The 72,089-nt window shown below is 44.6% G+C and overlaps 1 protein-coding gene across 1 annotated transcript; it reads left to right on the plus strand.

The window, feature by feature from the left end:
- The first annotated feature begins 12,508 nt into the window (after positions 1–12,508).
- LOC139385817 (Fanconi anemia group J protein homolog) lies at positions 12,509–52,094 on the plus strand. The gene is made up of 19 exons (XM_071131064.1): positions 12,509–12,629; positions 12,894–13,005; positions 13,223–13,420; positions 16,151–16,290; positions 16,561–16,710; positions 20,013–20,315; positions 23,078–23,299; positions 23,578–23,777; positions 24,737–24,869; positions 25,059–25,213; positions 25,393–25,561; positions 25,700–25,840; positions 26,141–26,302; positions 35,248–35,419; positions 35,609–35,730; positions 46,547–46,659; positions 46,844–46,926; positions 48,599–48,982; positions 50,447–52,094. The coding sequence occupies exons 1-19, from the start codon at positions 12,537–12,539 to the stop codon at positions 51,370–51,372; spliced, it is 3,978 nt and encodes a 1,325-aa protein (XP_070987165.1). The 5' UTR covers positions 12,509–12,536; the 3' UTR covers positions 51,373–52,094.
- The last annotated feature ends 19,995 nt before the right edge of the window (positions 52,095–72,089 follow it).

Genomic DNA, 72,089 nt, shown 5'->3' on the forward strand with positions numbered 1-72,089 from the left:
CAGCCAGCCAACCGACCAATCAACCCAGTCCTCCAACAGGCAGACAGGCAGAGAGAGAGGGCTCTGGCAGGCCCTGCACACCCAGCATTTTGTTTTGCATGAAAGGTATTTTAGGAAGCGAGGCACACTGAGGCAGAACTTTAAAAATAAACCTGTCGTTTATGGTCCGGAAAAGGCTTTGCATGGCCCAGCCACTCCTGCTTCCTCTGTAGTCCAGAGGCTAACACTCCCAGCCCCTCGGGGAGAGGAGAGGAGAAATCCCACTTGTCTTTTCCTACTACCGCTGACTTTTCTGATAACTACTTTATTGAGGGAAAATGTACTTGCTACGAATGTGATATGTTCTCTCACCTAGCGATCTTAAGATGAATGCACTAATTGTAAGTCACTCTGGATAAGAGCATCTGCTAGATGACTAAAATGTCATCGCAAAATGAGAGGAGAGGGCTGAGGGGAGAGGAGAGAGGAGAGAGGGGAGGTGGATAGGAGGGAGGAGAGAGGGAAGAGGAGGGAGGAGAGGGCCAACCACTGCACTACCAGTCTGTAATGAGGCGTCACGGCTGATTGTTCTCCATGCGTGAAACAACAACGCCTTCCAGGCCCAGTCACGGCCCGATGGTCCAGGCTTTTACCATCAGGAAGACATGACGTTACCACAGGGAACTTCGCTACAAGTCTGGCCTATGTGTTCAATGATGATTCAGATAACATAATAAATAAAATGCAAGAATATGTAGCTGGCTTCTTAGAGATGGTCTCCTCGAGAAGCTAGTTTCTTAGAGATTGTCTTTTTGCTAGAGCCTTGCTAGCTATGTTTCTAGTCTTTCCACCTGTAGTTTGCTATTATAAGACTGCTCTCCTCTCTTTTCTCTCTGTTGTAGGTCTGTAGTTAGTGTGGGGTTCCCCAGACACACGCAGCGTTTGATGCTCCACAGCACCAGAGAGAGAGAGGGAGAGAGGGAGTGGGAGAGAGAGAAAAAAAGAGATCCTCTTCCCTTCCTCATCTCCGTGAGACTCTTTCTCTGTGTCGCTCTGAAGCTTGCTGGGCTTCACACAGCCTTCTCCCACAATGCACTGGGAATACCTCCAGTAATCAGATTAGAGTGGAGGATGCTGGGAAAAGGCTTTAGAGTCAACCAGTTGACACGGGAACAGAGAGAATGGGAGGGAAATTAGACGTGGAGCCTCAGTTGGGAGTAATTAAGAGAAGTCCAGGGGGGGGGGGGCTATAACGTCCACTTCCCTCAACAGGAAAGCCAACGCCAATTTAATCCTTCTGTACTTCCTCCCACCAGGAGACTCTCAGCTGTGGAACTAGACATATCAAACAGCCACATAAAGTTAGAGTGAACCTGAGATACAGACCTGGGAGGGGAGAGGGAAGAGTTGGAAGGGGTCCGTCTGCCTCTGTCTGTCTGTTTAGGTTATGAGGTGGTCCCTGGGTCCAGGGCTGAGAGAAGGGTGGTTTAGGATGAAGAGGTCTATTGTTGAGAGAAGCACTGTGACTCAGCCTCTCCCTTATATTAGACAAGGCCTGGACTGCACCATGTATGTCTACTGCAGTGGGCCAGGTGTTAATGAGAAGAGGTGAGACTGGCTAACTACAGAAGAAATCACAGTGTTTTCTCTTTAGAGTACAGCCTGGCCAACTGCACTTATAGCTGATGACAGCATTTATGAGAATGTACTGTAGCAACACCAAGACAAAACATATTACTGAAACATTCTGCAGGACCTGTTTGAAAAATGCCAACCAAGGATGTCCCAAATGGCATCCTATTCCCATATGGCTCTGGTCAGAAGTAGTGCAGTATACAGGGATAAGGGGTGATTTAGGACACATCACAACTCCCCAGTAAGACAGAGTGGAGGTTGTCCAAGCCAGGAAATACATGCAGACAATTCAGCTGAACCAGTCACCAACTCCCCATGCTTCTAATACACAACTGGGCACAGACGTCAATTCAACATCTATTCCACATTGGTTCAACGTAATTTCATTGAAATGACGTGGAAACAACATTGATTCAGAGGTGTGTGCCCAGTGGGAACCCCGTTTCCCTCCATGATGAGATTAAAACAGGCACAGAGAGGGAGAGAGAGATAAAGAGAGGGGGAGGGGGGTGGTCAGAGAGAGCGAGAGAGAGTAAGAGAAGAGGTCAGAGAGAGGGTCACAGAGAGCGAGAGAAAGAGAGAGATTTACAGCAGGTCAGCCCTGAGGTGACCCCGGCCAGCAGCCCTCCTGGACCAGAGCTGGGATGCAGAGGTCAATGGTCGGTCTGGGAAAATGTATCCCACATGCCACCATATTCCCTAATAGTGCATTACTTTTAACCAGAGCTCTATGGGCCCTGGTCAAAAGTAGTGCACTAAATAAGTAATAGAGTGCTATTTGTTGCCGCAGACCATTTCCTGTGCTGGCTGGTGTTCTGGAACTGGGTCAGAACGCAGGTGTGACAGAAAGCTGAGTGGGGAGCGATGGAAACGAAATAAAGACTGGTGGGGGTGTAGCACCACACTAAAACATACAGTGCTAAGAGCCTGTACGGGTTCACTATTCTCTAGACCAGAGCTGCTGTCTGTCTTCTACTGTCTCATTATGCCCTCATGGACCATACTGCTGCTGTCTGTCTTCTACTGTCTCATTATGCCCTCATGGACCATACTGCTGCTGTCTGTCTTCTACTGTCTCATTATGCCCTCATGGACCATACTGCTGCTGTCTGTCTTCTACTGTCTCATTATGCCCTCATGGACCATACTGCTGCAGTCTGTCTTCTACTGTCTCATTATGCCCTCATGGACCATACTGCTGCTGTCTGTCTTCTACTGTCTCATTATGCCCTCATGGACCATACTGCTGCAGTCTGTCTTCTACTGTCTCATTATGCCCTCATGGACCATGAGGATGAGGCCTGTGCGATGGAGGGAGTTGGTTGGGGCCTGTGTGATGAAGGGAGTTGGTTGGGGCCTGTGTGATGGAGGGAGTTGGGGTTGGTTGGGGCCTGTGTGATGTAGGGCGTTGGGGTTGGTTGGGGCCTGTGTGATGGAGGGCGTTGAGGTTGGATGGGACCTGTGTGATGGAGGGCGTTGAGGTTGGATGGGACCTGTGTGATGGAGGGAGTTGGTTGACTGGGGCCTGTGTGATGGATAGAGTTGGGGTTGGTTGAGTCCTGTGTGATGGAGGGAGTTGGGGTTGGTTGAGGCCTGTGTGATGGAGGGAGTTGGGGTTGGATTGGGCCTGTGTGATGGAGGGAGTTGGGGTTGGTTGGATCCTGTGTCATGGCGGGCGTTGGGATTGGTTGGGGCCTGTGTCATGGAGGGCGTTGGTTGGGGCCTGTGTGATGGAGGGAGTTGGGGTTGGTTGGAGCCTGTGTGATGGAGGGAGTTGGGATTGGTTGGATCCTGTGTGATGGAGAGAGTTGGGGTTGGTTGGATCCTGTGTGATGTTGGGGTTGGTTGGATCCTGTGTGATGGAGGGCGTTGGGGTTGATTGGATCCTGTGTGATGGCGGGCGTTGGGGTTGGTTGGGGCCTGTGTCATGGAGGGTGTTGGTTGGGGCCTGTGTGATGGAGGGAGTTGGGGTTGGTTGGATCCTGTGTGATGGAGGGAGTTGGGGTTGGTTGGATCCTGTGTGATGGAGGGAGTTGGGATTGGTTGGATCCTGTGTGATGGAGGGAGTTGGGGTTGGTTGGATCCTGTGTGATGGAGGGTGTTGGAGTTGGTTGGATCCTGTGTGATGGAGGGAGTTGGGGTTGGTTGGATCCTGTGTGATGGAGGGAGTTGGGGTTGGTTGGATCCTGTGTGATGGAGGGAGTTGGGGTTGGTTGGATCCTGTGTGATGGAGGGCGTTGGGGTTGGTTGGATCCTGTGTGATGGAGGGAGTTGGGGTTGGTTGGATCCTGTGTGATGGAGGGAGTTGGGGTTGGTTGGATCCTGTGTGATGGAGGGTGTTGGGGTTGGTTGGATCCTGTGTGATGGAGGGCGTTGGGGTTGGTTGGATCCTGTGTGATGGAGGGCATTGGGGTTGGTTGGATCCTGTGTGATGGAGGGCGTTGGGGTTGGTTGGGGCCTGTGTCATGGAGGGCGTTGGTTGGGGTCTGTGTGATGGAATAAGGAGTTGGGGTGTGTTTGTGGCTGTAGTGTGCTGTGTTTTTACAACTTGTGTTTTACAGCTGCTGTTAAACAGCATTGGGTCCACGGTTCCTGCAGTTGGAGTTATTAGATAAGAAACCTAATATAAATCAGAGCCGAGGGGTCTGGCAGGCTGGGGAAAGCAGGGGAAAGGAGAGCCGTGACGCTGGGCGACAGGACTAATTCTTTCAGTGTGTCAGGGTTGCCGAGAGGTTGCTGAGGGGTTGCCGGGAGGATAAGGTGATATCAGGTGTCCAGCCTCTGGTTCTGTCGCCTAAACTCAAGTTTCCTATGTTTCCCACTCTCTCCTCTTCTTCCACATTCACTCCGTTTCCCTCTCTCCTATCCTCCTCCACATTCACTCCGTTTCCCTCTTTCCTATCCTCCTCCACATTCACTCCGTTTCCCTCTCTCCTATCCTCCTCCACATTCACTCCGTTTCCCTCTCTCCTATCCTCCTCCACATTCACTCTGTTTCCCTCTCTCCTATCCTCCTCCACATTCACTCCGTTTCCCTCTCTCCTATCCTCCTCCACATTCACTCCGTTTCCCTCTCTCCTATCCTCCTCCACATTCACTCAGTTTCCCTCTCTCCTACCCTCCTTCACATTCACTCAGTTTCCCTCTCTCCTATCCTCCACATTCACTCCGTTTCCCTCTCTCCTATCCTCCACATTCCCTGTTCAACTTTTCTCCTTCTCTGTTTTCTCCTCTCCTTTTCTGCTCCATGTTCAGTCTGTTTCTCCCTCTGATCTCTTCTACTCCTCTAACTTCAGTCCATTTCTCCCTTCTCCTCTTTCACTCACACTTACCCCTCACAGACAGGCCAGAAAGAGGAACAGCACTTGCTGGACAAACCATACAACAACACTATGCAAGTGCACTCACAATATAACGCAACCACCAAGCTGAGGTAATGATGTCCTGTCAATGGTGTTTATTATAGACAACACTGACCTCTGCTGGACATTCAATTGGATTTTAACTGATAGGGTTTATAAGTGGAGTGTATCCACAAAACAGCTGACTTTATGAGCATATGCATTTTCTGTTTTTCAAATCAACACACTTCAGAATGCAAAAGGAATACTCTGTAAAACATCCAAATCATTCGGCCAACCAGAGAAATGGTAGGTTGAATGTCCATTTCGTTTTCGGCTGAAGTTCAACTTTGCCCTAATTTGGCAAAAATGTTGTCTGAAGTAGTAGCAACTTGGTTGAAAGAATAAGTGAGCCAAACCAACTGGTCTTAGACTGCTGTTTTTTAGACTGCTGCTTTAAATATAATGTCAAACCACAGATATTTTCCATTGACCTCAGCAACGAGACATGCTGATTCCAAAGACAAGGGATGTGTCCCAAATGGCACCCTATATATTGCACTACTTTTGGGTGCCATTGTAGTGCACTATATAGGGAATAGGGTGCCATTTGCCATGCACAAAGAGCTTCTAAAATGTCTTGTGTGGTTTTGTGGCTTTGCATCCTGTCGCTAGGAATAAGGACTTCTGGTACTAATCTGCATTTTAGTCACTAAGGGAAAAATATGGGCAACGGTTAGGAACAAATATGGTTCTGTGGTGAGACAGCTATCTATCTCAGAAATGTAATAATGTGTGATATATGCAATGCAGGCAGTAAAGATAGAGCTAAGGAGCATGTCTGTTGAAACAGCTAGCTCAAATCAAATCGTACTGATCGGGTACACATATTTTGCAGAAGTTATCGCAGGTGCCGCGAAAGGCTCATGTTTCAAGCTCCAACAGTGCAGTATACCTAACAATACAAAAAATACCACCACTCAAAAAATAAATAAATAATAATAATATCAAGACTAGCAATGTCAGAGTCCAGAACACACACGTACAGTACCAGTCAAAAGTTTGGACCCACCTACTCATTCAAGGGTTTTTCTTTATTTTTTACTATGTTCTACATTGTTTATTAATAGTGAAGACATCAACACTTTGAAATAGCAAATATGGAATCATGTAGTAACCAAGAAAGTGTTAAGCAAATTTGAGAATCTAAGTAGCCACCCTTTGCCTTGATGACAGCTTTGCACACTCTTGGCATTCTCTCAACCAGCTTCACCTGGAATGCTTTCCAAAAGTCTTGAAGGAGTTCCCACATATGCTGAGCACTTGTTGGCTGATTTTCCTTCTCTCTGCGGTCCAACTCATCCAAAACCATCTCAATTGGGTTGAGGTCGGGTGATTGTGGAGGCCAGGTCATCTGATGCAGCACTCCATCACTCTCCTTCCTGGTCAAATAGCCCTTACACAGCCTGGAGGTGTGTTGGGTTATTGTCCTGTTGAAAAACAAATGATAGTCCCACTAAGCGCAAACCAGATGGGATGGCGTATCGCTGCAGAATGTTGTGGTAGCCATGCTGATTAAGTGTGCCTTGAATTCTAAATAAATCACAGACAGTGTCACCATCAAAGCATCCCCAAACAATCACAACTCCTCCTCCAAGCTCACGGTGGGAACCGCACATGCAGTGATCATCCGTTCACTTACTCTGCGTCTCACAAAGCCACAGCGGTTGGAACCAAAAATTTCAAATTTGGACTCATCAGACCAAAGGACACATTCCCCGGTCTAATGTCCATTGCTCGTGTTTCTTATCCAAAGCAAGTCTCTTCTTCTTATTGGTGTCCTTTAGTAGTGGTTTATTTGCAGCAATTCGACCATAAAAATACATATTTTAAAATTAAAAAATTTAAACAGTTGACGTTAAGATGTGTCTGTTACTTAAGCATTTATTTGGGCTGCAATTTCTGAGGCTGGTAACTCTAATGAACTTATCCTCTGCACGCAGAGTTAACTCTGGGTCTTCCTTTCCTGTGGTAGTCCTCATGAGAGCCAGTTTTATTATAGTGCTTGATGGTTTTTGCAACTGCATTTGAAGAAACTTTCAAAGTTCTTGAAATTTTCCACATTGACTGAGCTTCATGTTTTAAAGAAATGATGGTCATTTCTCTTTGCTTATTTGAGCTGTTCTTGCCATAATATGGACTTGGTCTTACCAAATAGGGCTATCTTCTGTATACACAACTGATTGGCTGAAACACAATAAGGAAAGAAATTCCACAAATTAACTTTTAACAAGGCACACCAGTTAATTTAAATACTTCCAGGTGACTACCTCATGAAGCTGGTTGAAAGAATGCCAAGAGTGTGCAAAGCTGTCATCAAGACAAAGGGTGGCTACTTTGAAGAATCTCAAATATAAAATATATTTTGATTTGTTTAACACATTTTTTGCTTACTACATGATTCCATATGTGTTATTTCATAGTTTTGAAGTCTTTACTATTATTCTATAATGTAGAGAATAGTAAAAATAAATCCTTGAATGAGTAGGTGGGTCCAAACTGTTGACTGGTACTGTGTATACACACATACAGTATATTATATATTTATTATACACACATACACAGCTAAAACGTATGTGGACACCCCTTTAAATTAGTGCATTCAGCTATTTCAGCACACAGCCATGCAATCTCCATAGACAAGCATTGGCAGTAGTATGGCCCGTACTGAAGAGCTCAGTGACTTTCAGTCATAGGATGCCACCTTTCCAACAAGTCAGTTCGTCAAATTTCTGCCCTGCTATAGAGCCACCCCGGTCCACTGTAAGTTCTGTTATTGTGAAGTGGAAACGTCTAGGAGCAACAACGGCTCAGCCGCGAAGTGGTAGGCCACATAAGCTCACAGAACGGGACCGCCCAGTGCTGAAGCGCGTAAAAATTGTCTGTCCTCGGTTGCAACACTCACTACCGAGTTCTAAACTGCCTCTGGAAGCAACATCAGCACAATAACTGTTTGTCGGGAGCTTCATGAAATGGGTTTCCATGGCCGAGCAGCCGCACACAAGCCTAAGATCCCCATGCACAATGCCAAGCGTCGGCTGGAGTGATGTAAAGCTTGCCTCCATTGGACTTTGGAGCAGCGGAAACACATTCTCTGGAGTGATGAATCATGCTTCGTCATATGGCAGTCCGAGGTTTAGGAACGTTACCTGCCCCAATGCATAGTGCCAACTGTAAAGTTTGGTGGTGGAGGAGGAAAAATGGTCTGGGGCTGTTTTTCATGGTTTGGGCTTAGTTCCAGTGAAGGGAAATCTTAATGCTACAGCATACAATGACATTCTAGATGATTCTGTGCTTCCAACTTTGTGGCGAAAGTTTGGGGGAGGCCCTTTCCTGTTTCAGCATGACAATGGCCCAGTGCACAAAGCAAGGTCCATACAGAAATGGTTTGTCGAGATCGGTGTGTGAGAACTTGACAGGCCTGCACAGAGCCTTGACCTCAACTCCATTGAACACCTTTGGGATGAATTGGAACGCAGTCTGTGAGCCAGGCCTAATCGCCCAACATCAGTGCCTGACCTCACTAATGCTCATGACTGAATGGAAGCAATGTTGCAACATCTAGTGGAAAGCCTTCCATGTTATAGCAGCAAAGGGGGGACCAACTCCATATTAATGTCCATGATTTGGCTATTTCAGCCACACCCGTTGGGGCCCATATGTTGAGAATCAGCGTGGTAGAGATGTTGTTGCCTAACTTCACCACCAAGGGTCAGCCCGCCAGGAAGTACAGGACCCAGTTGCACAGGCCGGGGTTCAGACCCAGGGCCCCGAGCTTAGTGATGAACAGCATTCTTACATTGGTATTGCTCTTTTCCAGATGGGATAGGCCAGTGTGATGACATCATCCGTGGATCTGTTGGGGCGGTATGCAAATTGCAGTGCATCAAGGGTGTTGGATAAGGTGGAGGTGATACTGTATGAACCTTAACAACCCTCTCAAAGCACTTCATGATGACAGAAGTGAGTGCTATGGGTCGATAGTCATTTAGTTCAGTTATCTTTGCTTTCTTGAGTACAGGAACAATGGTGGACATCTTAAAGCAAGTGGGGACAACAGACTGGGATAGGGAGAGATTTCCCATGTTCATAAACACTCTAGTCAGCTGGTCTGCACATGCTCTGATTACGCGGCTTGGGGTGCAGTCTGGGCCGGCAGCCGTGTGAGGGTACAGTCCTCATGAGCAGCGGTGGCCCGCATAGACGGCTGTGTTTTCCTCGAAGCGGGCAAAGAAGTTGTAGCTTGTCTGGGAGCGAGGCGTCGGTGTCCGCGACGTGACTGCCTTTCCCTTTATAGTCTGTGATTGTCTGGAGTCCCTGCCACAAATACTGAGTGTACAAAACATTAGGAACACCTTCCTAATATTGAGTTGCTCCCCCCTTTTCCCTCAGAACCATCTCAATTTGTCGGGCATGGACTACAAGGTGTCGAAAGTGTTCCACAGGGATGCTGGCCCACGTTGAAGCCAGTGCTTCCCACAGTTGTGTCAAGTTGGCTGGAAACTGTTGAGAGTGAAAACCCCAGCAGCGTTGCAGTTCTTGAGGCACTAAAACCGGTGCACCTGGTCAAAGGCACTTCAATATTTTGTATTGCCCATTCACCCTCTGAATGGCACACATACACAATCTGTGTCTCAAGGCTTCAAAATACTTCTTTAACCTGACTCCTCCCCTTCATCTACACTGATTGAAGTGGATTTAACAGGTGACATCAATAAGAGATTATAGCCTGGATTCACGTGGATTCACCTGGTCAGTCTGTCACATAAAGAGCAGGCTCGTGTCTAAACCGTACGTGGGACTGTGGCTGGGAATTTGGGGGTGTTGTGGTCTCAAAATAATTTTACTCAGAACACTGAGTGATTAAAGGGGCTGTCTTGAATGTTTTGCAACTCAAAATAAAGTATCTGTTTTAAAGAACTGTGATCCAATGATATCATAATTGCAGTCTATATCAATCAGCGACTTATCATAAATTATGGTAGGTTAGGCCTATTTACATAAAGTGTGCTGATGATTTTTGTATGTGTTCAGGCCAAGCAGCTGTTCACTGGCATTCTTTTTTGCAGTGCCCCCTTATCTGAATCAACGTCTTAAAAAACAAAAAAACATTTGCCTATTTTGTAGGCTAATGAAAACTTTCCGAAACAGAAATGCCAAATATTTAGTTAATTTCATCCAAATTCATCCAAAAGCAGTTGGATTCTTACCATGAAAGAAAAGAGATGCTGCAAGGCCCCCCTGGAGAGGTGAAAACCAATGACTGTATGAAAACGGAATTATCTGCCATTTTGGACCAGGGCCAGGTTTGATTGATTGATTACCAATCTTTTTCTGTTACTGTACCACCACCAGAATTTCACTCACAATACCCAGACATTGTAAAACAAAAATGGAGTACCAAATCTGCCATAATAAGAAATAAATAAATGCACACAAAAATACATGAATAAATAAATCCGTACATAAATCAATCAGCAGGAAAACACCAAAATACTAACCCAAATGCATTCATTTATCTATTATCTATTTATTGATTGATTTATTAATTTATTTCTGTATTTCTTTGTCCAATATAATAATGAGTGTGTATCAATCAAACATCTGTGGATGGTATCTAACACTGGGCAAAAACTGGTTGAATCAATTTTGTTTCCAATCCAATTTTGGATTTGCAAAAAGTCATCAACGTAAGGGAATTATGTTTTGTTTTTTTTACTCTTAACCTAATTCCAATGACATGGTGACATTTTTTGAAGGATTTTATTTTGAATTCACTTTAGTTGACAACTCAACCAAATGTAAATCAAAACTAGATGTTGAAATGACACAGTGGGATTGATTGATACATTTCACGGTGTTGCTTGATTGCTTTTTCCTGGCTCTGATGGTCCGAAAGTAAAGAATCAAACTACACACACTTGAGATATTTAAAACTGGTAAAAAGCTACAGTAGCCCAATTCTTCTGGCAAGTAGATCAGGCGAGCAGTAGCTAGAGACTTGGTAGTGCTGGCTAATGCTTCTGAAAACGACACCTCTACAGATTACCTGCTTTTCCGTGTGGAGGTGTAACGGAGTTAAGAACATAACGTCACTCCACAGCTAGCTTGAAATGTCGCTAAAGGGGCTATCCAATTAGTATATTTTGCATAGCGCAATCGGTTAGCACATTGTCAAGCAGGCCCTGGTTCAAGTCCAGTCAGTGGCAAGTTCAGGGAGCTAGCACACTGACCCCGTTTATAGAGGCATGCATCAAAAACTTGAGTCAGCTAGCTGGTACAACAGAAACAGAAGTGAACCCGTTAGTTCTTAACAATTTGGATGAAGTTGCCTGATGACTTCGCCAGAGTTGAAGTGATAACAGAGAGTCCTGGTGCAGTACACTATAGACGATTGCCGTCTGGGCCACTATAATCACGCCGTTGTTCAACTGGTCGTTCAGTACATTACCGTTTCTGTTTAATTAAATGTTAAACACCGTTCTGACGTACTGAACCAACCCCAGGCAAATGCAACAGAGCACTGCGCCGTGACATTAATTAACTTATGGTGTTAGATACCACCAATATATTTTTGCCTTCCAATTTGGAGGAAGAAATACATAAATAAATGAAGAAATAATATAAATGAATGAAAGTGGGATTCATTATTTAAATAATTATGTATCTATGTGTGCATTCATTCATCCATTTATATGTGCATTTATTATTTATGCATTTATAATGATGGCATGTTTGGTCCTCCATAAAACACATTTAGCATGATAATGTATAATGTTATTTACAAAACTGTTGTAATGTAGACAATTATACATTGGTTGTTCATATTTTGCTAGCACATGGGAGACCCCAGCAAATGCTCTGTGGTAATTGGCTACTGTCACCTCTAATTTTTCGTGACGACTATGTTTTTATCCAATCTGATTGGTTTGTGGGACTTGCTTACACGGCGGGAACTTCTAGCTAGCTAGTCAGGTATGTTTACAGTTAGCTAACAAGCGGTCTATATCAAATTTGTAGCTACAAAGGTAAATGAACACCATTCAAACATGAATTTCATTGATATTGTAAATAGCTAGATCGTTTATGCTTGCTGAAAGTTGTGGTAGATGGAGGCTATACAAGCTAGCAAGGACAGCTAGCTAGTTACCTGGTACTTCAAATCACACATAAAAGTGAAAGCGGTTAACGTTAGTTAGCTTAAGCTTACTTTAAGAAGCAAGCAGTCTGTTTCCAGTAGCAAACGTTACATTTTAGCGCTTGATGTTAGTTTTGCTGTGTGCGTTATGACACATTGCTTGCTAGCTCGATAAGCTACCGTAACTAGATGCAGAGACGTATATTTCGCAAAAAGCAAATAACTAGATCTAGCTAGTTAATTAGTCAGAGCCATATTGTGAGGGGGATGTGACCAATTGATGTGAATGATATTGTCAGTTGCAGCAACTTGTAACGTTACTGGCTTCAAGCTTGTTTTGATTTTTTTTTCAGATAGTATATCAGTTGGACAAGGCAGTCACCATGGCTGCTCCCCCAGTGGAGTACACCATAGGAGGGGTGAAGATACAGTTCCCTTGCAAAGCCTACCCCTCGCAGCTGGCCATGATGAACTCTGTAAGTGTGTAAGCATCACACACTTTTAACCATGGGTGATTTTCAAAAGTATTTTCTTGATTCCTCCTCCTCTCTCCTTGCCTTTCCTTAAAAGTTCAGAGGGAAGCAAGGAGACTGGAGGATAAGATCTGAGGAGCGGACAACTTTTGAGATTCACCCCATATCCCATAGATACTGTATGCAGTTAGCCTACTCTGTGTTATCAGTCTGTTATTGAGTGTGTGACTGACTAACCCCTGTTGTTGTGTGTGATTGTCTCCCCAGATAGTGCGAGGGCTGAATCATGGACAGCACTGTCTATTGGAGAGCCCTACAGGGAGTGGCAAGAGCCTAGCCCTGCTCTGCTCTGCCCTGGCCTGGCAGCAGGCACAATATGGTAAGGGTGCTGTTTAGACAACTTCTTATGAGTTTTGATTCTTGGCTTATTTGCATTCACAAGCAATACTTTATTTTACATTTCTGGTCCACATAAAGCATTACTGCATGTAGTGTATATTCAAGTGTAGCATATTCTGCAGCTGCATACTATAATTCATCGTCTCTGAGGTTAACTGTGATGATGATTCCAGTATGTATGTCCTGTGTATGTCCAGGTAAGCTTGAACAGGATGGTAGCAGTCCTACAGAGGGTAAGAAGCCAGCTGTCACCACCCCCTGTCAATGTGCCTGTCATAGCAAACCCGCCAGTGTCCCAGACAACAGGCACAAAGCACTAGCCACTGTGGTGGTGGACCTCACAGGCTCACCGGAGGTAGTGATGGCACAGAGATCATCTTCTCCCACAGACCCAGGTAATCTTAGTTGAGAAATAGTAATAGTGAGATTCCTAACCACTTAGCCATCCACTATGTTGGTCAGTGTTAGAGGTCGACCGATTAATCGGAATGGCCGATTTCAAGTTTTCATAACAATCGGTAATTGGCATTTTTGGACACCGATTATGGCCGATTACATTGCACTCCTTGAGGAGACTGCGTGGCAGGCTGACTACCTGTTATGCAAGTGCAGCAAGGAGCCAAGGTAAGGTGCTAGCTAGCATTCAACTTATCTTATGAAAAACAATCAATCTTAACGTAATCACTAGTTAACTACACATGGTTGATGATATTACTAGTTTATGTAGCTTGTCCTGCGTTGCATATAATCGATGCGGTGCCTGTTAATTTATCATTGAATCATAGCCTACTTCACCAAACGGGTGATTTAACAAGCGTATTCGTGAAAAAAGCACTGTTGTTGCACCAATGTGTACTTGACCATAAATATCAATGCCTTTCTTAAAATCTATACACAAGTATATATTTTTAAACCTGCATATTTAGTTAATATTGCCTGCTAACATGAATTTCATTTTAACTAGGGAAATTGTCACTTCTCGTTCTGTGCAAGCAGAGTCAAGGTATATGCAGCAGTTTGGGCCACCTGGCTCGTTGCGAACTGTGTGAAGACCATTTCTTCCTAACAAAGACCGTAATTCATTTGCCAGAATTGTACATAATTATGACATAACATTGAAGGTTGTGCAATTTAACAGCAATATTTAGACTTAGGGATGCCACCCGTTAGATAAATTACCGAACGGTTCCGTATTTCACTGAAAGAATAAACGTTTTGTTTTTGAAATGCTAGTTTCCGGATTTGACCATATTAACCTAAGGCTCGTATTTCTGTGTGTTATTATATTATAATTAAGTCTATGATTTGATAGAGCAGCCTGATGGAGTGGTGGTAGGCAGCAGCAGGCTCGTAAGCATTCATTCAAACAGCACTTTCCTGCATTTGCCAGCAGCTCTTCGCTGTGCTTCAAGCATTGCGCTGTTTATGACTTCAAGCCTATCAGCTCCCAAGATTAGGCTTGCAATACTAAAGTACCAATAAGAACATCCAATAGTCAAAAGGTATATGAAATACAAATGGTATAGAGAGAAATAGTCCTATAATAACTACAACCTAAAACTTCTTAACTGGGAATATTGAAGACTCATGTTAAAACCTCTTACTTCTACCCCTTCCTTTTTCGAAAATTCTGTTAAAAATCGCGCAACTTTTCAGCGTCCTGCTACTCATGCCAGGAATATAGTATATGCATATGATTAGTATGTGTGGATAGAAAACACTCTGAAGTTTATAAAACTGGTTAAATCACGGCTGTGACTATAACAGATCGTGTGTTTCATTGAAAAACGCAAGAAAAACTGCTCTCTGAAAGCTAAAAATAATTTCCATAAGTCACTTCCACCAGTTATTAAAAGAGAACAGAATTTAATGGCGATCTGCCTGCAATTCATACAAATTCCGCACGATGGCGCCATTGTCCTAATTTTCAATTGAATTAATTGTTGGAAAATCCTTCTATCTGACCTCCATTTTCCCAGTCTTCACCCGGATGCAGTTGAGGGAGATATCAGATGGCATTGTTTTTGCAAGTGAAGACCTATTGAAAAGACATCGCCCTGTAATCATTTTGATAGATTATAAACGTTTACTAATACCTAAAGTTGGATTACAAAAGGATTTCGAAGTGTTTTGTGAAAGTTTATCGTCGACTTTTTTAATTTTAAAAAATTACGCAGCGTTTAAAAACGATGATTTTTTCTGAATGACACAGATCCCATACAAAGCTATTTTGGGTATATATGGACCGATTTAAACGAAAAAAAGACCCAATAGTGATGTTTATGGGGCATATAGGAGTGCCAAGAAAGAAGCTCGTCAAAGGTAATGAATGTTTTATATTTTATTTCTGCGTTTTGGGTAGCGCCGGCTACCGCAAAATCTGTTGTTTACGTGTCGAGCTGGCATTTTGGGGGGTGCATGCTATCAGATAATAGCTTCTCATGCTTTCGCCGAAAAGCATTTTAAAAATCTGACTTGCTGGCTAGGTTCACAACGAGTGTAGCTTTAATTCAATACCCTGCTTGTGAATTTTGATCAAAGATTGAGTTGTAACGAGTACATTTAGCATTTAGCGTAGCGCATTTGCATTTCCAGGGGCATACTTGGGACGTCTGCGTGTCAAGTATTCTCAAGAAGTTAAAAGGAACCACCAGCTTTCATATGTTCTGAGCAAGGAACTTAAACGTTAGCTTTTTTTAATGGCACATATTGCACTTTTACTTTCTTCTCCAATACTTTGTTTTTTCATTATTTAAGCCAAATTGAACAGGTTCATTATTTATTTGAGACTAAATAGATTTTATTGATGTATTATATTAAGTTAAAATAGGTGTTCATTCAGTATTGGGATGCCCAGGGGGTGAATATTTCCATTCTAACCCAGCACTAATAAAACGTATGATTCAACGAATGAAGGGCTTGGTGATTATTTTATTAGTTGAATATAGTGTATTCATGCTGAGTTCGAACAGAAATGTGCACCCCGTTGGGATCCCCTCAGGAATGGATTGAGAAAAGAAATCTGTACTGCAGTGTAAGTCATACTCCCAATCCCCTAGCTCAGCTCAGTTTGTACATTTTTCAATCCAATACAAATGTTGATACCTTTGTCTCGGTCTGTTCAGTGCCCCCTCCACCAGAGGAGTACAAGCCCAAGTCTCTAGCCTCTTGTCTGTCTGACAAGCTCCAGACCTCCCTCACCTCCGAGGATGATGACTTCCAGCCTGATAGGAAACGCATCCGCACCCCTGCCATGGAGCAGAAGGTAGGACACCTTATAGAATTTAATGTATTTTTATGGGTAGCCATATTAACAATAAGTTTAACCTTTCTGATTTGTCCCTGTTTCAAGTTCCAGGGTATACAAAATCTGCATGTCTGCTGATTTTCAGTTCTTTGCTGCCTTGAATGCCTAAAGAAGTATTTGACATCTCAGGAACTACTTAAACAAGATATAAAGATCTTATAATCTATGCAGGCCTGTGCTGATAATGACACAATAATAACATAAACCCTTACTCTCTGTTTCCCTCAGGGTCGTAAGAGGAGGTGCTTGGAGCCGGGAGTGGTGTTTATAGATGATGAGCCAGAAGGAGAGCGGCCAGTGCCTGGAGCACAGACCTGGACTGTGGAGCTGAGTACCCAGGCACAGACTATAGACCTGCCACTTGATAGAAACTGCTGTGTGAGTACATCTACTGTACCTTAACTAAGGATATGTTGCCAGTTGCCTGTGAGTGCTGATCTAAATTGATGGACCTTCCCCCTGAGGCGCACTATGTGAGTACTTATATTCTAAACTAAGGATATGTTGCTTTTTAATGCTGACCTAGGATCAGCTCAACTGATGGTAGGGCTGTGAAATATTTTATATACCGGTACAGATCCACATACCAATATGGATTTTTACCGTCTACAAAGATATTTTGATACAGTGCTAAATTTAATGAACGTTTTACAAATTGGACTACTTTCCCAGGCAGTTGTGACCTAGTTCTGACCTTTCTTGATTTCCTATTTTTTAGTTATTTTGTATTGTTTAATATTTTACTGCGTTGTTAGGAGTAAGTAAGATAAGTATTTCGCTGCACCTGCTATGACATCTGGTAAACTGTGTATGTGACCAATAAACTTTGATTTGATTTAGTTTGGTTGAGTATAAAACCATCAGAATGTAGAAAGTCAGTTCAAATCACTTAGAATTCATTTGTTTACATCATAGGCTCATGCACTACTCATAAAACATATTTAGACCTGTTTTATTATTCAAAAACATAAAATACAGTCACATACCGCCATACTGTTAAAAAAATAGGAAAATATTGTGATATGATAATTATTTTGGCCATATCGCCCAGCCTAACTGATGGACCTGCCCCCTGAGGCACACTATTGTGTGAGTACATCTATTTTTAACTAAGGATATGTTGCTTTTTAATGCTGATCTAGGATCAGCTCAACTGACTACCACTTTAATGCCAACCATTAGAATCCATGAAGATAAATATTTTACTGTTGCTACCCAATTTTGTACCGCTAAGTACTACATTGTGTCCACTGGGTGGCAGCATAGCCTATTTATTTTGTGGCTGTGCTCCATTTGGCATTGTTCTCACATTTCTTGTGTGCCAAGTGAATGTGTCATGTAATATAGCTTGTGTTTAGGCTGCAGGAGGAGAAGGGGGTAAAAAAAGAAATGAAGAGAGGTGGAAGGTGGAGAAAGTTCCCTCCCTCTGTTCTTCTTGTTTTCCCCAGCTGATAACTGAACGGCTCCTCTCTGCTGTGAACTGCTGACTGAAGTCATGAATGGGGCTCTTTGATGGGATAGAGCTCCACTTTTAATTAAGAGGGTTTGCCTCGCCGCTGATCTGTGAAAGCCAGGGATAAATATTGAATGGAGTTCACCTGCTGGTTACTGAGCCCTGGGACCTAAAGGGATAAACGCATGCTTTCTGAGGAGGGAAGGCTGGGTAGCCATTCAGGGGGCCCCACAACCTCACACCTGTGCCAGTTGCAGACCAGGGTGCATCCCAAATGGGGCCCTATTGCATACACAGTCCACTACTTTTGACTAGAGCCCAATGGGCCCTGTTAAAAAGTAATGCACTATATAGGGAATAGCGTGCCATTTGGGATTCACTTCAGAGCAGAGGGGTGATGGCTAGTTTGTGTCATGTCTCCTAAGGTATTTGATCAGGATGGCACTGCAGTCATCTTTTTGAGACTTAGCCAGCCCACCCCTGTGTGTGTTTATGTGCACCCCACCTCCCACTGGAATGCATTCCGAACCTTGAAGGCTGAGGACTGAGGAGCAAATTGGCGTCCAGCGAGCGGCGCCAGAGAGCCAGCCTGTCCCCGCCAACCCTCCACCACCATCACCTGGCCCCCCGGAGTGTGAGATTCCTGTCTCTCAAGTGTCAGCTGTGCAATGCTGAAACTCAAAGGCACACAGGGCTGGAATTGGCTAGGTCTATGTGGCCAAAAGTATACTGAGTGACTGAGACCCACACCAACACCTACATCCAGGGCATGGTTTTGACTGTCGCAGCCCTGACAATAAGGATGACTCTAGTACTGTTTGAAACATACCAAGTGATATCTTTGAGGGGTTTTCTTATGAACACTGTAGGGAGATGCCACAAGCAAGGTAATAGGGTGACATTTGGGAGGCAGCTTCTGTGAGTTAAGGGGATAAAGAACCCTGAGCTGACATGATGAATAAACAGAGGGGCCTCTAGGGTCCCCTAGTAGGATCAGGTTACAGCAGGGCCAGATCATTGGAACAGACTAGTCGGATTTGCGGCTCCGCTACTCGCCTGGGCAACAGAGCCTGATCACCTTACCTCCTGCTGCTGCCACGTTAAATAGGCCCCTCTGCATGACCCTCCTCCTACGGCGAGATCATGGCAAATAATGACTTATTCATCGACAGGTGGGAGGATGGGGTCACTGCTGAAAAGAGACCCTTGTCAAGAGGCAGCAGCAGGAAACTGCTGACAAGGGTATCCCTTTACATGCCTGTCCCCATCCAAGGCGCAGACTGACACGGTTTGGGGCTTCGCTGGGCTCATAGGAGCGAGCAGACACCCTCCTGGAATGGAATGTAGATAACTAACTAACGGGGCCTGATGGTGTTGGCTACCCTCTGCAACAGACACACATCGACTCATTCATTCAACACTGGACAATTCCACCCATCGCCGCTGCCTGTTGCCCCATGTGTGATGCTGAGAGTGAGAGTGAATACCTGTTCAATCAAGGGAAAAGTGGCTGAGCTCAGTTAGGGTCCCCTAACACACATTGTAATATTGAATGGTTTGAGAAGGAGCATTAAGGAGGGTTACCTGAACCGCCTGGCCCCTTTAGTCTCAACTGAAGCACCATAGGCTCAGCTAGCTTGATCTGCTGGCAGAGAGGTGTAACACACACCCTGAGCTTTCCTTTATACGGTGAGGGATATAAACCGGTTGGTGCCAGATTGTAAAAGATGGAAGAGAGTGAGGGATTTCTTATTATTTTAAAAGCAGGACTTATTCAGTTACTAAGCTTAAGGTTTATGTTAGTGTTATTGAAAGGGTTGGAGTGTCCCACTTAAAAGAGCTCACCACCTGACTGGTATTGGTTTCAGCAGCGCTGTCGGCTACGTTCACCTGTGTGTCAAGAGAAAGGGACACCACACATCCACTGTGGTTACTGACAGCCAATTAAAAAGCAGCTACACTTTCACATCCCCAACAATGGCCACCTATCAGCCTTCAGTAGTCAGAGAATGTCATCTAACCATGGCTGACAGGCAGTATTATGTGGATACACATTCTTGCTATACTTTCCTATATGTTAACTACTAGAACATATAGAGTTCACCAGTTGTCTGGTATTGGTCATTAACTTTTTTTATAGTGAGCAAAGTAAAATTGAAGAGAACTCTCTTTATCTTGTTCTTTTATCTTCTTTCTCCCCCCATCTCTTCCTTCATGTGTCCACCAGTCCCCCATGGTGTCCTGCTCTCTCTGCCCCTGTGCCTCATCCAAAGGCGGCCAGAATGGAGCCGTGGGGAAGTCTTCAGAGGAGAAGGACAAAGAGGGCAAGAAGAAACAAGTCCCCAAGATCTTCTTCGGCACGCGCACCCACAAACAGATCACTCAGGTCGCCCACGAGATGAAGCGTACGCTCTACTCTTCCGCCCCCATGACCATTCTGTCCAGTAGGGACCACACCTGTGTTCACCCAGAGGTGGTGCCTCATTCCAACCGCAACGAACGCTGCAAGGAACTGCTGGAAGCCAAGAATGTGAGTAGAGTATAGACACACAGCACATGCAGACCTACACATACATAGACCTAATACACACATAGGGTTGCAACGGGAGGGTATATTTCTTGACACTTTTCTAAGTTTACCAGTAAAATTCTAGAAAATTGGTATCTTTCAAGGATTTTATGTAATCTATCACAAGACACCTGGTGGTCCTTTTTGGTGCTTCAGATCTGTAGAGGAGTCTAATTATATGTGTCCTTATCACATTAAACATTAGAAATAATGAAATCTGATTTTCAAATACAAAATAGAATGACAAATCTGTAAAACATTTTCCTAAATCTAAACCATCAACGTAGTGAGAATCATTGGTGTTTAATATGAGGGTTTCAGCATGATATCCTTTATATATTTTTTACACACTTATGTTTTTGACTATGTCAGTATGTATTTGACTATGTCAGTATGTATTTGACTATGTCAGTATGTATTTGACTATGTCAGTATGTATTTGACTATGTCAGTATGTATTTGACTATGTCAGTATGTATGTCAGTATGTATGTCAGTATGTATGTCAGTATGTATTTGACTATGTCAGTATGTATTTGACTATGTCAGTATGTATGTCAGTATGTATGTCAGTATGTATGTCAGTATGTATGTCAGTATGTATGTCAGTATGTATGTCAGTATGTATTTGACTATGTCAGTATGTATTTGACTATGTCAGTATGTATGTCAGTATGTATTTGACTATGTCAGTATGTATTTGACTATGTCAGTATGTATTTGACTATGTCAGTATGTATTTGACTATGTCAGTATGTATGTCAGTATGTATTTGACTATGTCAGTATGTATTTGACTATGTCAGTATGTATTTGACTATGTCAGTATGTATTTGTTAATATTTCGGCATCAAACTGGTGGCAGTGGGAAAATAGACAATAGTTGGAAAAGTTGCAGAGTTAATTGAAAATAATGCCATTGTTGATGCTTTTTAAATTAATAAGGCTATTTTCTCTTGAACCATATGGTCTGGTCTATCTGCTAGAAACTCATGGCCAATATAGACATAGATATTAAAAATGAATATATTTTTTAAGTGATTCAAGTGATTTAAGATTTCCTCTTAATTACTGAAGATTCCAGTAATTTTGGTAAACTACAGTTAGCTTTGCAACCCTATACACACTTGTTTTTCGATAAAACCTGGAATTTTAACTGACGACTGTCCAATTGCTGGCCCGCTTCCCCAACCTCTGACTCACCTACCGCCATTCTTTGTAGTAACATGGTGTCCTCCTTAGTGTCACCAATAGGGTCTTGTTGTGTAGAGCCGAGGTCAAGGCCTCTTGCCCTGCTCCACCCTAGGGCTTAGACCCGCTCAGCTCCTAGATAGGCTACATTAGTGTTGCCCTGTTACCTCTCAATGGAGGTGGTTGGGCCTGAATTGGATTCTTTTGGATGGAGATTTACCCCAAAAAACCAACTCCTCCTCAGAAATGGAAACACACACACCTCCAATCCTGAGTTTGAGTGATGTTTCTAATCCCAGTGACAGACACTTAAAGTGTGAATTCGAGCCGCCTCTGAGCTCTAGAAAGAAAGGCTTCGTAACCCAACCCCACAGTTAAAGGACAGGCAGACAACCCCCATCACCGTCGCCCCGGGTGGCAATTACATAATATCTCCAATCGGTCAGACAGACTCTCTAGCAGGACGATGAGGCTTCAGACAGGTTTTGTGTCGGATGGGAGACTCTTTATAGTCAGTGTTACGGTCCTAACTCCTGTTCTCCTCAAGGTGAGGTGTCTAGTATAATGAGCACCTATTACTCACACATACACACACAAATGAGAGACTGATCGTATAATAAGCCCCTATTGCGCTGTCACCGGAGGTGTCTACCTGTCCTGTCTTCCTCTGTCTAAAGTCGACATGGTGACAGTGTCACATCCTGATCTGTTACAGAGAGTGGGTGTCCCCGCGACAACCCCAGAGGATAGAATGACCACAGCTCCATTGCACTCATCCTACTTCTACCAGCCCTGTTTATCCCTCCACTCTCCAGTCACCTAGGCCCTGTCTAAAGCCAGTCTCTTGTTACTGCACTATACAACCCACCTTCTGGCTTTGACTGAGCTCATTTGGGTTAAGACTCCTCTGTTGTGCTTTCTCTTTTTGTGGAGTCATGAAGTCAAATCGCACCCCTAAGCTGCCATTGCCCCAAGATAACAATTACTTGAGTGGATGCTAATCCTTTCACCTTCGCCACACACACGCACAAACACACACACACACACTGAACCGTTTGAAACAAAACTGTTTTAAGTGCCGAAGTTTATCCTTGATGTCTGGCAGAAAGTGAGGGCTCACCCACCCCTTTGATAGCTGCTTTTCCATGCCTTTGGCGGTAACGGAGTATAGTCATCACGTGTGTGTCACCGGGGAGCTGCCTGGTTGTGGCATGGTGGTATTTGAGGCGCCTCTGATGACCAGGTAATGGGCCTTCTGACATATACACACTCAATATTGGCTGATACCAACATCAACTCTTCTGGTATTACCAATATCTCAGGGAATTTGGTACAATATTGTTTGGGGCGAGGGTAAATTCCAGCCAACAGACTCATGTACTATGTGTGTAAACCACAATGAAGGTCTTTTGACCAAAGTGTCAGTTCTGAGAGGTCCTCAAGGTCACCAGTGTGCTGAACTAAATCACTTTTCATGTGTGTATTGTCAAGGATGAAAACAACTCCTCCTCTCTCTTTTTCCTACCACACGCAGGGCGTGTCGTGCCGCTTCAAAAACGGTGTGCACAAGATGCAGGACCAGAACACTTTGCAGTGGGTCCATGGTCTCCACCAGGCCTGGGACATAGAGGACCTGGTTCGACTGGGGGGCCGGCTGAGGGCCTGCTCCTACTACGCTGCCAGGGACCTCATGCAGGAAGCCTGTATCGTCTTCTGTCCCTACAACTACCTACTGGACCCCCTCATCAGGGAGAGCGTGAGTCTGGGGCTGGGGTGAGGAGGATGCAAGGTGGGGCGTGGGATGGAGGGAATTGTTGTTGGAGTAAGAGGAGTGAGGGATGAGGATGTAGACCAGAAGAAAGGTGGTTTCACACAATTGAAATATAGATGTGTTCTCCTTTACTTTTAGCTGAACATATTCCTTGACCACCACCTGGTCAAACCCACTGCATGTCTACTGGGGGAGAAAAGGAGTGAGGGGAGGCTGTCTCTGTATGTCATATTTTCCCCTCCTCCCCTTCCCCTCTCCTCCAGATGCAGATCAACCTGAAGGGTCAGATTGTGGTTCTGGATGAGGCCCACAACATAGAGGACTGTGCCAGGGAGAGTGCCAGCTACACCCTGAACAAACCCCAGCTGCTCTCTGCCAGGGAGGAGCTGGACGGCATGGTGACCCATAACATCAGACGCTCCAACCACGAACCCCTACGTGCCTTCTGCTGCTCCCTGCTCAAGTAAATAGACCCTAACCTCCTGGAGTTAGGTAGACCCTAACCCCTCTCGGTAGACCCTAACCCCTCTCGGTAGACCCTAACCCCTCTCGGTAGACCCTAACCCCTCTAGGTAGACCCTAACCCCTCTAGGTAGACCCTAACCTCCTGGAGTTAGATAGACCCTATCCCCTCTCGGTAGACCCTATCCCCTCTCGGTAGACCCTAACCCCTCTAGGTAGACCCTAACCCCTCTAGGTAGACCCTAACCCCTCTAGGTAGACCCTAACCCCTCTAGGTAGACCCTAACCCCTCTGGGTAGACCCTAACCCCTCATGGTAAACCCTAACCCCTCTGGGTAAACCCTAACCCCTCTGGGTAGACCCTAACCCCTCTGGGTAGACCCTAACCCCTCTGGGTAGACCCTAACCCCTCTGGGTAGACCCTAACCCCTCTGGGTAGACCCTAACCCCTCATGGTAGACCCTAACCCCTCTGGGTAGAGCCTAACCCCTCTGGGTAGAGCCTAACCCCTCTGGGTAGAGCCTAACCCCTCTGGGTAGACCCTAACCCCTCTGGGTAGACCCTAACCCCTCTGGGTAGACCCTAACCCCTCATGGTAGACCCTAACCCCTCATGGTAGACCCTAACCCCTCTGGGTAGACCCTAACCCCTCATGGTAGACCCTAACCCCTCATGGTAGACCCTAACCCCTCTGGGTCTTCTGCTGCAGCCTGCTCAAGTAAGACCTCCCCCCCTACTAAAACTACAGCAGTGTTTCTCTACCTGTCTATTTCTGGTGCATGTTTTTCTTTCTAGGCCAACACAATCACAACTGGTCTACTAATCAACACGTCTTGGTTAAACATTTATTTAAATGTAATCAATACTTCTAAAGAATATATTCACTAGACTTTCCTCAATATCAAACAGTAGTTCTAAGATGGCTGCCTCTCATGGCTGTCTCTTCCTCCTGTGGTGTAGCTGGATGCAGGAGAGCTGCAGTGTTCTGGCTGAAAGGGAGTATGAGATGTCTTGTAAGGTGTGGAACGGCAAGGAGGTTCTGGGACTCTTCCACACCATGGGCATCACTGCTGACACTTTTGCCATGCTGCAGGTCAGATAATGTTGTTGACCACCTAGGTCTCCTCTCACCTGTCTCTCTGTCTCAGTCCCTGTCTTTTGATCTCTCTCACCTTCACCCCCTTTTTCTTTTTTGTTGCAATGTTTGTGTGTTTAGAAAGGTCTACAGCATCTCTCTTTTCTCCCCCATCTCTCTCCCTCCCTCATCTCTCCCCCGGTATAGAAACACCTGGCAGCGGTGTTGGAGAAGGAGGAGCGGGTTGGGCTGGTGAACGGGAGAGAGGACACCGTGGAGGTCCCCACCATCAGCTCAGCCAGCTCCTCTGTCCTCAAGAGTCTCTTCATGGTGCTGGACTTCCTCTACAGGGACAAGAGCAGGTCAGAGGCAGTCTGTGAACAAGTCTTTAACAATCAGTCAATATTTGTATTGTCCTAATTGGAAAATGTGTATTGTAGTCAGGGTGGAAAAACAAGAGCAACATACTACAAAATACATTATACAAACACTTTTCGATCATTGACGAAGACTTCTGTGCTGGTCATGTTCCCATGGTCAGGTTTGCAGAGGACTACCGCGTGGCGCTGCAGCAGTCCTACACCTGGACCACTGCTCCAGATGTGCCAGATGCTCAGGGCTTCTTCGCCAGGCCCAACCGCCGACGCCACAGTGCCAAGACCAAGACCCTCGTACACACACTCAGCTTCTGGTGCCTAAACCCTGCTGTGGTGAGTAGCAGGGAGGATGTACTGTATACTGTTTATTTGGGGGGGAAAGTACCTGTTACTGATAAGTAGCGTATTATTATATTACTTTGTCCTAAGGGGTGTGGTCTTTGTGTGTGTATGTGTGCGCGCGCGTGGCAGGCGTTCTCAGACCTTTCGGACAGTGTTCACACCATCGTGTTGACCTCAGGCACATTGTCTCCTATGGGATCCTTCTCCTCAGAACTGGGGGTCAAGTTCTCTATCCAGCTAGAGGCCAGCCACGTCATCAGCAAGTCACAGGTCAGTAGAAATCTCTGCCTTCATTTCAGGTGTTATGGGTGGTGATTTTATCATAGTATCCAGAAACAGTCTGATTGATGGTTAACTATGCTCAGAAAGGAACTGGACTATGTAGCCAAGCAAAAAAAGCCCAAATGAATAAGATTTGACTGGGTCTTGTCCTTCATGAATTTTATCCTGGCAGAAGGGCAGCTTTACCCCCTCAATGTATAAACAGTCACATCCTGCATACTTGTCAGTTGGTATACCCCTGCTCAGTGTGTTCAGTCAGTGTCTGACATGTCCCTGTCCTTCCGCCAGGTGTGGGTGGGTACGCTGGGCTCTGGCCCCCAGGGGAGGAAGCTGTGTGCCACCTTCCAGCATGCTGAGACCTATGCCTTCCAGGATGAGGTGGGAGCCCTGCTGCTCAGGGTCTGCCAGGCTGTTGGAAGGGGAGTGCTCTGCTTTTTGCCCTCCTACAAGGTAAGACCAGTCTCTTTGCTAAAGTTAGTTCGGGAGGTTTGAAATATTTCCAATTGATTTTTGTTTTCAGTATGCAAAATGTTTTGCTTAAGAACCACTGAGCTGATGTGATCCTTCACTCACCACTCTTTCTCTTGTTTAAAAACGTATTCAGCTCCTACCGTTTACCACCAGGAGGGACTAGAGACCACATATTGAGTTTGAATGTTTTAATGTACTCTCATGCTATCCTTGCTGTGTATAAGCAAATTTGGCACAACTGGTATGAGAAGGAAGTTGAGTTAATAAGTAGAGAGTAGAGACATTTTGTTTGATTTCAACAGAAAGATACATAAGATGTCGCCGACAGACATGGCAGCTCTGCTTCTGACATCACATTTACATAAGTATTCAGACCCTTTACTCAGTACTTTGTTGAAGCAACTTTGGCAGCGATTACAGCCTTGAGTCTTCTTGGGAATGACGCTACAAACTTGGCACACCTGTATTTGGAGAGTTTCTCCCATTCTGCAGATCCTCTCAAGCTTTGTCAGGTTGGATGGGGAGCGTCGCTGCACAGCTATTTTCAGGTTTCTCCAGAGATGTTCGATCGGGTTCAATTCGGGTTCTGGCTGGGCCACTCAAAGACATTCAGAGACTTGTCCTGAAGCCTTTTCTGCGTTGCCTTGGATGTGTGCTTAGGGTTGTTGTCCTGTTGGAATGTGAACCTTCGCCCCAGTCTGAGGTTCTGAGAGCTCTGGAACAGGTTTTCATCTCTTCAGCAGGTTTCCTTCTCTAGACTCCCGAGGGCTCCCGAGTGGGGCAGCGGTCTAAGGCACTGCATCTCAGTGCAAGAGGCGTCACTACAGTCCCTGGTTCGTAACCAGGCTGTATCACATTCGGCCGTAATTGGGAGTCCCATAGGCCTGCGCACAATTTGCCCAGCGTTGTCCGGGTTTGGCCGAGGTAGGCTGTCATTGTAAATAAGAATTTGTTCTTAACTGACTTGCCTAGTTAAATAAATGTTAAATAAAAATAGACAGGTGTGTGCCTTTCCAAATCTTGTCCAATAAATTGAATTTACCACAGGTGGACTCTAATGAAGTTGTAGAAACATCTCAAGGATGATCAATGGAAACAGGATGCGCCTGAGCTTAATTTCGAGTCTCCTAGCAAAGGGTCTGAATACTTATGTAAACAAGGTATTTCTGGTATTCTGGTCTAAACCAGTTTTCGCTTTGTCGTTATGTGGTATTGTGTGTAGATTGATGAGGATTTTTTTTCTATTAAATCCATTTTAGAATAAGGCTGTAACGTAACAAAATGTGGAAAAAGTCCAGGGTTCTGAATACTTTCTGAATGGACTGTACACTTTAATAATGTTTACATACTGTTTTACTCATGTTTTATGTATATACTGTATTCTGCTGTGTTCTAGTTAATGCCACTCCGACATTGCTCGTCCTAATATTTATATATTTCTTAATTCCATTGAGATTTGTGTGTGTTGTTGTGAATTGTTAGATACGACTGCACTGTTGGAGCTAGGAACACAAGCATTTTGCGACACCCACAGTAACATCTGCTAGATATGTGTATGTGACCAATAAAATTTGAATAAAATTTTGATTTGAGTGACAAAGGAAGAGGTCCTAAGAGTCCATATATGGTGAGCAGCTGTAATGTAGAGTTAATGGGTATCTCTTAAATAGCGGTAAGCTAACAAATACCTTACATGAAACCCTGTATCCCCTTTCAGTTAACCAGACACTTCTAAGGGCCCATTGATAAATACTTGGTCCTCCTTTGATTGTTATGCTTTCCTCCATCAATAATAGATTTCCATTCAGTCTCTGTCACCAGTCCACTTATGGACCAGCTGGCTCACTCATGTCACTGTTGGCGTGTTGGAGCTCACACGTGCACACATACGAGTGTGTTACATGTGAAGGTTTGTTAGCGTTTTTGCACAGCGCTGCATACCTTTGTGTGGCCACTTGTGTGCCTGTTTAGTGTCTTACATTGCACTCATTCTTTATGCTTATATACAATAGGTCTATGGTTTGTATTTGACCCTTTGGTGTTGTCAAAGCTCCAGCTTTTCCTCTAGCTGACTATCCAGTTGAGACTATATCAATGATATCAGAATATGAAAGGAAAGCTGACAGTCTCTTCTTAGGATCCAGTTTTGTCTCTTTCCCCTCTCATTTCCCCCCCAGCCATGACGCCAGGCGGGCAGAGACAGCCGCAGAACAACTCTGGGTGGATATTGTGTATTATTGATGGCTAGTGTAGGAGCTCTATGCCCTCTGTGCATTAATATTTAATGTGCAGACATTCGGAGCTTAAAGATGAAGAGATGAGGGGCTACTTGGGGTATTAATTGGAGAGTCTGAGGCCCTCTGGAGCCGGTGTGTGTGTGTGTGACAGAGGATGGGTCATCTCCAGGCTTACCTCTTGTCAGTGTGTCTGGGTGATGCCTATCGGAGAGGCTGCAGTACTGAGAGACAGAGGCCACATTCACACAAAGGCCGTAGAGGCGTCCTCCTTCCCTCTCGGCTCTGTCTGTCGCCCTCTGACAGATACACACACTCCTGGCAGACACACTCTGAATGTGCATACGCCCACAGGACATACATTACAACTCAAGAACACACAGTTAAAGGTTCTCTCTCTCACGCTTGCTCGCACACGTGTGTGTGTGTGTGTGGGCATACACACACTCTCATGCAGACATTACACACTCAGACATCTCCCAGAGCCCTCCTGGAGCTGTGGTTTGTAGCACTTGAGCCTCAACAGCCCCCCAGTTAATGCCCATTAAAACCACGGTACCCCTCTGCCCGCGCCTCGCCGTCTGGACGCACCGCTAGAGGAAAGGGACAAAACACACCGTTGGGGGTTGGGAAGAGAGGGGTGGAGAGGTGGGTTTATTAAAAAGTGGGATTTGCAGAGGTGAATATATTGCAGGGAAACGCAAGATGCTTTTAAAGCAGATTGAGATAAGGGCCATTAGGGGTGATGTCGCCTAGTTGTCTGTGTGAAGACGCAGCCGCGCTGGCGCCTGAAGGGGGCTGAGGAGGAGGCTGGGGGCATGCTCACGCATACACACACACACACACACACACACACACACACACACACCCTGCTGTCTCCCAGCCACACTTAGAGATTATTACTCAGCTGAAGGTGTGCGGTCATCTCTACAGTGTGTGTCTGTGTTTGTGGGCCACCTTGCTCAGACAGGCACATATCCGTCTTTAAAGTTCCAGCTGAGATGATGTTTTATATGGCCTTTTACAGTGGGAACTTGAGGTGCGCTGCTGTTGTGGTCTAAATGTTTCACTAAGCTACAGCGTTAAAGGGGAATTCCACTCAAACTATATTTTGATATTTGTTTCATTAGTCCACTGTTGATACAGTCCCAAAATGTATAATTCAAGGCTGCAACACGTCTCCCGTTAATGTTTAATTAATTCTACCGTCGCCCAAGACCAACTCCATTATTTATCAGGCGCTAGGAGACAAGTGACGTGTCGCAACACAGCCCACCGACACTGGGGGGGAGCGGAAAGAGGTGAAATTTGGAGATTTTGGGGGCATGGAGGGAGCGAAGACGTGCGAAAGAGAGGAAGTGTACAATTCAATGCCTAAGAGTGGCACTCAACCCTCCAGACCAGACAACGCAGAGATCCGGCCCAGAAGCTGAGCGACTCGCTCACACACATACACCATACCCAGAAATTACCATTAATTATTCACTGTTAGTTGTGCCTGTTTTTTACTCTGAGACTGGCTAAACACTGTAGTCCTCCTCATTCCATGTTGTTGCGTGGACCAACAGCATCTCAGGACTGCTGTGGAACCTTATGGCATGTTTTGAATGAGTTGAATGAGGGGCCATGCTAGCACTGCCCTGCTGGAGAGCCAGTGGTTGTGGACTACACATTGCCACTAGGGGCCGGGGGTTTGATTCCCATGTTTTGAATGAGGGGCCATGCTAACACTGCCCTGCTGGAGAGCCAGTGGTTGTGGACTACACATTGCCACTAGGGGCCCGGGGTTTGATTCCCATGTTTTGAATGAGGGGCCATGCTAGCACTGCCCTGCTGGAGAGCCAGTGGTTGTGGACTACACATTGCCACTAGGGGCCGGGGGTTTGATTCCCATGTTTTGAATGAGGGGCCATGCTAGCACTGCCCTGCTGGAGAGCCAGTGGTTGTGGACTACACATTGCCACTAGGGGCCGGGGGTTTGATTCCCATGTTTTGAATGAGGGGCCATGCTAGCACTGCCCTGCTGGAGAGCCAGTGGTTGTGGACTACACATTGCCACTAGGGGCCGGGGGTTTGATTCCCATGTTTTAAATGAGGGGCCATGCTAACACTGCCCTGCTGGAGAGCCAGTGGTTGTGGACTACACATTGCCACTAGGGGCCGGGGGTTTGATTCCCATGTTTTGAATGAGGGGCCATGCTAGCACTGCCCTGCTGGAGAGCCAGTGGTTGTGGACTACACATTGCCACTAGGGGCCGGGGGTTTGATTCCCATGTTTTGAACGAGGGGCCATGCTAACACTGCCCTGCTGGAGAGCCAGTGGTTGTGGACTACACATGTTTTAAATGAGGGGCCATGCTAACACTGCCCTGCTGGAGAGCCAGTGGTTGTGGACTACACATTGCCACTAGGGGCCGGGGGTTTGATTCTCATGTTTTAAATGAGGGGCCATGCTAACACTGCCCTGCTGGAGAGCCAGTGGTTGTGGACTACACATTGCCACTAGGGGCCGGGGGTTTGATTCCCATGTTTTGAATGAGGGGCCATGCTAACACTGCCCTGCTGGAGAGCCAGTGGTTGTGGACTACACATTGCCACTAGGGGCCGGGGGTTTGATTCCCATGTTTGCAACCTTCAGTTTCTATTTCCTTCATAATTGTCTAAATTACGTACAATACTGTTAAATTCAAAAGGAGCCATTTTACTTTGAAATGTGTGTGTGGTGGTTTGTCCTCTGTGGGGGTGCGCTGGGTCGTTCCTGTTGTGTTTGTGCACCTGGGCGCCAGCCGAGTGTGCAGATTGACATTTGCCGTAGCGCTTCAGCAGACCGCCCCAGACCGATGTGGGGCCAGTAGATACACCACCTCCCCGTCAGATAATGCCCTTAAATGAGTCATGAAGGCGAAGTTACACACACACACACACACCATGGCACACGATGGCATCCTTCCAGTCATACTCTCTGTACTACGTGTGAACTCAGACACAAACTCTACACAGGTCCTCTCTTTGGTGTTCATAGGTTGCTTGTACATAGTTCTTGCAACATTTCATTAGCTGTCATTAGTTTGGTTGGATCAGTTGGAGGTCAAGGTGAGCTGTCTGGCAGAGGAGTCTTGATGAATAGCTAGGTGATTTTCACTTGTCTGCCTGCCTTTCCATAGAGTAGTGTAGCACAGTCTCCTCTCCTAGACCTAGCCAACCCTCCTTGTCTCCTCGTCTCCTTGCCAGGTCCCCAGTGTCCGGTCTGAAGTCACGAGCTCTGATGGTCGGCTAATGAGTAGCAACCTAGCGGTGCCGAAAGCCCTGGTCTGCCCTAGAAAGCCTATGTAAATTATGATCGCCATTCTGGCCAAACAAAATGTTTTTAGATGGACGTTACCATGATCCTTTGCGTTTTTGGAGGGGGCATTCAGCCCACTGAGGTATAAGGTTCAGCGATATGGCGCGCTTCAAATTCAAATACTTCCGGCTTCATGCACCATTGGTTGCATAGGAATACATGGATGATGTCAGCGCTATCACTAGCTACTGGTTTTAATGTCTATGCTCCCTGCCTATTCTCTGCCCTGCCTCGCCTTGTTGCCTTTCAACCCGGCTCTACTCAGTCAAGATTAAGGAAAATCTGCTCAATATTAAATGGCAGCATCAGTCAGGGCAACGAGACACCGAGTGTTTGTCCCAAATGGCACCCTGTTCCCTATCAAGTACACTACTTTTATGGCCCGACTCAAAAATAGTGCACTATATATGGAGTAGGGTTCTATTTGGTTCACAGCCAGAGTGATGTTTACTCTTAGTGTCTGAGAGATAAAAGCATTAGGGACCATTACCCTGGGCCCTGCTGCAAGCCAAGGGGCTCCTGCTGGAGTGGCACTGACTGGATTGTATTTCGCCCCCCGCTTTTATAAGGGCTTTACAAATTACAGCTCAGGGAATGTAAACAACAAGCTCTGTATGTTTGTGCTGTTCAAGTGCATGTGTTCCTTCTGTGTCTCAAATGGGACCCTACTCCCTATATAGTGCACTACTACCATGTCCCATAGGCCTCTGGTCAAATGTAGTGCACTATATAGGGAATAGGGTGCCATTTGTGAAGCATACCCTGTGTTTTAAGAGCCCTGGCTGGCCTTTTATTATTGGGTTACGCTTCCCTTGTTATCAGGTTACTCGCTGTTCCCTGGCAGAAGTTTACGTCGGCTACATAAAGAACAATCCAAGATGCTGACTACAGTGACCCAGACCATCAATTAGATCAGCAAGAGAGTGAACTTCGCATGTCTCCTCTCCCCTCCTTGCTGGGAGCTTTTTCACCCTCTTTCCCCCCCCCCTTTTTCTTCCTTTAATCGGCCTCTCCTCTGGTCTTCCTCAAGTGCAGCATGGAAGATAATGACTGTTTTTGTTTCACATCCTAAAGTATATAACATTTAATAATTCACCCATTGTCAGTCAGGATTGGATCGAAAGCATTTGTTGGGACAACCAGTTTTGTGGAGGAGTTGTGGTGGTGGTTTACGAATGAAAAGCTGCTAAAAGAGCAGCGGGGGGCCTTGTCGATGTAACGCTGAGGCTTTTGTGAAAGTGTCATGTTTTATTGATGGAAACTTTTCTGTTTCCCGGCCCTCCCGTTTGTATTGTGGCGCTAAGCGAGGCGACCTGATGAAATCTGCCTCTGCTTCATTTCACAATCACAGGCAGGCTGTAGCTAGTCAGTCACCTTTGTGTGCCAGGAACTAGAGGAACCATCCATCCATCCACCCTCTTGTAATGTTTAATTTCCCTTTTCTCACTTTGTTAGAGTAACCTACTAACTGCTTATCTATTTTTTTCGTACATAATTATTTGATCTAAACCACGTACTGCCTGGATTCTTTTTGGGTATCGTCTCTGAGTACGCCGCTGCTCACTGACAGTAAACAGCACGTTTACACTTAACAAGGGACAGGGGGATAACGGGGCCCAAACAAACACCCCTTCCTCCCTTTCAGCTCTCTCCCCATCTCTCTCTTTGAATTTCTCTCTTTCGGTCAATCTCTCTGTCCTAGTCTCTCTCTGTATCTCACTTAACAGGGACAGCAAGGCCTGTATGAAAACCCCCTCTGTTTCGGCCTTCCCCATGTAGCCAGGAGCAAACCCAGCCCTGTTGCCCTGTTGTGAGAAGTTTTCCTGCTGACTGCAAGACACAAATAACTTCTACTTAACCCTTCGAACACATTTCCAAACCAATGAATAAGCTCTTTGATTGTGAAGCCATGTGAACAATCCGCTGTGGTGGAGACATGACTAGATCTCTGCTAGGAGCTGACGAGAGGGCTTTTAGATCAATGTTCCTCCCAAGAGAGACCGTGACTTTTGCACTAACCACAGCTACAGTGATTTTATTACGGATGGAGGAGGAGAAGAGAGGAGTTTAAACGCTTCAACTTTGTGGAGGAAGGGGAGGGGGGAACTGAGCCATGGGAGGGCAAAAAGGGGAGAGCGGCTGGCTGGGGGGTTGGGGGGCGGAGGGGCTTCACGTGCCATCATGCTGTGAACTTTGTTTCAGACTTTAAGACACACGCACACATACCTGCAGTGTCTGGATGCCAAGCTGTCAGGACAGTGTACTGTACTGTGTATCCCTGGACAGATTCAAGGTGCACCCACTAACTCTAAAAACAGTTTAGAGTTGTAGAAAGGAAACCTGGAAACCTATTTCTCTGTATGTCATGTGAGAGGAGTATATTATGCTGCTATGTGAAAGGTTTTCTCAGGGTGCTCTAATGTGGACCACATGGTCTAATATGGCCCTAGTTTTTCCTCCTGTTTACTGTAGTCTCAACTCCTGCTCTGTTGCTTCATTAGGTCATTAACTTCATTGGGATAGGGGGCAGAATTTTCACTTTTGGATGAAAAGCGTGCCCAGAGTAAACTGCCTGCTACTCAGTCCCAGATGCTAATATATGCATATTATTAGTAGTATTGGATAGAAAACACTCTGAAGTTTCTAAAACTGCTTGAATGATGTCTGTGAGTGTAACAGAACTCATATGACAGGCAAAACCCTGAGAAAAAATCCAACCAGGAAGTGGGAAATCTGAGGTTTGTAGTTTTTCAACTCAGCCCCTATTGACGATAGTGGGATATTGGTCATCTTGCACTTCCTAAGGCTTCCACTAGATGTCAACAGTCTTTAGAACGTTGTTTCAGGCATCTACTGTGAAGGGGGGCTGAATGAAAGGGGAATGAGTCAGAGGTCTGCCAGCAGCCACGAGCTCGTGACGCGCGGTCATGTGAAAGTTACCTCGCGTTCCATTGCTTTTCTACAGACAAAGGAATTCTCCGGTTGAGACATTATTGAAGATTTATGTTAAAAACATCCTAAAGATTGATTCTATACTTCGTTTGATATGTTTCTACGACCAGTAATATAACTTTTTGGACTTTTCCCAGACCGGTTAATACCCATGTAAAGAATAGCTTATATCCCATAGTGGTGCCAAGCATTATTCATGTTAGCACCAATTGATAGTTATTTATTTATTTATTGGAAGGTTATGTAGTGTAGACTTCAGGAATTTGCTGATGACTGAGTTTGGAAAATTAGTAACAAAAATATGAATTGAAAAAGATATGAACAAATCACATTGTTTAATATTGTTGATGCATGCATGAAGCCCTGATCAATTTGCTGGTGTTCTGTTTTCCTAGATGCTGGACAAGCTGCGTGACCGCTGGACCAACACAGGGCTGTGGGAGAAGCTGGAGGAGAGGAAGACTGTGATCACAGAGCCCAGAGGAGGAGGGAAGGGAGACTTTGATGAGCTGCTGCAGGTGTACTATGATGCCATCAGAATCAGTGGAGAGTTTGCAGGGGACAGAGGTGAGACTGGGCTGTGTCTCTTTATTTCATTCTATCTCTCGCTCTCTTCTTCTCTCTGTCTGTCTATCTCTTCTCGGCCAGGGATTACAGAGCACCGATTTGTTAATTCAGCATTGAGTAGCTGTGCACAAACAGTTATAAAATGTTTGGTGTTGGGTACCTTTGGTGTTGTTTCTGCCCCTCCCTCAGATGGAGCTCTGCTGATGGCAGTATGTAGAGGGAAGGTGAGTGAAGGACTGGACTTCACAGACGACAACGCCAGAGCAGTGGTCACCATCGGCATCCCCTTCCCCAACATCAAGGACCTGCAGGTAAGAACCAGAGACCGAGGTCAGAGGTGGCTCAACGTCTTGGTGGTGAGCCTCATCGGGTCTGTTTAACAGCAGAGGACCCAGAGGGACAGAGAGAGACCCATGTTCACAGTTGTCCAGCCAGTCACATACAGGTGGAGAGACCACCTCCCTCCTGCAGGTTAGACTTTGCGCTTCACAGAATCTGCTGTGTGCCAATGTATTTTCCTACAGACCTCCAGTGCCAACCCTGAAAACGTTCTGTTCTGTACACAGGTGTACACACACAAACAAAAAGCATATCCTCCTCTTTTTTGGTGATCTGTAAAATAATCTCAGTGTTTGTTCTGTTAGATAGAGCTGACCTTTGTTTCTACCCTCCTCCTCCACTCTCCCTCCTCTCTCCATCCTTCCTTACCTTTTTGTCATGGCCCAGTGTTGCCTAATAAATCAGTCTGATACCAGCTTTCTGGGTACACAGTCTGAATTAAAGCACTGCAAACACTTGTAAAGTTCTCTTACAAGCCAGATAATATATAGCATTTTAACTTACTCTAAGTTGTCTGTGTGATTGTTTCTTTGAGTCGAAAGAAATGTCCACAGGAAAGTACTATTATTATTTAACTTTTCAAAACGCTGGTAATGCTGTGGAGATTTCCATCACCTTGTACATGCACAAAACCATGTAAACCGCTTTGACTTTGGTTGGCATGCATGCATCACGTGTACTTTCATCATTGTGTGCATGCCTTAGGTGATGATGAGCAAATTATGATAGCCACACACAGAGACATGCGGGTTAGTAACACCTTTCTGAGGATATTTTGTCTCATATTTCCACCCAAAATAAGGACGAAATCAGCAGACAACAGATAAGTTCAAATGAAGTTTGTGATGAGCAGGTCAAGGTTGCGAGGCCCAACATCAGTATTTAGCCTTATGTAGCCCGCTCGCAGCTCCCTTTTGAGTGGCCCTTGAGGGATGGGAGATGGCTTGATGTGGCCGAAGACTGGAGAGAGCTATGGGCTCCCCTTGTCCTTCTCATGCTGAGAAACAGGTTCACCCAATAGCACAGCAGATATTTTCTGTTAAATTCTCTCTCCTTTCCTCTTCTCTACTGAGTAAATAGGATAAATGGCAGGTCGCATGTCAGCTGCCCCAGAGGAGCCATGAGCGGGTGTAAAGGTCTGTCTCTTGCTTTTTATTTTCTTTTTTCTTTTTCTCTATTCTTTCCTTTCTTCTCGTGGTGTGTCAGCTGCCTGCCCTGGCCCCAGAGGAGCCCTTAGGGGTGGTAAGGTCTGCTAGCTGACCCCCATTACCAGAAGAAGGGACTGGACATGACACTAATGACTGTCAGGGCCAGGTCACTGTATGTCCCCACGGCCCCTCTGACAGCTACGCTAAAACAACCCAGCGGGCGCCGGGCAAGCAGTAAGCCACAGGTATACAGCAACACAACGCTGTCCCGGCTGTGACAGGGATCTTATAGGATCTTATAGGGGGGTCAGATACATACTCGCATGCTCATATGACACATGTAGTGCACACTTTCTGTCTCGCACAACTACACTCAAATTGTCTCACTCACATGCCCAGAGCCACAAAAATACATACTGTATTTGTCATACATACATACATACTGTATGTCACTCTCCCACCTGTTTAACATTTCTACCTTTACCCAAGCACATATAGACAGTCCCTTCTCAGAACACATTAACTTGGACTTACTCCCCCTGTCCCACATTTCTAACATGCACCCCCTATAGCTTATGTAGACCCCTCATGTAGTGTGGACGCCTACCTTCGTGCCTAGACTGCTTTTCCCAGACTCGACTCTCAGCAAAACTTTTTAAGGTTTTAACCGACTCACAGAGCAGCACTGCGTTTACTAGCCTTTTATCGTGCCTGAGATCAAAGGTGAACTGGAAACAGTCCTCCACACCGAAAGCTTTGCTAAGCTGCTATTACATCAAGGACGCATTCCAAATGGAACCCTATTCCCTATTTAGTGCACTACTTTTGACCTTAGCCGTGCACTACTGTATATAGGGTACAGGCTGCCTTTTGGGACGCACCCAATGTTACATTATACACATGTAGAGTAGTTTCCCCCCCCCCCCCCCCCCCCCCAACAGGCATGTCTTAGAATATGCAGCCGTGTGTGTGTGTGTGTGTGTGTGTGTGAGGGAAACAATCCTCTGGCTTAACAGGCAATAAAAGGACACTTACAGCTGATATGGAATCTCTGTTTGCTTAATGAGGAGCACAGCAGACATTTAAAGACACTGAATACTGTTTTATAGAGACCTGGTGTCTCTGCTTTGATACTTTATGGAGGAGGAGGACCAGACAGTTTGATCCTATGTTGTTGAGTAGGAGACACTTTGGAATTTTGGTGTGTGTGTGAGTGCGTCCTGGTTAGGTGCTTGTGTGTGTGTTCACGTCACACAGGGACACACTGAGGACGAGGCACCCAGCTGTCAGCTCTGCCACATTAGGTAGATGGAGCGCTCCATAATCTCACTGACAGGCACAAGATGGTTAGGACTGCCAGGGGCACACACACACGAACGGGTCCGCTCAGCTGCAAACCATGCTTGCTGGTCAAATGTATGTTTTTAAGCATGAACAGGTAGCGGTGGGAGGACCGGGCCAAAGCGAGCGAGCGACTAGCGATCTCCTGACATTTTAACTAATCCCTTCTAGCTGGAGGTTTCTTTCACTTTCAGGAGGAGATTCGCTAGAAGCTAGAATTGGCTTTTTCACATATGCATCCTGTCATGTCAAATCTGGTGTTGACATGGTGCAGGGATATGAAGGGGGGGATGCTGAAATGGACTCCCATTGGATTTCGATGACATTGGCGGCTCGGGGCTACTGGCCATTTCCGTTAGTTTTCGTGGTCTCAGAAGTAGATGCGTCAACCCCTCTGGTTGACAGGAGGAGACATCTCATCTCACCATACAGCCGCTAGCCTGCGCCTCGTGAGCCCAAATAACATGAGGTAGTATACATCTGGCCAGCAAGAAAATAGCATGGCTACTGCAGGTCCATTTTGACATGGTGAAGTGTTTCTTAATAAATAAATAAAAGGTGATTTAGTTCCTGCTCCTTTTTATTTGGTTCAGATCAAATATGTGTACTGAGTATGGACGGACTCATTCAGATTCACAACTCGAATGTCCTCAGAGGCAATTCATCTTGCAGCAGTCATAAAACATATAACATCTAAAAATTGTTTTTTACAAATTGGCAGGATAAGTGCAATTTCATAGTGCAAGTGCAATTACTCCAACATTTGTTATATTACAGAATTGCATTCTGAATAAAAGAGACCGTGGCCCTATTTTTTCTAGTCTGTACTAGAGATCGACCGATTAATCGCGATGGGCCGATTTGTAATATTTTCATAACAATCGGAAATCGGTATTTTTGGACACCGATTTTGCCTATTTTTTTTTACACCTTTATTTAATCTTTATTTAACTAGGCAAGTCAGTTAAGAACACATTCTTATTTTCAATGACGGCCTAGGAACAGTGGGTTAACTGCCTTGTTCAGGGGCAGAACGACAGATTTTCACCTTGTCAGCTCGGGGGATCCAATCTTGCAACCTTACAGTTAACTAGTTCAACGCAATAACGACCTGCCTCGCTCGTTGCACTCCACAAGGAGACTGACTGCCTGTTACGCGAATGCAGTAAGCCAAGCTAAGTTGCTAGCTAGCATTTAAATGTATCTTCTAAAAAAACAATCAATCAATCATAATCACTAGTTAACTACACATGGCTGATGATATTATCTAGCGTGTCCTGCGTTGCATATAATCTGACAAACATACAAGTATCTGACTGAGCGGAGAAGGCAGAAGCAGGCGCATAAACATTCATTCAAACAGCACTTCCGTGCGTTTTGCCAGCAGCTCTTTTGTGCGTCAAGCATTGCGCTGTTTATTACTTCAAGCCTATCAACTCCCGAGATGAGGCTGGTGTAACCGAAGTGAAATGGCTAGCTAGTTAGCGCGCGTTAATAGCGTTTCAAACGTCACTCGCTCTGAGCCTTGGACTCCCACGTTTGTGGAGTGATGGGTAACGCTGCTTCGAGGTTGGCTGTTGTCGTTGTGTTCCTGGTTCGAGCCCAGGCAGGAGCGAGGAGAGTGACGGAAGCTATACTGGCAATACAAAAGTGCCTATAAGAACAAAGGTTAATGAAATACAAACGGTATAGAGGGAAATAGTCCTATAATTCCTATAATAACTACAACCTAAAACTTCTTACCTGGGAATATTGAAGACTCATGTTAAAAGGAACCACCAGCTTTCATATGTTCTCATGTTCTGAGCAAGGGACTTAAACGTTAGCTTTCTTACATGGCACATATTGCACTTTCACTTTCTTCTCCAACACTGCATTATTTAAACCAAATTGAACATTTTTCATTATTTATTTGAGGCTAAATAGATTTTATTGATATATTATATTAAGTTGAAATAATTGTTAATTCAGTATTGTTGTAATTGTCATTATTACAAATAAATAAATAACAAATCGTCCGATTAATCGGTATTGGCTTTCTTGGTCCTCCAATAATCGGTATCGGCGTTGAAAAATCATAGTCGGTCGATCTCTAGTCTGTACCTGCGTTCAGGGGGATGGAGCTGGAATTCAGGGTGGAGTGGATGGGAAGATTCAACCGCTATTTGATTGGCCCTCTGGAGGGTTCTGCCCAGGTAGAGAGATGACAGTTGATGCTGTTGTTGCCCCATTATTTTTCCACAAGTCCTGACTATCTTTCTCAACCCATTTTTCTGTGCAAACTTGATATTCCCAAACCAGCAGGTCAAACAGTGGGACAGAATGCTCTCAATGAATGATTTATAAAACAGAATCATGATGGTTAGATCAACATTAAAAAAGTGCCTTTTCTGTAGGCCATGTGGACGTCCAGTTATGACACATCATCTCTCCCAGGACAGAAAGCAGAGAGAGGGGAGCAGTGTGTACACGCCTGTGTCGTTAGGGGTCATGGTGCTCTGGGCTGTGAACACACGGCACCTACCTGTCAGTCCCTGTTAGAGCCCTGTTCACCGGCATGTCCCATATGTCCCGCCCGTCAGACGCCATATGAACTTTTCACTTGTCAATCCCGAAAGGTTAGCGCTGTAAGTCCAGGACTGATGGATGGATGCAAATTGATGGAGATAGATGCCTTTGTGGCCTTTTTGTGGCATTGCTTGTCTTGTGTAGACTGGACCACCTTTTCTGCCCCAACTACCAACTGTCTCACCACCTCCTTGCCTGTTTGCTTGATCCCCCCATCTTTCACAACATATCTGTCTACCACACCACCTTCTTCATCACTTGTATTGACTAGACCCCCTCCTACCTCTCGTCTCTTCTTCACCTTTGCTGTATCCTCCCTTTATTCCCCCTTTCACAACAGATCTGTCTGAGGGGGCATTGTAGGCAGGCAATAATAAACCTCTTCAGGCCCTATGTATTTTTTAACAGGGTTGGCGTCTCCCCCTGAGCTCCCTGTCTGCCCCTCACCTTCCCACTCCACAGCCCACATTAATCACATTAGTGCTCAGTGGATGAGCCCTGCCTGATGCCTGAAAGGTGCTGGATGGCAGGTCAGAGCACAGGTGATAGCCCACAGCTATGGTTAGCCTTCCAGCCACTGGGGCACATTTGGTGGTTTTGGGGTGTCTGACGGGTAGCGATTGATTTGTCCTTCTCACTTCATGTCAAAGATAATGCTCCGGGCTACACAAGATATATTCAAATGTCATGATTTTGGAAAATCGAAGGCTGCTTCAGTTCAACATGAATTTATTGATCCCCAACCAAGACATTTGATTGCAACTTTTCTCTTATATATGTATGTGTATGTATGTATATATGTGTGTGTGTGGGTATATATATATATATATATATATATATATATATATATATATATATATATATATATATATATATATATATATATATACACACTGCTCAAAAAAATAAAGGGAACACTAAAATAACACATCCTAGATATGAATGAATGAAATATTCTTATTAAATACTTTTTTCTTTACATAGTTGAATGTGCTGACAACAAAATCACACAAAAATTATCAATGGAAATCAAATTTATCAACCCATGGAGGTCTGGATTTGGAGTCACACTCAAAATTAAAGTGGAAAACCACACTACAGGCTGATCCAACTTTGATGTAATGTCCTTAAAACAAGTCAAAATGAGGCTCAGTAGTGTGTGTGGCCTCCACGTGCCTGTATGACCTCCCTACAACGCCTGGGCATACTCCTGATGAGGTGGCGGATGGTCTCTTGAGGGATCTCCTCCCAGGCCTGGACTAAAGCATCCACCAACTCCTGGACAGTCTGTGATGCAAGTTGGTGGATGGAGCGAGACATGATGTCCCAGATGTGCTCAATTGGATTCAGGTCTGGGGAACGGGCGGGCCAGTCCATAGCATCAATGCCTTCCTCTTGCAGGAACTGCTGACACACTCCAGCCACATGAGGTCTAGCATTGTCTTGCATTAGGAGGAACCCAGGGCCAACCGCACCAGCATATGGTCTCACAAGGGGTCTGAGGATCTCATCTCTGCACCTAATGGCAGTCAGGCTACCTTTGGCGAGCACATGGAGGGCTGTGCGGCCCCCCAAAGAAATGCCACCCCACACCATGACTGACCCACCGCCAAACCGGTTATGCTGGAGGATGTTGCAGGCAGCAGAACGTTCTCCACGGCGTCTCCAGACTCTGTCACGTCTGTCACGTGCTCAGTGTGAACCTGCTTTCATCTGTGAAGAGCACAGGGCGCCAGTGGTGAATTTGCCAATCTTGGTGTTCTCTGGGAAATGCCAAACGTCCTGCACGGTGTTGGACTGTAAGCACAACACCCACCTGTGGACGTCGGGCCCTCATACCACCCTCATGGAGTCTGTTTCTGACCGTTTGAGCAGACACATGCACATTTGTGGCCTGCTGGAGGTCATTTTGCAGGGCTCTGGCAGTGCTCCTCCTGCTCCTCCTTGCACAAAGGCGTAGGTAGTGGTCCTGCTGGGTTGTTGCCCTCCTACGGCCTCTTCCACGTCTCCTGATGTACTGGCCTGTCTCCTGGTAGCGCCTCCATGCTCTGGACACTACGCTGACAGACACAGCAAACCTTCTTGCCACAGCTCGCATTGATGTGCCATCCTGGATGAGCTGCACTACCTGAGCCACTTGTGTGGGTTGTAGACTCCGTCTCATGCTACCACTAGAGTGAAAGCACCGCCAGCATTCAAAAGTGACCAAAACATCAGCCAGGAAGCATAGGAACTGAGAAGTGGTCTGTGGTCACCACCTGCAGAACCACTCCTTTATTGGGGGTGTCTTGCTAATTGCCTAGAATTTCCACCTGTTGTCTATTCCATTTGCACAACAGCATGTGAAATGTATTGTCAATCAGTGTTGCTTCCTAAGTGGACTGTATATACAGTGCATTCAGAAAGTATTCAGACCCCTCAACTTTTTCCACATTTTGTTATCTTTTAGCCTTATTCTAAACCTGATTAAATTATTTGTTATCCTCATCAAGCTACATAACCCATAATGACAAAGCAAAGGTTTTTAGAAAGGTTAGCAAATGTATAAAAAAATTATAAAAACTCACACATCACATTTAAATAAGTATTCAGACCCTTTACTCAGTACTTTGTTGAAGCACTTTGGCAGCGATTATAGTTTCTAGTCTTCTTGGGCATGACGTTACAAGCTTGGCCCACCTGAATTTGGGGAGTTTGTCCCATTCTTCTCTCCTCAAGCTCTGTCAGGTTGGATGGGGAGCGTCACTGCACAGCTATTTTCAGGCCTCTCCAGAGATGTTCGATCAGGTTCAATTCTGGGCTCTGGCTGGGCCTCTCAAGTACATTCAGAGACTTGTCCCGAAGCCTCTCCTGTGTTGTCTTGGCTGTGTGCTTAGGGTCATTGTCCTGTTGGAAGGTGAACCTTCGCCCCCAGTCTAAGGTCATAAGCGTTTTGGAACAGGTTTTCATCAAGGATCTCTGTACTTTGCTCCGTTCATCTTTCCCTCAATCCTGACTTGTCTCCCAGTCCTTGCCGCTGAAAAACATCCCCATAGCATGATGCTGCCACCAACATGCTTCAGCGAAGAGATAGTGCCAGGTTTCCACCAGGCGTGGTGTTTGAAATTCAAGCCAAAGAGTGCAGTCTTTGTTTCATCAGGGAAACTTGTTTCTCATGGTCTGAGAGTCCTTTAGGTGCCTTTTGGCAAAACTCAAGCTGGCTGTCATGTGCCTTTTCCTGGGGAGTGGCTTCCGTCTGGCCACTCTACCATAAAGGCCTAATTGGTGGAGTGCTGCAGAGATGGTTGTCCTTCTGGAATGTTCTCCCATCTCCACAGAGGAACTCTGAAGCTCTGTCAAAGTGACCATCGGGTTCTTGGTCACCTTCCTGACCATGGCCCATCTCCCCTGATTTCTCAGTTTTGCAGGGTGGCCAGCTCCAGGAAGAGTCTTGGTGGTTCCAAATTTCTTCCATTTATGTGTTCTTAGGGACCCTCAATGCTGCAGAAATGTTTTGATTCCCTTCCCCAGGTCTGTGCCTCGGCACAATCCTGTCACTGAGCTCTACGGACAATTCCTTTGACCTCATTGCTTCATTTTTGCTCTGATATGCACAATTTGCAAAACTGTCTAAAAACCTGTTTTCACTTTGTTGTTATAGCGTATTGTGTGTAGATTGAAGAGGATTTTTTATTTGATTTAATCCATTTTAGAACAAGGCTGTAATGTAACTAAATGTGGAATAAGTAAAGGGGTCTGAACATTTTTTTAATGGACTATATAAACTCAGCAAAAAAGAAACGTTGTCTCACGTCCTCTATTTTCAGCAAAGTTAACATGTGTAAATATTTGTATGAACATAACAAGATTCAACAACTGAGACAAACTGAACAGGTCCCACAGACAAATTGAATAATGTGTCCCTGAACAAAGGTGGGGTCAAAATCTAAAGTAAGACAGTATCTGGTGTGGCCACCAGCTGCATTAAGTACTGCAGTGCATCTCCACCAGATTTGCCAGTTCTTGCTGTGAGATGTTACCCCACTCTTCCACCAATGCACCTGCAAGCTCCCGGACATTTCTGGGGGGAATGGCCCTAGCCCTCACCCTCTGACCCAAGTGGTTCCAGACGTGCTCAATGGGATTGAGATCTGGGCTCTTCACTGGCCATGGCAAAACATTGACATTCCTCTCTTGCAGGAAATCACGCACAGAACGAGCAGTATGGCTGGTGGCATTGTCATGCTGGAGGGTCATGTCAGGATGAGCCTGCAGGAAGGGTACCACATGAGGGAGGAGGATGTCTTCCCAGTAACGCACAGTGTTGAGATTGCCTGCAATGACAACAAGCTCAATCCAATAATGATGTGACACACCGCCCCAGATCATGATGGACCCTCCACCTCCAAATCGATCCCGCTCCAGAATACAGGCCTCAGTGTAATGCTCATTCCTTCAACGATAAACGCGAATCCAACCATCACCCCTGGTGAGACAAAACCACGACTCGTGAGAGAAAAGCACTTTTTGCCAGTCCTGTCTGGTCCAGCGGCGGTGGGTTTGTGCCCATAGGTGACATTGTTGCCGGTGATGTCTGGTGAGGACCTGCCTTACAACAGGCCTACAAGCCCTCAGTCCAGCCTCTCTCAGCCTATTACGGACAGTCTGAGCAGTGATGGAGGGATTGTGCGTTCTTGGTGTAACTCGTGTGTACCGATATGCTGTTCGGATGTACCGATCCTGTGCAGGTGTTGTTACACGTGGTCTGCCACTGCGTGGACGATCAGCTGTCCGTTCTGTCTCCCTGTAGAGCTGTCTTAGGCATCTCACAGTACGGATGTTGCAATTTATTGCCCTGGCCACATCTGCAGTCCTTTTGGCAGCATGCCTAAGGCACGTTCACGCAGATGAGCAGGGACCTTGGGCATCTTTCTTTTGGTGTTTTTCAGAGTCAGTAGAAAGGCCTCTTTAGTGTCCTAAGTTTTCATAACTGTGACCTTAATTGCCTACCGTCTGTAAACTGTTAGTGTCTTAACGACCGTTCCACAGGTGCATGTTCATTAATTGTTTATGGTTCATTGAACAAGCATGGGGAACGGTGTTTAAACCCTTTGCAAATGAAGATCTGTGAAGTTATTTGGATTTTTACGAATTATCTTTGAAAGACAGGGTCCTGAAAAGGGGATGTTTCTTGTTTTGCTGAGTTTATATAATACATTTTATTCATACATGTTCAGTTTTACAGACAGATAACAGCAAACAATAGCATAACACCCCCCCTTGAAAGAAACCCGAAAAAACAAAAAACAACAGCAATGCTCTTATACAAAAAAATGGATAGAGTAGAAAATAATCGTTACCATGCTTCATTGAAATTTGACACAAGCAGAATATGCTCCATTAAAAATGAAGTAGGCTACTATGGATCAGGGTGGATTGCCGACTGCGTGTCATGTTGCCCATCACGTGATAGATAAGACAGAAAGGGCTGTCATATCTTATCAAATGTGCTGGATCGTGACCAGTCCTTTCCATATGTAACAGACTAGTGACTTCATCTAACCAGGTTTTTAAAAATGGGACAAATATTTTCTATTATTAATCTTTCTGTGTTTTTGTTAAGCATACCAGTTTGTCTCCTGTTTTCTGCTCTGTTTTCAGCTTTGATTGGTCTGTGGTGGCAGCATAGCAGTGTCCTGATGACCCGTCCTGTGAGGTGTGTCTCTATCTAACATTCCAGCTGTGTTTTCAGGTGGAGCTGAAGATGAAGTATAATGACCAGCACTGTAAAGCCAGGGGTCTGCTGTCAGGCTCCCGCTGGTATGAGATCCAGGCCTACAGAGCCCTCAACCAGGCCCTGGGCAGGTACGGGTTTCTTTGTTTATGTTCCTGTTTGTTTCTCCATCCTTGACTCAGCCTATCACAGGAGGCTTCCTCCTAGCTCACAAATCAGGCTCATGATCAGAATTTTTATAAATACATTTTAATAGATACATTTTAAAAACCAGGCGGTTACTACCTGAACTTGACAATGTTTTTGCTACCACAGGTGTATCAGACACAAGAATGACTGGGGAGCCCTCATTCTGGTAGACGACAGGTTTGGGAACAACCCCAACAAATACATCTCAGGTACTGAAATTAATGATCACATGTTGCAGCCACTCGAGATTCATGTACTCACAAACAAGCCCTCTAATGTCCCTGTTGTCTTACACAATGTGTAGTTTCTTATCTTGGGCACATGGTGGTGATGGTAATCCACAAGATAGAGGGCTTGTGTTGAGCAGGGTGACAGGTAGTCTAGCGTTTAGAGCATTGGGCCAGTAACCGAAAGGTCGCTGGTTCGAATACCCGAGCCGACAAAGTGCAAATATGCCGATGTGCCCTGGAGCAAGGCACTTAACCCTAATTTTATCCAGCAGTGCCGTACTACTATGGCTGACCCTGTAAAATCAACACATTTCACTGCACCTATCCAGTGTATGGCAATAAAACGTACTAGAGGTCGACCGATTATGATTTTTCAACGCCGATACCGATAATTAGAGGACCAAAAAAGCTGATACCGATTAATCGGACGATTTTTATATATTTTTAATTTGTAATAATGACAATTACAACAATACTGAATGAACACTTATTTTAACTTAATATAATACATCAATAAAATATATTTAGCCTCAAATAAATAATGAAACATTTTCAATTTGGTTTAAATAATGCAAAAAGTGTTGGAGAAGAAAGTAAAAGTGCAATATGTGCCATGTAAGAAAGCTAACGTTTAAGTTCCTTGCTCAGAACATGAGAACATATGAAAGCTGGTGGTTCCTTTTAACATGAGTCTTCAATATTCCCAGGTAAGAAGTTTTAGGTTGTAGTTATTATAGGAATTATAGGACTATTTCCCTCTATACCATTTGTATTTCATTAACCTTTGACTATTGGATGTTCTTATAGGCACTTTAGTATTGCCAGTGTAACAGTATAGCTTCTGTCCCTCTCCTCGCTCCTCCCTGGGCTCGAACCAGAAACACAACAACAGCCACCCTCGAAGCAGCGTTACCCATGCAGAGCAAGGGAAACAACCACAGGCTCAGAGCGAGTGACGTTTGAAATGCTTTTAGCGCGCGCTAACTAGCTAGCCATTTCACTTCAGTTACACCAGCCTCATCTCGGGAGTTGATAGGCTTGAAGTCATAAACAGCACAATGCTTGACGCACAACGAAGAGCTGCTGGCAAAACGCACGAAAGTGCTGTTTGAATGAATGTTTAAGCACCTGCTTCTGCCTACCATTGCTCAGTCAGATACTTGTATGCTTGTATGCTCAGTCAGATTATACGCAACGCAGGACACGCTAGATAATATCTAGTAATATCATCATCCATGTGTAGTTAACTAGTTATTATGATTGATTGATTGATTGTTTTTTATAAGATACGTTTAATGCTAGCTAGCAACTTACCTTGGCTTACTGCATTTGCGTAACAGGCGAAGGGTTAAAAAAAAACACCCTGTTAAGAACTCTTTTTTTATATATATTTTTTTTTATATGTTGACTTTCGATGTGGAGTGCAACAAGAGGCAGGTCGTTATTGCGTTGGACTAGTTAACTGTAAGATTGCAAGATTGGATCCCCCGAGCTAACAAGGTGAAATTGAGCAAAATAAAATTCTTAGAACAAGTGTTATTAGAAATGACTGTAAATAATTAGTTTTTATATTATAATACTGTATGTTTTTAAATGGGTGTAGGTGGTGGAATGCCCTTCCACTAACAATATTAGTATCTGTTTACCCCAGGTCTGTCCAAGTGGGTGCGTAACCTGGTCAGGCACCACGACACCTTCAGAGGTGCCATGCAGTCGCTGGTGGCCTTCTCCCAGTGCCAACAGGGGGCAGGAGAGATCCATGGAGCAGGGAGCCAGACCTTCAACAGCACCACCGTCCTGTCTCCAGCCAGTCAATCTTCAGTGACTGTGGAAGATCTGTCCCACTGTCGGCCCAGTCCTAGCCCCAGCTCAGACTGCCTTCTCTGGGCCACGGTGCACCACACTACCACGTCTCAGGTCCCAGAGCCCCACACCCAGCTACAGGGGTTCAGGTCCTGGGTTCCCCCTACGGTCTCTGTCCCACCTGCTCTGTGGCCTCTCCCCACCACCAGCACTGGAAAGAGTGGAAACAGAGGTGAGATGTATTACATTAGATACATAGCATTCGGAAAGTATTCAGACCCCTTTACTTTTTCCACATTTTATTAGTCTAAAATGGGTTCAATAGTTTTTTCCTTCATCCATCTGCACACAATATCCCATAATGACAAAGAAAATTAATTTTTTACAAATATATTAAAAATAAAAACTGATTTACATTTACATAAGTATTCAGACCCTTTACTCAGTACTGTGTTGAAGCACCTTTGTCAGCGATTACAGCCTTGAGTCTTTTTGGGTATGACGCTACAAGCTTGTCAGATTGGATGGGGAGCGTCGCTGCACAGCTATTTTCAGGTCTCCGCAGAGATTTTCGGTCGGGTTCAATTCCAGGCTCTAGCTGAGCCACTCAAGGACATTCAGAGACTTGTCCCGAAGCCATTCCTACATTGTCTTGGCTATGTGCTTAGGGTCGTTGTCCTATTGGAAGGTGAACCTGTTCCACCAGAGACTCTGGGTTCGCGCCCAGGCTCTGTCTCAGCCGGCCACGACCGGGAGGTCTGTGGGGCGACGCACAATTGGCCTAGCGTCGTCCGGGTTAGGGAGGGTTTGGCCGGTAGGGATATCCTTGTCTCATCGCGCACTAGCGACTCCTGTGGCGGGCCGGGCGCAGTGCAAGCTGACCAGGTCGCTAGGGGCACGGTGTTTCCTCCGACACATTGATGCGGCTGGCTTCCGGGTTGGATGCGCGCTGTGTTAAGAAGCAGTGCGGCTTGGTTGTGTTTTGGAGGACGCATGGCTTTCGTAAAATGTATTTGAATATATATATATTTTTTAAAGGATCTCTCTGTACTTTGCTCCTTTCATCTTTCCCTTGATCGTAACTAGTCTCCCAGTCCCTGCCGCTGAAAAACATCCCCAGAACATGATGCTGCCACGACCGTGGAGATGGTGCCTTTCCTTCAGACATTTTGGCATTCAAGCCAAAGAGTTCAGTCTTGGTATCACCACACCAAATAATCTTGTTTCTCATGGTCACAGTCCTTTTAGGTGCCGTTTGGCAAACTCTAAGCGGGCTGTTGTGCCTTTTACTGAGGAATGGCTTCCGACTGGCCACTCTACCATAAAGGCCTGATTGGTGGAGTGCTGCAGAGATGGTTGCCCTTCTAGAAGGTTCTCCCATCTCCACAGATGAAATCTGTCAGAGTGCCCATCGGGTTCTTGGTCACCTCCCTGACCAAGGCCCTAATCCGTTATTGATACCTTGCTCTGGTTCATTTAACAGTGCTAGTGGGCCCAACTTATAGGATCCTTGAGGCCAATGTTGGCATCTTGAACATACTTTCCCAGTTATTTTCTCATCTTTACTGTCAACACCTGATGACTGCTCCAATCAGCTCCTCAGCTGAATTTCTAAATGCATTTTAACAGTCTTCACACAAACGTGTTGTCTTTCCTTTCCATGATTTCCCATAACGTGTGTATTCTCTGTGAGCAGGTGACCAGAAGCAGACACAGCAACACCCCTCCACTCCCCTCACCACCCCACGGTCCCTGCACCACCTCTTCACCTCCACCCTTGTGAGCTCCACCCACTTCAAGACTCCAATCTTCCAGGCCCAGGACCCAAGCAGGCATCAAGATCATCTGGATGACCCGCCACGGCCTGACTCTGTGGAGGAGAAGAAGATCCAGGAGAATGTGAGTCAGGATCCCTGGATCCCCTTCCCAGGAGGGATGGCCCGTGAGGGGCTGGATGGACCGGCATCTACCCCTCCCAGCCCGGACCAGGGTCCGGTTGTAGTCCTCTCCCCAGTGGAGGTCCCTGTCAGTTGTGAGCCCAGACAGACCACTGTAGTTGTTGACGATCCCACCCTGCTAGAGGAAGAGGAAGACCAGAGCATCTTCTTCACACCTGAGATGTTTGATGACGAAGAGGAGGTGGTGGACACCAAGCCTCTCCCCAGGACAGTGCAGGGGATGATGACAGGGGAGGGAACTGTGCTTGCGTCCAGCCTTGCTCTCTCTACCGGAACAGCCCAGGCTCTGTCTGAGGACCTGTTTGGGCCAGAGCAGGGTCCCAGGGAGGACACAGAGACAGTCACTACCACTGATACCAAGAGGGGAGGCGCTCTCGCTCCCTCAGCCAGTAGAGACTGTGTCAGTGTGGGATGGGAACAGGACAGGCAGCAGGGGAGTAGGATAGGGAGTGGTGACGAGGCCCAACAGACCCAGAGACAGGAGGACCAAGGTCAGGGAGAAGGACAGGAGCTGAACCAGGGGGCGACCATAGGCCAGAGCAGGCAGACAGGCAGCAGGACACACAGACTGTCCAGGTCCAAACAGAAAGCTCCAGAGCCATCCTCAGGTAAATTAACCAGCTACTTCATTGTTGTCCCTAAGGTTATAACCATAGACAAGTAGACACCAGGTTATAACTAGATGAGGCACCAGGGCCTGTATTCACAAAGGGTCTCAGTAGGAGTGCTGATCTAGAATCAGTTATTCATTTTAGATAATACTTATTAAAATGAAATGGACAGGTGAGATCTGATCCTAGATCAGCACTCCAACTAAACTCTTAATGGACACGGGCCCAGGTTATACCCATAAACTATGGTTATAAATATAGATAACTAGACACACTAAAACGCTCAGTAAAGCCAGTTGGTTCTCAGATCGTCATGTCTCATTATCTGCCGTGACAGCATAACTGGGTTGCCTCGTCTGACCGACATTATCTGTTTAAACAGTCTGGAGCTAACGAACTTCTCACAAATTGCCATGTTAACGTGCAGTCTTATATTTTTGTACACATCATTAAAATGCATGAAAATGTGTTTATTTTCATGTAAACGCGATGGAAGCATTGTCCCGTTACGTGTTTTAATGAGGTGTTATTTGGAGTGAGGAGAGAAGTGGGGAATGCAGCATGCCTGACTTCACACAGATAGACATCTTGCATTTTTACACAGTTACTGTTCAATCTTTTCATAAATTAATTATCTGATGTAAACTAGAGGGGAGGTGGGGTGTGGGGATGTGTGTTCAATGACTTGGGGGAAACACACAAGGCCTTTCCAGCAACACAAGAAACCTCAGAAATACCATCATTCATCTTGAGAACATCTCATCTCCAGGGTGACTGTGTGTGTGTGTGTGTGTGTGTGTATATATATATATATATATATATATATATATATATATATATATATATATATATATATATCAATACATAATGATTGTGGCCATCTGATATGGAAAATGGATGAATAAAATCATGTTAGCAGGTTTTTGTTTGTGTGGTGTCAAGTTGATGTAGAAGAGTGCAGATGTGTAGTTTGAACCATCAATAAAGCACCTTGTATTGGCTTCACTTTGCCAGTTACCATGTTATTGACCCAATAGTACCAAAAATAAGTTGTATCTTTCAGAAGGTAAAGCCGATAAAGAATTATAAATGCTGTATTTTAACATTTTTAGTCTCAGTTGTTAAACTGTAGTTGTTTTTATGTTAGTATTTTGTTAGTAGTTGGACCTGTTTGTCTTTGCTATAGTGGTGGTCAGTTTCTCTATTTCTTCATTCCGGCTTGCAGAAGCGGGATACTATTGAATTTGATGTGATATTATGGCTTTCATTAAACCTTGGTAAATAAATATTTATTGACCTGTTTATGTCCATTGCTTCCCGTATATGCCTAATGTTCTGTACGTATGAACAGTTAAGCAAATGGCATATGTTCTCACATACACCCTAACCATTCCCCTTAATGGGGAAAATGGTTTAATGATGTCGTGAAGAGTAAAAGCCATTTACTGTGTTTGAAGGATTAGTTGTGATCGTGGTTTGGGCTTACCCCGACAATTATCAATCATACCATTGGTTAAAGAAGCTGAATTGTAGATGGAGGGAGGCAGGAACAGTGAAGTCTGCCAAATTAAGCCCCATTAGCTTGACAGGACGTTGTCTCGTTAGAACACACATCTCCCTAACAATCCCTAACCTGTGATTGGTTGACGGAGGAGTCCAATGTGGATGCCCGAACCATTCAATTAAAGCTCATCCCTCTGCTCATCAGCCTCACTATATGACAGTGCCTTAGCTTCGTTAGTTAATGTAATTGCATGGCTGAACGTGGCAGGGCACCTCATTAATATCAGTATTAACAAGGGTACCATGGGAGAGGGTAAGCAGATGTCCGAATTAGAGGTCGACCGATTATGATTTTTCAACGCCGATACCGATTATTGGGAGGGCCAAAAAAGCTGATACAGATTAATCGGACGATTTTTAAAAATGTATTTGTAATAATGACAATTACAACAATACTAAATGAACACATATTTTAACTTAATATAATACATCAATAAAATCAATTTAGCCTCAAATAAATAATGAAACATCTTCGATTTGGTTTAAATAATGCAAAAACAAAGTGTTGGAGGAGAAAGTAAAAGTGCAATATGTGCCATGTAAGAAAGCTAACGTTTAAGTTCCTTGCTCAGAACATGAGAACATATGAAAGCTGGTGGTTCCTTTTAACATGAGTCTTCAATATTCCCAGGTAAGAAGTTTTAGGTTGTAGTTATTATAGGAATTATAGGACTATTTCCCTCTATACCATTTGTATTTCATTAACCTTTGACTATTGGATGTTCTTATAGGCACTTTAGTATTGCCAGTGTAACAGTATAGCTTCTGTCCCTCTCCTTGCTCCTCCCTGGGCTCGAACCAGGAACACAACGACAACAGCCACCCTCGAAGCAGCGTTACCCATGCAGAGCAAGGGAAACAACCACCCCAAGGCTCAGAGCGAGTGACGTTTGAAACGCTATTAACGCGCGCTAACTAGCTAGCCATTTCACTTCGGTTACACCAGCCTCATCTCGGGAGTTGATAGGCTTGAAGTCATAAACAGCGCAATGCTTGACGCACAACGAAGAGCTGCTGGCAAAACGCACGGAAGTGCTGTTTGAATGAATGTTTAAGCACCTGCTTCTGACTACCATTGCTCAGTCAGATACTTAGATACTTGTATGCTCAGTCAGATTATACGCAACGCAGGACACGCTAGATAATATCTAGTAATATCATCAACCATATGTAGTTAACTAGTGATTATGATTGATTGATTGTTTTTTTATAAGATAAGTATAATGCTAGCTAGCAACTTACCTTGGCTTACTGCATTCGCGTAACAGGCAGTCAGTCTCCTTGTGGAGTGCAACGGTCGTTATTGCGTTGGACTAGTTAACTGTAAGGTTGCAAGATTGGGTCAAGGTGACAAGGTGAAAATCTGTCGTTCTGCCCCTGGATGAGGCAGTTAACTCACCGTTCCTAGGCCGTCATTGAAAATAAGAATGTGTTCTTAACTGACTTGCCTAGTTAAATCGGTGTCCAAAAATATCGATTTCCGATTGTTATGAAAACTTGAAATCGGCCCTAATTAATCGGCCATTCCGATTAATCGGTCGACCTCTAGTCCGAATAGGTGGTTGTCTATTGGTCTGTAAGGCTGTTATGCAGCACTGTGAGGTTATTGGAGTATTTACTGAGGCTTCCTTTAGTATCTGATTAGCCTTTATATATCCTTACGAGTTGGAACAAATACATTATAAATACAAATACATTATCCACACAGTAAGCTAATTGTAGTATTTTTTTTTATGTCCCATGTTACTGATAATTGGAAAGTAAGTTTGTTTCAGCTGGTTTGAGATTTTGCCATTTAAAAGACAACACCACGCAGGTGGCAGCTGGCATACTGACATAATTTGCTTTAATTGGCAGGTCACTGCGCTGAGGTCCTTGTTGCAAGACCGACCCAGCCATGGAAAGGGAGAGTTGTTCTGTCCAAGACTCAGGCTAAGAACCAGGCCCAGACCCATGTCAGGTGCAGTCAGAGGGGCAGAGGCAGGACCAAGGCAGGGGTGCCCTTTGCACCCACCTCCAGTCTCCCAGTCCAGCTACAGACCAAAGACCAGAGCCTAGAGGTCCAGGGCAGGACAGCCAGAGTCAGATCTGCTAGTGTCGCTGGTCCTGAAGAGACTGAGGGAGAGCAGGCTGTCACAGGATGGAAGGACCAGGCCTCTACCAAGCCTGGGACTAGTATTAGGGCCAAGACCAGGGGGCCAGAGGACTCTTTCAAGTCAGGAACCAGCAGGACGGCCAGGGGACAGGAGGATGTTCCCAAGCCAGAGACCAACAGCAGTAAGGCCAAGGGGCAGGAGGTTACTAGTGTTTTCTGCCAACAGTACAGCAGCAGGGGGAGATTGAAGACAACATGCAGAACAGAGGTGAAGAGATTCAGGGGGAAAGAGGCACGGTTGCCCCCCTCTTGGGAGGGCCTGGAAGAAGTCACGAGCAGCACCCCCGCCACCACAACAGTGCACTTGGACATTGTCAACCCTAAATGCGAGGGTAGAGTGTGTGTCCCAGGAAGTCCTGGAGGTGAACCTGAGACTGAGAGTAGCTCCACTGGTCTAGCAAAGGAAGGGCCTGGTAGTCAGAACTCTTTACAGAAAGGTTAGACAGCCTGTACGCATCAGAGTAATTTGGTCAGTGTATTCATTTTTTTTTTTGTCAGTGAATTCATCAGTGCTCATTTGGAAATTAAATCAAAACCATCCATCTGTTGCTTGTTCTCCCCCTCTAGGCATCAAGGTGCAGGATAGAGGGGGCAACAGGGCCTCTCGGAGGAGGAAGGTGCGTTAGGGGCCACTGCATAGACCAGGTTTGGAGCCTAGGTATCTGAACAGTAGTGATGCACATTGTTTGTATGTGACAAGGCTAATATGATGCACATCATGCCAACTCAAGTCTTGTCTTTCAGAGGACTAACAACCACAGACCCTGTTCCAGAGGACTAGACTGTGCTGTGTGTGGGCAGCAGCTATTGCCTGTGGCAGAGGGTACATTTAATTCCCACAAATAAACACATATCCTTATGTCTGATCCTCAATCAAATCAAAAGTGGATGTTGTGACCGTGTACCTTAAGTGAGCTGCAGAGCACTGTGTGTTATCTGGAGCAGATATCTAGGCTTAAAGGCACCAGAGGGTGGGGTGGGGGGGGGGGGCGCAGCTGCAGGTCCAGCACACTGTCCATGTCTCCCACCCAGACCCCAATGTCCCCCCTACCCCACTGGTGGTATGGGGGCATAGCAGCCCTACAGGCCCTCAGAAGCTGTCTTCAGCCTTACAGGGACAACAACACTACAGGTAGACATTAAATAAATCATACATCTGACTTTATCTTTAATCTTTACGTTGTTGCCTAACCTACAGGAATTAGTTAATTTGTGATTTCACTGTGGAATAATACAGCCACATACGAATAACCTGCTATTACAGACTTTCCTTGTTCAGGCTTGTTTTATTACCTCTGGGGTTGACCATAAAGAGAGGGAAGCACTGTTATAGGAGCTAAACATTGCAGTCAGCAAGATGTTTCCATAGTTACAAAACCCCTGCTTCATTGATGCCATAAGTCTATGCTGGGGAGCTCCCCTCTCTTTGAAGTGAGAGTGAGAGAAACCAACCTGTCTGAACGATGTCCCAACTCTGAAAGGCTCTAACCTGGATCCACCCAAATCACTGACTCAATAGATTATTCAGGACAAAAGAAGCCATGGTGCCTGCTAGAATCCCCTAGTCACTTTTCCCTTTGACAGTGTTGCTATCCAAGCCAAAGAATAAGAATGAATCATTCTATTTCTCTGATCCAAGCACCTTTCATCCATACATACAGTACACACTTCCCCAACAGCATTCTATGGTTCCGTTGGTATATGTATTTACAGTCCCTTCAAAGTAATGATCCATTTAAACTACCTGTCGTTATAAAACAGCAATCAGTGTCACTAGCCAAAGAGCATTTATACGTATTCACTTTCCCCCAGGATTAAGGTGTATGACTTTCTGTGCTGACGAGGGGGTTAATGTGTGGCTGGCGGCTGAGGCCTTTGATGCTGTCTCCCTACAGGCTTTTCTGTGGGTTACTTTGCATTTAGTTGTTTTGTCCTTTATTTTCATTTTCTCTTTCTCTCTCTGAAGCACACACACACACACACACACACGCACAGCCTACAATTCTATCTGGGACCCAGTGGAGTGCTCTGTGACAGGGCTGCTACAGTGTAGAGGTTGTGCCTTCCACAGCTGGTAGCAGCTGAGATCCAGCACCCACGGGACCCCACCCTGGACCAGGTGAGCCTCAAAGCCTCAACCTTACAGGGAGGGACACAGCACCTTGTACTAGGTGTGCTTGGTCTGGTTGTCCTCTAGCTGGTGCTCCACAGACACAAACAATTGTTTATTCCTTGAAAGCAGCCTATGAATAAGGAGAGACTAATATCCACGCTTTGGGTTTGTTTAGAGCAATTCCATAGTAACAGAATGATTCTGAGACTCAGATTTGTCACTTTAAAATGTATGTCAAACAAAAACCAATGACCGCAAAGTTAATCAAACCATACAGTTCTGAGCACAATTTCCACAGAAAATTCTACAAAAATACATTTGCTTGAAGAACAGTGATGCTAAGTGGATGCTAAGTTTTCTAACAGAATGGCGGTTTGTGACATCATTCTGTTACCAAACTTTGCACCAACCAAAAATGTTAGCATTTTCTAACCAAAAACCAATGGAAGTCAATGTACCCCAAATGTCTGCCTCATAATCAAGTTATGAATCAAGACAGTAATGTTAACCTGACCATAACAGGTTGAATCAGTTGTTGAACTCACAGGTATAATTTATGTAATGACATACATCTTTTGTTCTGTGCTTAGTACAAGATGTTCTTTTCTATCTTCATATGTTGCTGTGGGTTTGAAGTGTGGGTTCAGTAACCAATGTGACAGATGAACGTTGCATTGTAACCAATATCTGTCCCTCTTCTGTGTTCAGAAATATACTGTAATTATTGAACTGTATGATGATGCAAAATTATGACTGAAACATCATGCCAATATCAATCTATGGTTGACAGTGTGTGTGCGCGCATGCATAAGTGCATGTGTGATGGCATTGTACTGTACAACCTCTTAGATGTAAAGTCCCCTGTTTTGGGGACCTGCTTGGTTCTAGTACCAGTTCCGACTGACATTTTCACTTATAAATCAGTATGTGGATACCATAGATCGAAATGGATTGCATTGAGTGGTAGTCCTGATTCTCATGGACACAGCAGGAGTATGTATCTTCTGCCTGTGTAAAGCAGGATGTGAAATCTTACACCACTTGAAGCTGGCATGTCCCTCCATTTAATTCACTCTTCCGACTGTCCATCAACTCCTGACTAAACCCTACGTCACGAACAGCCACTAACAATGCATATGCCTGGAATCCTTACATCGCAATTCAGCAGGAGAGAGTGGTTTCGTTGCTGTAGCACATTCAGAGACCGATTTATGGCCAGTAATCTAAAATAATTTGATAATTTAAAAAAACAAAACTTTGTCATAGATGGACAAGATTAATAGGAGATGAAAGGTGAGTTCCTCACGAGTAATGGAAGCCAAGCTCTGTGAGAAGTTCACAGTGATGGGGGCAGACGTTTGACCAAGAGAGAACTTTAGAAAATATGCACATTTTCTCTAACACTAAATATACATCTGTATTTCACAGTTACAAGCAGTGATGGAAAAAGTCCACAATTTTCATACTTGAGTAAAAGTAAAGATACCTTTTTAATAGAAAATTACTCAAGTAAAATGGGAAGTCACCCAGTAAAATACTACTTGAGTAAAAAAGTATTTGGTTTTAAATATATTTAAGTATCAAAAGTAAATGTAAAAATAATTTCAAATTCCTTATAAAGCAAACCAGACAGCATAATTTTCTTGTTTGTTTTTTAAAATTGACTGATAGCCAGGGGCATGCTCCAACACTCAGACATAATTTACAAATGAAGCATGTGTTTATTAAGTCCGCCAGATCAGAGGCAGTAGGAAAAACCAGGGATGTTCTCTTGATACAGTGCCTTGCGAAAGTATTCGGCCCCCTTGAACTTTGCGACCTTATGCCACATTTCAGGCTTCAAACATAAAGATATAAAACTGTATTTTTTTGTGAAGAATCAACAACAAGTGGGACACAATCATGAAGTGGAACGACATTTATTGGATATTTCAAACTTTTTTAACAAATCAAAAACTGAAAAATTGGGCGTGCAAAATTATTCAGCCCCCTTAAGTTAATACTTTGTAGCGCCACCTTTTGCTGCGATTACAGCTGTAAGTCGCTTGGAGTATGTCTATCAGTTTTGCACATCGAGAGACTGACATTTTTTCCCATTCCTCCTTGCAAAACAGCTCGAGCTCAGTGAGGTTGGATGGAGAGCATTTGTGAACAGCAGTTTTCAGTTCTTTCCACAGATTCTCGATTGGATTCAGGTCTGGACTTTGACTTGGCCATTCTAACACCTGGATATGTTTATTATTGAACCATTCCATTGTAGATTTTGCTTTATGTTTTGGATCATTGTCTTGTTGGAAGACAAATCTCCGTCCCAGTCTCAGGTCTTTTGCAGACTCCATCAGGTTTTCTTCCAGAATGGTCCTGTATTTGGCTCCATCCATCTTCCCATCAATTTGAACCATCTTCCCTGTCCCTGCTGAAGAAAAGCAGGCCCAAACCATGATGCTGCCACCACCATGTTTGACAGTGGGGATGGTGTGTTCAGCTGTGTTGCTTTTACGCCAAACATAACGTTTTGCATTGTTGCCAAAAAGTTCAATTTTGGTTTCATCTGACCAGAGCACCTTCTTCCACATGTTTGGTGTGTCTCCCAGGTGGCTTGTGGCAAACTTTAAACAACACTTTTTATGGATATCTTTAAGAAATGGCTTTCTTCTTGCCACTCTTCCATAAAGGCCAGATTTGTGCAATATACGACTGATTGTTGTCCTATGGACAGAGTCTCCCACCTCAGCTGTAGATCTCTGCAGTTCATCCAGAGTGATCATGGGCCTCTTGGCTGCATCTCGCCCAATTTTTCAGTTTTTGATTTGTTAAAAAAGTTTGAAATATCCAATAAATGTCGTTCCACTTCATGATTGTGTCCCACTTGTTGTTGATTTTTCACAAAAAAATACAGTTTTATATCTTTATGTTTGAAGCCTGAAATGTGGCAAAAGGTCGCAAAGTTCAAGGGGGCCGAATACTTTCGCAAGGCACTGTAAGTGTGTGAATTACTTTTGGGTGTCAGGGGAAATGTATGGAGTAAAAAGTACATAATTTTCTTTAGGAATGTAGTGAAGTTGCTGCTACCGTTTCTTATGGCTGAAAATAAATTCTGGACCATCAGAACAGCGATTACTCACCTTGAACTGGAAGAATATTTTTACTTTAACGAGTCCCACGCGAACGATATACTGCTTTCTCGGGAACGGGCTCAAATCCCGTCATTTGCGTGAAGAAAAGACAGAGCGGGGGAGGAGGTCGGGCTGCCTGTTAAGAATTTTTAGGCGAGTGAGTAAACCCCCACTGCCATACATTCTGTTGGCTAATGTGCAATCATTGGCAAATTTAAAATGGATGACCTACAATCAAGATTATACTACCAACGGGACATTAAAAACTGTAATATCTTATGTTTCACCAAGTTGTGGCTGAACGACAACACGGATAATATAGAGCTGGCAGGATTTTCCATGCACCCGCAGGACAGAGAAGCTACGTCTGGTAAGACGATGGGTGGGGCTGTGTGTCTATTTGTCAATAACAGCTGGTGCGCGAGATCTAATAATTAAAAAGTTTTGAGGTATTGCTCGCATGAGGTAGAGTACCTTATGATAAGCTGTAGACCACACTATCTACTAAGAGAGTTCTCATCTATATTATTATCGTAGCCGTCTATTTACCACCACAAACCGATGCTGGCACTAAGTCCGCACTCAACCAACTCTGTAAGGCCATAAGCAAACAAGAAAATGCTCATCCAGAAGCGGCGCTCCTAGTGACCGGGGACTTTAATGCAGGCAAACTTAAATCCGTTTTACCTAATTTCTACCAGCATGTCACATGGTCAACCAGAGGGAAAATAACTCTAGACCACCTTTACTCTACACACAGAGATGCATACAAAGCTTTCCCCCACCCTCCATTTGGCAAATCTGACCATAATTCTATCCTTCTGATTCCTGCTTAACAAGCAAAACTAAAGCAGGAAGTACCAGTGACTCGCTCAATACGGAAGTGGTCAGATGATGCGGATGCTACACTACAGGACTATTTTGCTAGCACAGACTGGAATATGTTCCTGGATTCATCCATTGGCATTGAGCAGTATACCACCTCAGTCATTGGCTTCATCAATAAGTGCATCCACAACATCGTCCCCACAGTGACCGTATGTACATATCCCAACCAGAAGCCATGGATTACAGGTAACATCTGCATTGAGCTAAAGGCTAGAGCTGCTGCTTTCAAGGAGAGGGACACTAATCCAGACGCTTATGAGAAATCCCGCTATGCCCTCAGACAAACCATCAAACAAGCAAAGTGTCAATACATGAGTAAGATTGAATACTACTACACTGGCTCTGACGCTTGTTGGATGTGGCAGGGCTTAAACCATTACAGACTACAAAGGGAAACCCAGCCGCGAGCTGCCCAGTGACGCGAGCCTACCAGACGAGCTAAATGCCTCGCATCGAGGCAAGCAACACTGAAGCGTGCATGAGAGCACCAGCTGTTCTGGACGACTGTGTGATAACGCTCTTGGTAGTCGATGTGAGCAAGACCTTTAAACAGGTCATCATTCACAAAGCCATGGGGCCAGACGGATGACCAGGATGTGTTCTCAAAGCATGCGAACCAACTGGCAAGTGTCTTCACTAGAGGTCGACCGATTAATCGGAATGGATAATTAATTAGGGCCGATTTCAAGTAACAATCGGAAATCGGTAATTTTAGAAGCCGATTTTGCCCGTTTTTTATTAAAACATTATTATGTATTTTTTTACACCTTTATTTAACTAGGCAAGTCAGTTAAGAACACATTCTAATTTTCAATGACGGCCTAGGAATGGTGGGTTAGCTGCCTTGTTCAGGGGCAGAACGACAGAGTTTTACCTTGTCAGCTCAGGGATTCAATCTTGCAACCTTACGGTTAACTAGTCCAACGCTCTAACCACCTGCCTCACAAGGAGCCTGCCTGTTACGCGAATGCAGTAAGAAGCCAAGGTAAGTTGCTAGCTAGCATTAAACTTAATCAATCATAATCACTAGTTATAACTACACATAGTTGATGATATTACTAGTTTATCTAGCGTATCCTGTGTTGCATATAATCGATGCAGTGCGCATTCACGAAAAAGGACTGTCGTTGCTCCAATGTGTACCTAACCACAAACACCAATGCCATTCTTAAAATCAATACACAGAAGTATATATTTTTAAACCTGCATATTTAGCTAAAAGAAATTCAGGTTGACAGGCAATATTAACCAGATTAAATTGTGTCACTTCTCTTGCGTTCATTGCACGCAGTCAGGGTATATGCAACAGTTTGGGCCATCTGGCTCATTGCGAACTAATTTGCCAGAATTTTACGTAATTATGACATAACATTGAAGGTTGTGCAATGTAACAGGAATATTTAGACTTATGGATGCCACCCGTTAGATAAAATAGGGAACGGTTCTGTATTCCGCTGAAAGAATAAATGTCTTGTTTTCGAGATGATAGTGTCACGTTCTGACCTTAGTTCTTTTGTTATGTCTTTGTTTTTGGTATGGTCAGGGCGTGAGTTGGGTGGGTTGTCTATGTTAGTTTTTCTATGATTTGCTATTTCTGTGTTTGGCCTGGTATGGTTCTCAATCAGAGGCAGCTGTCAATTGTCCCTGATTGAGAACCATATTTAGGTAGCCTGTTTTCTATTGTGTTTCGTGGGTGATTGTTTCCTGTTGTGTGTCTGCACCAGCCAGAACTGTTTTCGGTCGTTTCTCTTTTGTTATTTTGTCATTTCCGTGTTCATTTAATAAATATGTACACATACCACGCTGCACCTTGGTCCTCACCTTCTTCCACCGACGACGACCGTTACAGATAGTTTCTGGATTTGACCATATTAATGACCTACGGCTCGTATTTCTGTGTGTTATTATATTATTATTAAGTCTATGGTTTGATAGAGCAGTCTGACTGAGCAATGGTAGGCACCAGCAGGCTCATAAGCATTCATTCAAACAGCACTTTCGTGTGTTTTGCCAGCAGCGCTGCTGTTTATGACTTCAAGCCTATCAACTCCCGAGATGAGGCTGGTGTAACGATGTGATGTGAAATGGCTAGCTAGTTAGCGGGGTGCACGCTAATAGCGTTTCAAACATCACTCGCTCTGAGACTTAGAATAGTTGTTCCCCTTGCTCTGCATGGGTAACGCTACTTCGAGGGTGGCTGTTGTCGTTGTGTTCCTGGTTCGAGTCCAGGTATGAGCGAGGAGAGGTACAGAAGCTATACTGTTACACTGGCAATACTAAAGTGCCTATAAGACCATCCAAAGGTATATGAAATAAAAATGGTATAGAGAGAAATAGTCCTATAATTCCTATAATAACTACAACCTTAAACTTCTTACCTGGGAATATTGAAGACTCATGTTAAAAGGAACCACCAGCTTTCATATGTTCTCATGTTCTGAGCAAGGAACTTAAACATTAGCTTTCTTACATGGCACTTACATATTGCACTTTTAATTTCTCCTCCAACACTTTGTTTTTGCATTATTTAAACCAAATTGAAAATGTTTCATTATTTATTTGAGGCTAAATTGATTTTATTGATGTATTATATTAAGTTAAATAAGTGTTCATTTAGTATTGTTGTAATTGTCATTATTACAAATACATTTTAAAAATCTGAGGATTAATCGGTATCAACTTTTTTGTCCTCCAATAATCGGTATCGGCGGACCACCATAGTCCCTGTGCACAAGGAAGCGAAGTTAACCTGCCTAAATGATTACCGCCCCGTAGCACTCACGTTGGTAGCCATGAAGTGCTTTGAAAGGCTGGTCATGGCTCACATCAACTGCATCCTCCTGGATACCCTAGAGACCATGGGTGTCAAACTCTGGCCCGTGGGCCAAATTTGGCCCGCGGGGTAATTATATTTGGCCCGCGAGACAATACCAAATTACTACTAGAGCTGGCCCGCCGGTATTATACAGCGCATTCACCACTAATACTACGAATCCCATAATGCTCTGCTGTTTTCGCGCGCCAATCAGGACAGGACCCAGAAACGCTCTCTCCTCTGTGACAGTAGTCATAGCAACATAGACGCTACAACTGTCAGCAAGCTAACCCTTCCCAAAAATGGCGAAAAGAAAGGCAGAAAACAGGAGCTTTCTGGACAAGTGGGAGGCAGAATATCTGTTTACATATGTAAAAGACAAACCTGTTTGTCTTGTTTGTGGAGTCAACGTGGCTGTAAGTAAGGAGTACAACATTAGACGACACTATGAAACGAAACACCATGACAAATACAAGGACCTGGACATGACTCAAAGGAGCCAGAAAGTAGAGGAGATGAAAAGAAGTTTGGTTTCACAACAGAATATGTTTAAAAAAGCCACATCACAAAGCGAGGCTGCTGTAAAGGCTAGTTATATAGTGGCAGCAGAGATCGCAAAATCAGCCCGGCCCTTTAATGAGGGAGAGTTCATGAAAAAGTGCATGATGAAGGTTTGTGACCTCGTATGCCCAGAGAAAAAACAAGCATTTTCAAACGTGAGCCTGAGCAGGAACACAGTAGCTGATCGCACATGTGATCTTGCCACCAATCTGTATGACCAGCTGGGAAGCAGGGAAAAGATTTTGTTGCGTTCTCCCTCGCTGTGGATGAGAGCTGCGACGCATCTGATACTGCTCAGCTGTCAGTCTTCATCCGTGGAGTGGACTCAAATCTGTGTGTTACGGAGGAGCTATTAGGATTCAAATCAATGCATGGCACAACCACAGGAAAGGAAATCTTTGAGGAGGTTTTCAAATGTGTAACTGAAATAAAGCTGCCGTGGGATAAACTCGTTGGATTAACGACAGATGGTGCGCCAGCGATGTGCGGTAAAAAGAGTGGACTGATGGGCGTGGTTCGGGAGAAGATGCGGGAAGAGAACTGTGCAGGTGAGCTAACTGTTTACCAATGCATCATACATCAGGAAGCACTGTGTGCCAAAGCCCTAAAGATGGAACATGTTATGACCACAGTAACACAGGTAGTTAACTTTATAAGAGCCAAAGGTCTAAATCACCGCCAGTTTAAATCTTTTCTGGAGGAGTGTGGTTCGGAATACGCAGACGTGCCGTATCACACAGAGGTGAGATGGCTAAGCAGAGGAAAAGTACTGAACAGATGTTTCGAGCTGCGTGAGGAAATATGTCAATTCCTGGAAACCAAAGGGAAGGATACAGCAGAGCTCCGGGAGCAAAAGTTCCTGTGTGAGCTGGCCTTTCTCTCCTTTCTCCTGCAGCTTCAGGGGCGCATCATCACAGACATGTACGCTGCAGTGAGGGCCTTCAAAACTAAACTGTGCCTGTGGGAGAATCAGATGCTGCAAGGAAACCCTTGCCATTTTCCCTGCTGCCAATCCATAAAAGCGCAGATCTCTACCGCCGTGTTCCCATGCGCACAGTTTGCTGAAAAACTCAGTGTTCTCGCCGCTGAGTTTAGCCGGCGATTTGCCGACTTCGATGCCCAGAAATGCAAGTTTGAACTGCTTAGTAATCCCTTCGCAGTTGATGTGGAAAATGCACCAACCAACATCCAAATGGAGCTGATTGAACTCCAGTGCAACGACACGCTGAAGTCAAAGTATGATGCTGTGGGCGCCGCACAGTTTCCACGGTTCATCCCTGACACAATGCCTCAGCTCCGCACCCAAGCTGATCAGATGCTCTCCATGTTCGGCAGCACTTATCTATGCGAGCAACTTTTCTCCTCGATGAAGATGACCAAAACAACTCACAGGAGACGTCTGACTGATGAACATCTTCGCTCGATACTGAGAATTTCTTCAGCTCAGAGCTTGAGCCCAGACATTGATGAACTAGCATCCAAGAAGAGATGCCAGGTATCTGGCTTGGGCACATCAGATTAGACCAGTGTGCAATAATTAACGTTTTCTTTATGCACTTTTTCTTGCTACAAGGCATGGGCTTGAATGGTTGATTGATTTATTATCATTTTATTTGTAAAATTATTAGTCAGTGGAAAAAGTTTATTTTGGTATTTAAATCAGAAGGCTGCAAATAGAAAAGAGGCATACAATTTTTATTTAAATTTTATTTATTTAATAAATGAATGCCATTGATGTGTTTTTTCATTTGAAATTCGATTTTGCATGTCTCCACTATTAAATTATATATTGTATGGTAATAAGCGATGCTTGTTCCATATTCAATGTTAAAGCAAAACTTGTTTGGGTCCATATTAAAAGGTTAATTTGTTCAATGTTGGCCCGTGACTTTGTTCAGGTTTTACATTTTGGCCCACTGGGTATTTGAGTTTGACACCCCTGCCCTAGACCCACTCCAATTCGCATATCGCCCCATCAGATCCACAGATGGCGCAATCTCAATCGCACTCCACACTGCCCTTTCCCACCTGGACAAAAGGAACACCTATGTGAGAAGGCTGTTCATTGACAACAGCTCAGCGTTCAACACCATCGTGCTTTCAAAGCTCATCACTAAGCTAAGGACCCTGGGACTAAACACCTCCCTCTGCCACTGGATCCTGTACTTCCTGATGGGCCGCCCCCAGGTGGAAAGGGTAGGCAATAACACTTCTGCCACGCTGATCCCTCAGGGGTGTGTGCTTAGTCCCCTCCTGTACCCCCTGTTCACCCACGAATGCATGGCCAAACATGACTCCAACACCATCATTAAGTTTGCTGACGACATTACTGACAACACAACAGTGGTAGGCCTGATCAGCAACAACGATGAGACAGCCTTTAGGGAGGAGGTCAGAGACTTGGCAGTGTGGTGCCAGGACAACAACCTCTCCCTCAATGTGAGCAAGACAATGGAGCTGATCATGGACTACAGGAAAAGGTGGACCGAACAGGCCCCCATTAACATTGACGGGGCTGTAGTGGAGCGGGTCTAGAGTTTAAAGTTCCTTAGTGTCCACTCCACCAACAAACTATCATTGTCCAAACACACCAGGACAATCGTGAAGAGGGCATGACAACACATTTTCCCCCTCAGGAGACTGAAAAGATTTGGCATGGGTCCCCAGATCCTCAAAGTTCTACAGCTGCACCATCGAGAGCATCCTGACCGGTTGCATCACCGCCTGGTATGGTAACTGCTTACGGCATATGACCGTAAGGTGCTACAGAGGGTAGTGCGTACTGCCCAGTACATCACTGGGGCCAAGCTTCCTGCCATCCAGGACCTACGTACTAGGAGGTTTCAGAGGGAAGCCCAAACAATTGTCCAAGACCCCAGTCATCCCAGTCATAAACTGTTTTCTCTGCTACCGCACAGCAAGCGGTACCGGAGCGCCAAGTCTAGGACTAAAAGGCTGCTTAACAGCTTCTACCCTCAAGCCATAAAACTGCTGAACAATTAATCAAATGACCACCAAACTATTTCCCGCGCATTGGGAGATCACCGCGCATTGACTCGGTACCGGTACCACCTGCATATAGTCTCGTTATTGTGTTACTTTTTATAAATGTTTTCTTTATTTGGTAAATATTTAATGTGTACTGTGTACTCAAAAGTGACTCTACCTTAGCAATGTATAACTATTTTTACCAGAAAGGTGAGATTTGAACATATCTTGGAGTATTTATTTATTTTTAATTTAACTAGGCAAGTCAGTTAAGAACAAATCCCTCGTTACAATGACAGCCTACCGGGGAACTGCCTTGTTCAGGAGCAGAACAACAGATTTTTTAAACCTCGTCAGCTCGGGGATTCAATCCAGCAACCTTTCTGTTACTGGCCCAACACTATAACCACTAGGCTACCTGCCGCCCCACTAATATGTATGCAGCATTACTAGTTATTGTTTATGGCCCTCATGATAAATATTTATGTATTGGGGGATTATGTAGATTACATTTTCGATTACATGCAGTTACATTTAAGAGGTTTAATAACAGGCCATATGTTTGATGTCCTCACACTGCAGTACATGTGCTCGACAAAGGGCTACTCTACTGTTTTTTTGCACATCATGTTCTTAGTGCAGACCGTTTCAGTTGGTGTTTGTCACTTGTGCCTTTGTGTTTACATCCTGAATGGCACCCTATTCTCTACATAGTGCACTACTTTTGACCAGGACCTATTGGGTATATAGGGTGCAATTTGGGACTTAGACTCTGTCTCCTGCCAAGCGTCCATATGCTATGCTACACTACGCCTGGGGTGGAGTGGCGAGACATTTGGGTGAATAAATCAATACCAACAACACAACAGTGGCAGGATACTTGTTTAATTAGAGCTTCCATAATCTGTCTGATATTGGTGACGGACTGAAGACCGATTCCAAGTTGTCACGCTTCTCCCTGTGAATGAGTTAACGAGCCTTTATTGACCCGTTGGTAGATGCGGCTGCTGCCAAGTCTTAATCGATTACGATGTCTTAATCACTCCTGAGCTGCTTTTTTAATAGTTCAATTGAGTGATGAGAGATTACAGAGTTGCCCCTCTGCAAAAGCTTGGGGGTAATGGCTAGCACACTGGGGAAGCTTGGGTGTGACAGCTAGCACATTTGTGTCATAAACAATACTGTTTTTAGAACATGATTTTAATGACTTGTTTTGACATAAACTGAGAGATTGTATCTTAAATTATTTCTAGTTTATTATCTTTTATTCTAATTAGGCTAGAGCACTTGTCAAACTCAAGGCCCGCTAGCCGATTCCTCTTTTCTCCATTGAAAGGCTTGGCCTTGATTGACTGGTAAACTCAGGTCAGAACAAATTCACTGCAGTGTCTAGGAAAGTTCTGTCCTGAGTTGACCAGATATTGACAGATTAAAGTAGGGATGGTAGGCTAGTTGTAGAAAATTAGAATGTGTGAACTCCATATGAAAACAATGTATAAACATTTCCCACAAGTCTTCTCAACCATGATTACAAGTTGATTTAAAGAAAATGTAGTTGTTCAATACATTACAGAAAGGTTTGTAAGAGAGTGCATAGATACACAAAATACTAATCACTATTGTGAATACCAGCAAAACGCTACTACCAGCAACATTGTTTTCTGTTTATGTTGGATCAATATTTTGTCGATCGATACACCCCAGACTTTTGGCCATCTGTGTTGCGGCTCAGTTTGTTTTCCACTTACGTTGTGCACTGTGTCTACACACAAGACACAATTCTTGATAACCTTATCCGGCAGGTAGCATAGTGGTTAGAGTGTTGGGCCAGTGACCGAAAGGTTGCTAGATCAAATCCCTGAGCTGACAAGGTAAAATTCTGTTGTTCTGCCCTTGAACAAGGCAGGTAACCCACTGTTCCTAGGCTGTCATTGTAAATAAAAATGTGTTCTTAACTGACTTGCCTAGTTAAATATTTAAAAAGTCCTACATTTCAAGAATCTGCATTTGAACAGATTTCACCTGCGTTCTAATTAAACAAATGGCCAATAAATACAGGAGTCCACTCAGTGTTCTAGAATGCTGGAAAATATGGGTCAGTTCAAGAGGGTATGTGGGTACACAGTATGTGAAAACGTTTTCTTTACCCTATGTCGTTAGCCTCAATATGCTTGTACTCGACAGTGTTGATGAATTACAAACTTTCGGGGTGCATTGGGAAAATGACAAGATCGTGACACGCATCTGATTAATTATTTATGAATATGATTTATTTGATTTCAGTCTTTTACATTCATAATTTTAACCACAATGTAACAAATAATCAAACTGGTTTGAACTTCAGCAATCAAACTATTGTGAAAAGTGCCACATAAAACATTGTCAACATTTAATGTGCTCACTATCTTACTTCCTCATCTCCCTCCCCTCCCTCCGTTGCATTCTATTTTCTCCTTTTCTCCCTTGTAGAAAATGGTGCGTGCCCTAGCAAAGTCAACATTTCGGTACTCCGGTGCCCCCATTGAAATTCTCATTAGGTCAGAGATCATCAGCAGCATACCACCCTGCATACCACTGCTGGCTTGCTTCTGAAGCTAAGCAGTGTTGGTCCTGGTCAGTTCCTTGATGGGAGACCAGATGCTGCTGGTAGTGGTGTTGGAGGGCCAGTAGGAGGCACTCTTTCCTCTGGTCAAAAAAAAATATCCCAATTCCCCAGGGCACTGCCCTGTGTAGGGTGCCGTCTTTCGGATGGAATGTTAAATGGGCGTCCTGACTCTCTGAGGTCATTAAAATAACCCTGGTGTCCTGGCTAAATTCCCAATCTGGCCCTCATACCATCATGGTCACCTAATAATCCCCAGTTTACAATTGGCTCATTCATCCCCCTGTAACTATTCCCCAGGTCGTTGCTGCAAATGAGAATGTGTTCTCAGTCAACTTACCTGGTAAAATAACGGATAAATAAATCAAATTTAACCGCAGGCTGATTTTATTTATTTATATTTTATTTGTTCTTTCTTCTTGAGCGGAGGGTCAAGGGGCCGGAACATAATTCAAAATAATTTGTAGACTGCAAATTTCCCAAAACAAACACTAACAGATATGATATTTTACTTAAACATAATTTCAAACCTTGCTTACATTTTGGATATGATCACATATGCGTGGGAACGCTTTGGAACAGATGTCCAAAATTAAAATCACTTGGAGATGATTTAATGATGATTTTAATGTATTTTATGTCCCAACAAAAACATTTTTTAAAGTTGTATATATTTTTTGGCCTCAAAACTTGGGGGGCCAAATAAAATCACCCGTGGGCCACCAGTTGGGGAACCCTGCTCTAGGTGATCAATGCCTATGCGTGAGCATTTCTTGATCAGAATTTGATTTTGTCAGCTGGAACCCCTTACAGCTGGAACACTGGACAAAGGGAGGACCACAGCAATGGCCGCCAGCTGAGTGTGCGCTAGGAACACATTGCAAATGCTACTGACAGAGACTCGTACCACATACACCCTCCCTGCAGACGGGCAAAGAGAGAGAGCGAGTGGTTTGCAGGATGGATGAGAAGTTTCAGATAATTGCAGCAAGACTATTTAAATATAAAAAGTTGAAACTTGTAAATTGAATGTCTCATTGTCAATACACTTGTGTTTTTAGAATGAAATAAAAAAATGCATTTTTTTTCTGCCTTCCATACCTGACCTCTGTTCTGTGAGGCAGTGTTTAAAGGGTTAAAAAGGCTTGCATGGTGGCTGGAACCCTGCTGGTTAGCTGCCTGGCCATGAATATAACACAGTGCACTTGAAGCTTAGGAGAAACATGCTGACTACACCTGCCACGTGCGTGTGTATGTTGATTTTGTCCATCCACATCAGACCATGACACGCAGGTTAACATTTTTAAACCAACTGTCAACCAACTATATTAATTTGGGGGCATGTCAAACACACATGAAACATTCATGGACATTTAGCTAGCTTGCTGTTGCTAGCTAATTTGTCCTGGGAGGTGAACATTGGGTTGTTATTTTACCTGAAATGCATATATGTCCTTTTATTAGCTGCATCTTTGTATAATTTTGAACCCGGGGTCATACAAAATGTCGTGTTTCTCTACTCCGACTATTAAGAAAAGCTGGGGATCTAGATACTTTTTTTGCAATAGCTTATATGAATCTATCATCTGGTTGTGTTTATGAAGGTTTTAGGTAAGCCTACCATTAGAATTTGAGGGGGGGGGGGACTAATTAAAATGTTTTATGTTGCTGTAGGCTATATGTAATGAGAAAAACAACAACACCACATTTCAAGTGTTATAGCCTACACCATCACAAAGAAATCCATTATTATTTCATTTAGGCAGGTCTTCAGAAACAAAAAAACGAAGGAATTGTATTTCAAAATAATGTAATATCTTATTTCAAGTTGTGTTCTGTTATTAGTGTTTAGTAGTCTATATGGCTATGCTGCTACAAGTCTTCACATGTAGAACTCATGGAATAGTGGCTGTAATATTCTATGAAATAGAGCTCATGCCTTAATTAAAGGGATACTTATGTATTTTGG

Source organism: Oncorhynchus clarkii, chromosome 27, assembly GCF_045791955.1.
Source record: "Oncorhynchus clarkii lewisi isolate Uvic-CL-2024 chromosome 27, UVic_Ocla_1.0, whole genome shotgun sequence".
Classification (NCBI taxonomy): domain Eukaryota; kingdom Metazoa; phylum Chordata; class Actinopteri; order Salmoniformes; family Salmonidae; genus Oncorhynchus; species Oncorhynchus clarkii.

Coding starts and splice junctions, on each gene's coding strand:
- LOC139385817 (XM_071131064.1), top strand. CDS start 12,537: ATGGCTGCTCCCCCAGTGGAGTACACCATAGGAGGGGTGAAGATACAG. Junction 16,711..20,012: donor CACTTGATAGAAACTGCTGT/GTGAGTACATCT, acceptor TGTGTCCACCAG/TCCCCCATGGTGTCCTGCTC. Junction 48,983..50,446: donor TGGAAAGAGTGGAAACAGAG/GTGAGATGTATT, acceptor CTCTGTGAGCAG/GTGACCAGAAGCAGACACAG.